General features: G+C 42.5%; 1 protein-coding gene across 1 annotated transcript; it reads left to right on the forward strand.

Moving 5' to 3' along the window:
• Positions 1 to 3080: 3080 nt before the first annotated feature.
• On the forward strand, positions 3081 to 58170 carry trpc7b (transient receptor potential cation channel, subfamily C, member 7b). The gene is made up of 13 exons (XM_077005811.1): positions 3081 to 3628; positions 9061 to 9823; positions 20808 to 20990; positions 22983 to 23147; positions 25506 to 25722; positions 30304 to 30537; positions 35981 to 36245; positions 50234 to 50429; positions 51577 to 51798; positions 52728 to 52808; positions 53560 to 53635; positions 54352 to 54490; positions 56738 to 58170. The coding sequence occupies exons 1-13, from the start codon at positions 3147 to 3149 to the stop codon at positions 56757 to 56759; spliced, it is 3045 nt and encodes a 1014-aa protein (XP_076861926.1). The 5' UTR covers positions 3081 to 3146; the 3' UTR covers positions 56760 to 58170.
• Positions 58171 to 72089: the final 13919 nt, after the last annotated feature.

The raw sequence follows: 72089 nt of genomic DNA on the forward strand, positions 1-72089 counted from the left end.
GAATTCCGAATATGCAAACGTGAAACCAACTTTACCGCAGTCAAACGAAGACCACGAAGAACAACTTCCGGGGCACACAAATGGGTCGAGTTAAAAAATCAAAATCAAGTTCGGCTCCGAATCCGATTTTTAATTTAGCTAGTTTTGTTTGGATCATCAAATAAAAAACTGAAAAATACAAGCCTGATTTGTTTTTTTGTTTTTATATTCAAAACGAAAAACAAAATAATGAACTGTTTTTTTGATTTTCCGATTTTGATTTTCAGTTGAATATCAAATGAACGAATGATACACGGATTAGTCCTGAATTTTGAATGGTAAAATTTGATTTGAGAAAAAAAATTGCAAATAGTCTTTTTTTTACCGTCTTACATTTACATTTAGAGCATTTAGCAGATGCTCTGATCCAGAACGACTTACAAAGTGCTTTGCATCTGTTTACAGATGCATCCTAGATAGTAGCATAGATAGGTCAGAATTCAAGACACTATTGAACCAGACTACTAATTAACTACAGGAATCAATGCCATTACCTAGAATTCCTAATAAGCATAGACTCAAACTAAACAACAGCAATCAAAACTACATAGAAGCATAAATTACCATAGACAAACATACAATTTAAAGAACAAAAACAACAAGAGCTATCTGTGGTGTTAGTGGTCATTTAAGTACTCAACAAACAGATGAGTCTTCAGTCTACATTTGAAGACAATGAGACTTTGCAGTCCAAGCAGATTGTGGAAGATCATTCCACCATCTGGGAGCCAGGACAGATGTTAAGTTTTGTCTTCCGTGAGACTTTAAGCATGGTGTTTTGAATCAGCCATGCTTGAGATTCGGAGTGCTCATGGTACGGATTGAGCTTTGACCATGGACCTCGTGTAGGGAGGGGCTCATTTGTGGCTTTGTAGGCAAACATCAAGGTTTTAAATCTGATGTGTGAAGCTACTGGAAGCCAGTGAAGAGAGTGCAGCAGTGAAGTCACATGTGAGAACTTGGGGATATTGAAGACCAGTCGTGCTGCAGCATTCTGAATCAGTTGTAGAGTTATAATGACCCACAAGTCTGACATGACAAGATACTGCAAATGCACCTTCGTAGCTTCCTGTGAAAAAAAGGGTCGTATTCTCCATATGTTGCAGGGGAGAAATCTGCAAGATCTGGTCAAGTTCTTGAAAGACACTGTCAGATTGTTGTGTGGATTTGGGATTCCTGGAATGGACAGACACTCTAGGGTTTTGCTAGGGTTGAGTGTCAAATGGGGAGTGGTCATCCGTGATGCAATATCCACCAAGCATGCTGAAATACACCCAGAATCTGGGTGCCAGAATGTGGGCAGGAAAGAATTAGCTGACAGTACTTGTACAAAACAATGATATAAGTTGGACACGTAGAGATCTCAGTATCAAAAAGATGGATCTGATGTCTTTCACACAAAAGCCATCATTCACCTTTTCTTGGGGTTTAAAATACTTTCTGTGGTTTCTTTCCATCGTCCTGCTGGTAAATGTCCTGCCATACTCATACAATGAAGTGGCTAATGCAGCCCTGGTGAAATGGTCATGGCGGATCCTGAGAGTATAGTGTCCCAGTCGCAGCCATGATGATGGAACGCTTAATCACAGGAACGTTGTACTAACGGCCTTCATGAAACACGCTCCAGGTCAAACCTGGCGGGAAGATGAATCCTGCATCAGCTAAAGCTGCCTATACGCTACAATATGTGAGCCTAAAAATGGATATATAAAAAAACTAAAGTAGCATAATACCAGATGACCTACTTTCATAGGATCTGCTTAGTGGTATTCTGGGCAACGTACCCCAGCTAACCACGTCATCATCATCATCATCATCATCATCATCATCATCGGAGTTCTCTCTGAGGTGAGAGGGGACCATTTAGTGACATCCAAAGGTTTCATGCTCATAAATAATAATAATATAGCAGCTCATGCATGTCCCTATGACGATGCCTGTCCCACTACAATCGAAAAGACATTGTTCTGAAAGTACGTGATTGAATATGGACACCATGATGCTTTGCTTGAATGGTTCCAATACTGCTGTTTTATTGAATTTTTGGGATAAGAAATAATATGAGTGTGAATTCATATCATATCATATATCATATCATAATTATCACTGCTTGTGGTCTGTGTGTGTGTTGACAATCACTGTAACAATTGATTTTTCTCTCTCTCCCTCTTTTGCCCTCTCTCCCTCTTTCTCCCTCTCTCTCCTTCTGTCTCACACAGGCATTTATTCTTCTTGTCAGATGATCCACTGTAATCCATCATAGCTGCCAATCAGTCAGACATGTCCTTCACTTTGGGAGAGATGTTATAATAATCTCTTATCACCCCATATTTGCCTTGATGCTCCACTGAGACTGAAAAGTCAGAAGAATGAATGAGAAAGAGATAGATGAGGGAGAGAGAGAGAGGGGGGAGAGAGATAGAGAGAGAGAGAGAGAGAGAGAGAGAGAGGTGTCATTAGTCCTGATCTCAGGTGTCATCTGTAACCATGACAAACAGCCCTCTGTAGTCAGACTACTCCTCATTCCTATTCATCTTGATTTTTAATTAAAAAATTTAAAAAACTCAAAACATGGATTTTATCATTATGAATGTTCATTTTAGAAATATTTTTTGCACAGACAATAAAGATCATTTTCTAACCTTTGTTCTAAGCCATTTTGCATATATTTATACAACCTATGTACAGACGATACACCACGTCATCCTTTATTGCTGTTACCTAATATTTGTGTTCTGAAAAAGAAGTCAGAACGTGAGCTCCGCGAGATTCTCCACTTTCCTTTGTGTTTTACGTCACTCTAATTGTGTAATTGTGTGTGTGTGTGTGTGTGTGCGTGTGCGTGTGTGCGTGTGTGTGTGTGTGTGTGTGAGAGAGAGAGAGAGAGCGAGCGCGTGTGTAGATAAGGGAAGGGTTAGAGGTGATAGAGATTACCAGTGTACAGATGTATGCGATTTGTAAAAGGTATTTTGTTGCGTGCTTCGGTTTTAACACAAAAGAAGAAACTTTCTTTACCGACTTGTTGCGCATTTGTTTTCTGTGTCGTGCACTTGTTCTTGCTGTTTCTTAATACCTTCAATATTTAATGCGAGTCACGATCTTTCCTTATGTCTGACGAACTACTGGAGGGGCACTTGGGAGAGCGAGAGCAAGAAAAGCTCTCTGCCGCCCCGTCCCCGCCTTTCTCTGCCGGTCCAACCGGAGAACCTTCGCCACACCGTCAGCTCCACCTCTGCCGGCTGCCCATCCCCTCGGCTTTGCGGCGAGCTTCGGCCCCGGTTTCCCCAATTTTTTATCAGGATTTCGCAGAGCAAAGGTTCAGGGACGCGTTGAGCTGCGATCCACAAAAGTTTACCAAGCGTTTCATCGAAGTGGGCTCTCTGTTCCGCCAGCGTCAGAATGCTCGACTAGCGGCGACAGACAGGAGTCGGTGTGCCCCTTCTCCAAAGCGCGATGGAGTAGATAGCTACAGAGGCGCACTTCAGGACCGCGGACAGCGCTATTCTCGTGGCCCGGACAAAGCGGACTATGAGAACCACCACACGGAATATCGCTTAGAGCCCGTGCACAACTGCGCGCCCCCTGAAACGTAAGTTCTTTCTGTAAAGTCTACTACGGTGTTCAAATGCTTCACACCGACTGGAATCGCGAAAACAGAATGACTACCGCCTTTGGGAAACTGACAGAGAAAAAGGTATTATTCACAGATGCCACCGTCAATAAAAGAGAACAAGTTTAGTATGTTTAACATGATCAACAGTAATAGTATAACCAGCACCTGCCAGATCCTTTCAGTAGTTGTCTTTCTTCCATTAACAGTTACGAGCTCTGAACTGTTAGTAAATAGTAAACGTCCGTATGGGCCTGTGCACAATAGATTGAAAATTGCAGTGAAGTACACAAGGTTCACACTTTAAGTGCTTTGCTCGCATAGATAAGAATGGACTTTTGTCCGAAACGTCCTGTCCCTGGAAACATTGTGTATTTCAGATAGGATAAATTAACAAAAAATAAATTATCACAATAAATTTTAACTCTATGCATCTTGTTAATTATTGTTTTAATATTATTTACTTTTTTACTTCACTCAAAAGTACTGCTCGGTTTAAAGGCCAGATTCCACCGGCAGGAAATAATTAGCCGCTCCGTTTCCGTTTAAGGTTCGCCGGCTTGTTGGAACATGTACGTGACCTTTAACCCGCGCAGAGGGAACTGGTAATAAATAGACTTCTGAATGTAGACCACGCGAAATATGCGAAATTCATTCGATTATACCCGTTTGTGAACTACAATAAAAAAAACTTGAGTTGAACACGCTGACTCGACGTCAAACTCAGGTTTTAATTTAAGGGAGTTTTAAGGGAGTGAATTAGTCGCCGTTGCTGGGGCATCACGGGGGTGGGTGTGTGGTAAACAGCCCATAAAATCTCCTTTAAAACTGTTTGGAGTGAGGTCCTCCACTGTGATCCGTCTACATTCCCGTTTTCATTCAGTTCAGGTTCTCAGTTTGCACATGTAACGCATCTGGATCGCTATTAACCGATAATAATCCAGCTGGCTTCGAGCTGAATGGCCTCTGATTAAGACCTGCAAGAGAAATTCCAGGAGCGAACCCCAGCCTAGTAAGGCAACGCTTCTATAAACTATTTGGACCGAGTCTGTGGGTTGAGTAAGTACATTCTATAAATAATGTGGACCTATCTGTGAGTCGAGTAAGTTCATTTCGGTGCGTGCACTACATTTTCTTATTAGCCTACATTAACAAATCCAGGACTTTTCACAGTGAAATTTTTGAGATAGTTTTAAACGAAAATTGAAATTTGGTCAGATAAGTACCAGCTCGTAACCATATTACCAGTAATGTTTAACAAACACTATTCACGTGCAAGCGGGGTTCGAACTGGTATAAATGCGTAGCTGAATACATCCACGTCCGATGCCGCTGAAATGCGATTTCTGTAACTGGTCAAAATATAATTTTCCAGTTCGGAACTTAAAATGAGATAACTGTTGCCAAAGTTTCCAGGCCTCATTATATCGGAAACAATGAGGTTTATATGAGAGAATCACGTGAGATAGAATCACATGAAAGTCCGTTTCATTAAGAATAGTTGACCACACCCTGAGAAGGAAAAAGTAGCTGGAGATCCTCTTCTTCCTGGAGCGCTCAGCTTGTCTTTGTGGTCCAACTGATGGACCAGAACAATTTCCTTGGCAGAATGTAACAAGTCACCAATGGCATATTTTACAGACAAATTTGATTGGATTGCTTTGGACACATCTTATGTTACTGACAGCTTAGGATTGGCTTCTTTGGGACATACAGTCTAATGTAGTAATTATGTAAATGAACCCTTCAGATATGGGACTGTTAATTGGATGAGGTGACCTGGAGTCACACCTGCTGCACCGGCAGGTGTTTAGGAACCAATGAGGGATGAGCTTCCCAGCAGCCCCACACACACATGGGCATATGCTGTCAGAGAGAGAGAGAGAAGAGCGTGGCCAGGACGCACGCCCAGGGGACATCACGCAGCCGAGACTGCATTACAACCCAAAGAAAGTGGTAATGGTAATAACACTGAATAACAGCAATCTGTGTTTACGTATGTGTGTGTGTGTTATGTCCCCCCTGCAATTGTGAGCATGTCAGAATTACCTGAACTACAGTACAAACCGCATGCCTTATGTATTTGTGAGGCATAGAGTAAGGTGTAATATGTGTCAGAATGACCTGAACTATAATATAAACCGCATGCATTATGTGTTTGAGAGGAGTAGAGTAATGTGTCAGAATGGCTGAAACTGCCACAGCCTTCGTTTATTCTTTGCCTGTGTGGCACAGAAATGTGTCTGTATTTATTGAACACTGTATTTGTTTGATCTTGGGTTTGTTGGTTTGATCCAGGGTCTGTTGGGTTGATCCTGGGTTTGTACCTGGTGCTGTGGGTCCAGCATTCAGTAAATGTGACTAAGACCTGTCTTAACAGTGCCTGAAGGTTCATGGAGTTTTAGTTATTTGATTACATGGATAAGTCAACTTGCATTACAAACCCTCTACATCCCTCATTCTTAATCCCCCTCTCTCTCTCCACCCTTCTCTCCATCCCTCTCTCTCCATCTCTCTTGCTAGATCTAACTGGCCATTTCCATAAGGACACTAGCTGACTGTACAAAAGTGGGGAGAGGAAGGGGAGACAGAAAGACAGAGAGAGAGAGAGAAAGAGAGAGAGAGAGAGAGAGAAAGAGAGAGAGAGAGAGAAAGAGAGAGAGAGAGAGAGAAAGAGAGAGAGAGAAAGAGAGAGAGAGAGAGAGAGAGAGAGAGAAAGGGACAGAAAAAATGGGAAACAGGTATAGAGAGACAGAAAAACAGAGAAAGAGAGAAAGACAGAGAGAGAGAGGACTTTGGTATGGGGAGAACATCAAGGACATAGTGCAGTATGGACAGTATGGTCATTACTCATGACATCATTTTTGTGCTTGTGTGTATAGACATGAGCATTCTGTCAGGTGACCAGTTCATCCCTCATTTCACTCCTTCAGTCCTGAAAAAAAATATGCCTCTCATTAATACTCTCATACATACACACAGCCGGTGAGTTCTAATCTAATATAAAATAATATATTATAAAAAGGACATAACATAAATAATGTAATATCTACTGTCTGGAAAGGGAGCATTAGGACATTAGTAGTATATGCATAACCTACACACACATTTGTGTGTGTTATGTTCCAGTCACATGCACATACATGCATGTGTACACACACACACACATACACACAGAGAGACACACACAGCTTTATCCTGCTGTTCACCTTCACTCAGCATGACACCCACTCAACGGTTCCGTGCTCTTTCATGTCCCCAAGGGAACACGCGTTGCCTGAATGGGTTCCATTTTCACCTGGTTCCCTGTCTGTTTGATCTCTCCGGGCTCAGAGTACTCATCTGGGTGCTTTTCTCTCCTCTCTCTTTTCATCACCCCTTATTTCCTTTCACTCTGCTGAGCAGAGCAATGGCGTGTGGGGCTGGCTGCTTCAGTACGGTGACCTCCGATAGTGCCTCACGCTCACCCGTACTGCTACCCCCCAGATGCTTGTTTAAGCTTCTCGTGGTCATTTAAAAGTGTTGATGTGTTGTGTATAGCACATTTCATCATAAATGCCAAAACACGGTATTACTTCAGTAAAACATCTCCCCAGCAGGAAGCGAGCCAGGCCTGGCCCCGGCTTGGCTTATGGTACAACCACAGATGAAACCTCTGTGATTAGCGCTGTTATGCTACAGCCAGCCTGGGAGATATGAAATAAGATTAGAAGATTAAAATTGAATAAGCCAGAATGTCCTGCAGCACAATGGACAGTAGTAAACAGACCTTTACACAAAGCCATGTGAAAGAAGAACAGACTCCTCCGAGTGTCGGCAGCTCACCACTCTGAATTCTGCTTCATTTCCTTCACCCAGTAGTTGTTTGCCTTCAAACGATTAAACCAGTTGACATTAATTAACACCCAAGTCTCCAGATTTAATTATCATCCATCAAACTGTGTAGCTGCTTGTTGTCATTTGGTTGGGAAAAGGACAAGTGACTCAAGGAGTTTACTCTGCTAACAAGACCAGATTGTCTATGTGAACAATATTTGTTGGACAGCCTTTTGTAAAGTTTCTTTGTCATTTTGTCGACTGCATGCTAGTTGTAGATGCCTACCACAGCGTGCAGGTGAAGGCACTCACCTGTCTCCCTTTAGACCCTGTCACAGTATGTGCAGCTGCAAATCTCACCTTCACCGGACCACGGGACGCACAGACTGAGGCCAGGAAACGATATGATTATGAATTGATGTTGCAGGGTTGGATAATCTGCTTATGTCTATCCCATCATGTTATTATGCGTTCCATTATTCCATAATGTAATATTATGTGCTTTAGACATCAGTACCCAAGTACCATAGTTCTCCTTCCTCAAGTCTTTGGTACTCTAAGATAAAATGTGCAATTCAGACATTTCATCCTTTGAATACAACAAAAAGCAAAAAGCCTTTTCGTCACAAGCACAGATTCTGTTGCTCTCTGTTTCTGTCTCTTGTTTTTCTTTCACCTCTTTTTCTCATGTGTTATGATTTGTCATGAAACGTTGTTTCTTTCCCCCATAGACGGAACACCTTGCTTGATTGAGGGATTGGGAAATAGATTACACTTTTTAGGCGTTTTTGAGTTTTTTGACGTAAAAACATCCTTGACAGTATGAGGTTTATTGACAGGCATGTTGTGCGTGTGTGTGAGTGTGTGTGTGTGTGTGTGTGTGTGCTTCTGAGGCTTGTATTGAGTGAATGGATTTTCCTGTGTTCTCGGTCACCCCCTGAGGATTCAAACAGAAGGCTGTGTGATCAGGGGCAGAGCTGAACTGGCCTCAGAAGGTCACATATGCCTCTATTAAAGTTCAGATACACAGGCACGTACAAAGATTCATGCACAGATATACACTCATATACCTGCAACCATATCTCTCCACCCTAAACTCCAATAAAATGTGGTATTTATGTTTGTTACACACTCTTTCTGCTGCATTTTCTATTTCTAGGAAAATTAGTTTCTTTGTGATGCGTACGCTTGTGTAGGCAAGTTCTAAAATCAATTTAATTGATTACCAATGGCAATGAAATAGGTGTGCTGTAGGACTGTAGGATGACCATCTGAATCCTCTAGAAGTCCTTCACTAGATCTGTTCTTCTAGTGCACGATCCCTGAGGCCAGGTCACCCCACAAGGGTCTTTTGGCACAGTGTCAACAGGATTTGCAATGAAATGCTGAAAAAGGTGTGTGTATGTGTGTGTAGTAGTTTGTAGTGGCTTTAGAGAAGTTTGAATGCGAGGTTCAGCCTTTAACCTGCTCGTGTGAGGTGAACTCTTCAGGCCCTGCAGTGCACATGATGTTTTATTATCACATAGTGACTGTATATGAAGGTTTTTTGTAGGTTGTTTCTGTTGCAGTCTGACTCCTATCCAACCTCTTTTTAGGTCTGAGATGATGCATCGTAGACATACCACACTGCGGGAGAAGGGGCGTCGGCAGGCCATCCGAGGCCCCGCCTACATGTTTAACGAGAGAGGAACCAGTCTCACATCTGAGGAGGAGCGTTTCCTCGATGCTGCAGAGTATGGAAACATCCCTGTTGTCCGCAAGATGCTTGAGGAGTCTAAAACACTCAACTTCAACAGTGTGGACTACATGGGCCAGAATGCACTGCAGCTAGCGGTCGGGAACGAGCACCTGGAAGTGACGGAGCTGCTCCTGAAGAAGGAGGGGCTGGCAAGAGTGGGCGACGCCCTCCTGTTGGCCATTAGTAAAGGGTACGTGCGGATCGTGGAGGCCATCTTGGCCCACCCAGCGTTCGCAGGAGGCCTGAGGCTAACACTAAGCCCCCTGGAGCAGGAGCTTCGTGACGACGACTTTTACGCCTACGACGAGGACGGAACGCGCTTCTCGCAGGACATAACGCCCGTGATCCTGGCGGCGCACTGCCAGGAGTACGAGATCGTGCACATCCTCCTGATGAAGGGCGCACGGATCGAGCGGCCGCACGACTACTTCTGCAAGTGCGCAGAGTGCACGGAGAAGCAGCGGCGCGACTCCTTCAGCCACTCGCGCTCACGCATGAACGCCTACAAAGGGCTCGCTAGCGCCGCCTACCTGTCGCTCTCCAGTGAAGACCCCGTGCTCACTGCTTTGGAGCTCAGCAACGAACTGGCAAGGCTCGCTAACATAGAGACGGAGTTCAAGGTAATCTATCCAGATTATTTTTAATATACTCATGTGGGTTTAAGGTATGAGCTCACCTATCTAGATTCTTTATTACTCCTATGAGTGTAAGGTATGAGCTCAATCTTTCTAGAGTCTTTATTACTCCTATGAGTGTAAGGTATCAGCTCAATCCTTCTAGATTCTTTATTACTCCTATGATTGTAAGATATGAGCTCATCTATCTTGAATCTTTATAACTTATATGAGTGTAAGGTAAGGGCTTATATATCTAGAATCTTTATAATTTATATGAGTGTAACGTATGGGCTCATCTATTTTATTACTTATATGAGTGGTAAGAAGCTCATCTATTAAGATGAAGAGCCTCGTGTACGTGCTCATCTAGATTAGATATTAGTCATACAAGTGTAAGATAGGAGCTCATCTATGTAGAATCTAGAGGTTTTCTATCTAGTATGGTAAGATTATGAGTTTAAGGTAAGAGTTTATATTCCTTATTGCTTACTTATATGAATTTAAGGTAAGATACATTCCGTCTTGATTATATCTAGATGCTTGAATATAGACCAAGAAAATCAGCCACTTCAGAAGGTTACACAAACCAGTATGATCTTTAGTGTAGAAGTTCCACTTAGAATCAGTTCTTCAGCTCATATCCAACAATCTGAGCTGGATCGAGTGTCAAGTTTATGGGTTGTTGGTTTGACTTGCTAAGCAAATAAAGCATTAAAACCTCCCAGAGGAGATGAGGTGTATCATCATGCATGCAGGCTACACACTTAAGGAATCATATTAAATGAAAGGTTTGCGTTTATTACAGAATGTTTCATGTATTAATAACTAAGCCAAATCTCTTATTTACCTTCCTTAGAAAACTTATATTAACATTTAGTTTAGCATTTAAAGTGGAGAGGACAATAATTGCTTGCTGTGGGTGTACGGAGGAGAGGAGGGGGGAGCAGACATTGGGGGTTAATACAAAGGAAGACTTTATATAGACTAAGGCTCAGATGGCACTGGAGTTTGTGTAATTAGCTCTAGCTACAGTGGAGACCTGGGTATAAATGACAGCACAGGGTCCGAATGTGGCTCACTGTAATAATCTATAGACATCTTCATACAGCAATACAGCTAAATTCACTTTTGCAGAGTTGTATAGTAACAAAGTAGAACTACTTCACTACTGTACTTAAGTACTAAAATGCTGTATCTGTACTTTACTGGAGTATTATTTTTTTCTCCTACTTCCACTTTTACTTCACTACATATTTTCCATCAGTTTAATACTTTTACTCCGATACATTTTTTACGTGCTGTTTAATTACTCGTTACAATTATAAACGTGTTAGCTGGCGCTGTCACCGGGTCAATTGGTCAGGCTGTCTTATGAGAAAACTGCGCATGCTCTGGTCTCGTCTCGTTTACTCTGCTGCTGCCTTCACTGAACACTTGAGCTTCGTAATCTAGGTTCACTTGACACGTTGTGACTTCAAAAATCTCGGTGGCTCCGCCCATGCGCGTTGGCCATGCGCGCGGTCGTGTCAAGGTCGTGCGCCTCTCGATTTTTGTGTGTGCGAAGTTACAAGGTGGAATTCATGCACTTGTACGGCACTTTGAAGCTCCATTTTCAGTATTTTCCAGCACCTTCAGCTTAATTTACATATTTATACAAATACACATATACTCAAAATGATTCCAAATAATTAACTTTTTATCTCATTAAAATAGATGATACCGTGTTTGGTAACAGCAGAAGAGCATAATAGTGCTGCATAATAAGCTTGTTGGCATTTTAATGTACATATATTGGCACCTTCCACACCTTCAACATGGAGTGATCGTGGCAGTGAGGGTGAGGAAGGAGACCACCCTGGCCCTACCTAGAGACAGTGTTTGAGGAAGGAGACCACCCTGGCCCTACCTAGAGATAGTGTTCGCGTTTGCTGTAGTGAAAGTAAATTCCTATAGGATGAAGTGCCATCTCTGCCTCCCTAAAGAGGGTGAAATATTGGCCTTCAAAAATTCACCTTCGAACTTGAAGAAACACATCAATGTAAGTTATAAATATAACGCACAGAAGACACACCAGCTTTAGCTGTCAGTAAGCGCTAGTTAGGTTAGATATCTTAGCTAACTAACCTAATTATGTTCATGGTGTGCTGCAGTATTCACCTAACATTAGCTGGCAATCATAAAGCCAATGTCACGCTGAGTTGTGTTTTTAGCAACAGTAAGCCGTATCTGTTTTCGTGCTGACTAAGCATGTGCCCATTTTTATAGTGTAGTGTTTTTATAGGGTAAGGGCATTTATTGAGGGTAAACGCAGGGCAGTAGGCTCACTCTTAGAATCCGATGGACGGATTTTACGTCCAAAATACACCTCGTTTTCTCAGCTAAATTAAGGCGAACTTGAACTTCTGCGTCAAACCTATGACATAGCGGGACATACAGTTGTGATCAAATTTATTCAACCCCCACTGAAATAAAGTGTTTTGGCCAGTTTGACATTGATTTTGATCATTTCAGTCATCTTATTTACAATTATATCAAAGAGGCACTTATAAATTAGACAAACATAACATAATATTTATGATGGAATAACCACAAATGTCTTTACTGTGCTCACATCATTATCAGTTTTATTCAACCCCCTAGTGACATTATTTTTTAGTACTTAGTACAACATCCTTTTCCAGTTATGACAGCTTTCAAGCGTGAAGCATAGCTTGACACAAGTGTCTTGCAGCGACCTATGGGTATCTTAGCCCATTCTTCATGGGCAAAAGCCTCCAGTTCAGTCACATTCTTAGGCTTGCGCACTGCAACTGCCTTCTTTAGGTCCCACCAGAGGTTCTCAATTGGATTTAAGTCTGGTGATTGCGATGGCCACTCTAGAATGTTCCAGCCTTTCATGTTCAACCATGCTCTAGTGGACTTGGATGTGTGCTTCGGATCATTGTCCTGTTGGAAGGTCCAACGTCTCCCAAGCCGCAGGTTTGTGACTGACTCCATCACATTTTCCTCCAAGATCTCCTGGTACTGAAGGAAATTCATGGTACCCTGCACACGTTGAAGCTTTCCTGTACCATTAGAAGCAAAACAGCCCCAAAGCATAATTGACCCCCCGCCATGCTTCACAGTAGGCAAGGTGTTCTTTTGTTCATAAGCCTGGTTCTTCCTTCTCCAAACATAGCGCTGGTCCATTGTCCCAAACAGTTCTAATTTAGTTTCATCTGACCACAGTACACTGTTCCAAAACCTTTGTGGCTTGTCCACATGACTTTTGGCATACTGCAGTCGACTTTTCTTGTTCTTTGGAGTCAGCAAGGGGATGCGTCTGGGCGTTCTGGCATGGAGGTCTTCGTTATGCAGTGCGCGCCTTATTGTCTGAGCTGAAACTTCAGTGCCCACATCTGACAGGTCTTTTTTCAGTTCCTTAGCAGTCACGCGGGGATTTTTCTCCACATTACGCTTCAGGTAGCGCACAGCAGTCGCGGTCAGGATCTTCTTTCTGCCACGACCAGGTAACGTTTCCACTGTGCCCTTTAACTTGAACTTGCGAATGATACTTCCGATAGTGTCTCTTGGAATATTTAACAACTTCGCAATCTTTTTATATCCATTGCCATTCTTGTGAAGAGCAATAACCTCTTCTCTTGTCTTCTGGGACCATTCTCTTGCCTTCACCATGCTTGGAAACACACCAGTAGATGTCTAGAAGGAGCTGAGTATCACAGTCCTTTTAAATCTGCCTAATTGGTGCTTATCATGCTTGATTGCTACTCGTTGACATCCACAGATGTTTTCAATACCTGATGGAAAACACTGGAATGAACCTCTGTTCTTAGGAGTGGTAGTCGTAAAGGGGTTGAATAATTGTGTCAATGAAGAAATCACAAAAAGGCCATTTAATACTTTATGACAAAAAAAATTGATGCTATCTTAGTTGCATTTAGTTCTTTAACAAGTCCTTGTAAGATTTCATTATGAACACAATTACAAATGTGCACTGAATTCCATAAAACCCTTCGCAGCATTGGGGGTTGAATAAATTTGATCACAACTGTAGGTTATCTGTTTTTTGTGTACAAAGTGTAAAAGGCCAGTTTTTAAAGTTGTTAATTGTTTGTACAGAACACTTGTATTTGTGGTCTTTGATTTGTAAGTGATATATAAAAACAATTGATAATCAAACTTTGACGGCTTTCTTTAATTAATTCAAAACACAATACTTTTTACTTTCAGTACTTGAGTAATACATTTTAGAATAAACTACTTGCAATACTTAACTACAAAAAATGCTGAATACTTCTACTCAAGTCAATTTTTTGATAGAGTACTTGTACTTTTAAGTATGGGTCTCTAATACTTTATACGACACTGCACTTTTGTCATTCTTGCTAGGTAGTACAGGTGATGTAAGCTCGCTGGAGGGATGTTAAGTTTATACACAGCTTGCTAAAAGTGTCAGGCTCACCTTTCAAATGTGTCTGCGTGTCTGCTCAGTGGGAACTGGTGCTGACACCCGTAGCTGATGGAAATAAGAGGAACTAGCTCTACTAGCTCTAGACTAGGTGGAGTCTCAGGCCACACCCCCATGTTGAGCACTAGTCTGGTGGTGATGGAGACAGTCACCTATTACTCTGTTCAGGAATAATTAATGACTCTCAAGTTGTCTGTCATTCAAGAAAGAGTTGTGTTGCTCTAAAAATTATCATCAGAATACTTTCTTTGTCAGTGATCTTTGGCTTGTTCGAGTAATAAGTATAGGTATTGTTTATTGTTTCTTCTCTAGTTTTATTCTTTTTGCTGCAATTTGCTTACTGTGTTGTGCTAATGTTAAAAAAAAAACATTTAAATGTACAGGTAACCAGGTAGCAGTTCTTTCTTCCTGTTCTTAAACTGTCCGTATACTGTCATTCCTGTCATTCACACAACTGATGTAACCGGCTGCAGCAGAAACACTGGGCAGGTCATCATGGCGGTAAGATCATGTAGGCTTGATTACGGTGTGATTGGGTAACACCTCTTTAGACCAAAACCGTTTCTTTAGTTTTTAGCCTTGAAAGAGTAACCCATCATTTTTTAATAAAAACCACCATAATTCTGACTGCAGGGGGCAATATTTGTAAGCAGACTCATTATTATCTGACTATTTTATGAACAGTGATACTCTCTCATGAGGCATATGAACAATCTTTTTTTTATAAATGTCTTAATTTCAAACAATCTTCCCTGAGACTCCTATGTGACAATAATAATACTAATACTTGCCTGGACAAGCACAGATACACTCAGAATCAGCCCCATGATGCTGCTTCAAATACATGAGTGCTGAGGTGGGGAGAGACGTCAGACACCTGCAAGGCCTCCAGGGCTGTAATGAGTCGTGGTGGTGTGAAGGATGACCGGGGGGTCAGGAGCCAGCGCTCTGGGCTCACCATGCTTGCGCTTGTGAGACAGAAGTCGTAGGGAAGTGAGTGTCTACACGCGATTCATTAGAGTAGCACCGTGGCGAGCGGTTTTAAGAGCTGTAGCAGCCTAGCAACTGCAGTGTGGCGGATTAACGAAGTAACAAGTCTGTCATGGCTAAAGAAGTAGCGACTATGTGAAGTGCTTTTGTACAATCTGGCTAAGAGAGAAGTTAAGAGGGAGCAAAGAGGCAATCAAGGCAAAGGTGTGCTTTGAGTCTAAGATCTAAGAATAATTTCTCATATTAATAAACAATATAAGTGTATCCAAACATCGTAAAGATATACTGAATAAACCCACTGTGTGCACGTTTGTCATTATGTGTTATAATGGATGTTGTGGTAGTGGCAAGGATTCTAGATTAGCATGTTAGCCCCCATCAGTTCAGTGGGGTGGGGGGGGGGGGGGGGGGGGGGGTGGAGTGGAGAATGAAGCATTCACATGCACCTCCTCCCTGATGCCTCTCACAGCCCCATGTGATGGCAGTGTCACACAAGGGCCTGACATTTTCAGGGCCCGTCATCCATCACAGTGTCGTCAGCATCAGAGCGGGGGGGGGGGGGGGGGGGGGGGGTCGTTGGAGGGGCAGATCGAGGGTTTATCTTACATCTCTTGGTTTTATGTTGTGCACCCAGTTTGACTGCCATATGATAGAATCAGCCAATCAGTAGTTGTTGGTTAATGGCTCACACTTTGTTGTGGTTAGAATGACACCAGCTTTGACGGGAATTGTATCGATGAATTAGGAATTATGAATTAACATGAATTAGCATGTCAGCTCTTGCATTTCAGATGAATGGCTACTGTGGCGATATAGAGTACCACTGGGAGAATGATGGAGTTCACACTCAAATACTGCTATCCAGCAGAACAGCTTCGACATCATTCTACTGCAAGATTACAATATTTACTTGAAAAATTATACAGAATTATGCAGAAAATTAAACTGAAAATTCTAAGCACAAGAACATTAATGAAAGCTGAAAGGTTTCTTGAATTATTCCTACAATCATCTCGTAATGAGTCTGTTCATGAGACAGTGAAAACATAGTGTGGTTGTTATTGTCACACAGATCTCTTCCATTACATGTAAAGCAGGGATCTCCAACCCTCCCCCTGATTCAGCTGATTAAGGTAATTAGGGCCCTCATGGGTCTTTAATTATCTGAAATCAGGAGAGTTAATTTAGGCTGGCACTAAACTCTACAGGAAGGAAGCTCTCCAGGAAGAGGTCTGGAGATCCCTGGTGTAAAGGGTCATCTAAGGTGTACCGTTTCTTTGTGTAATGTGTCATAGTGACCTGCACCAAGGGGCTCTGACACCTCACTGGCTGTAGTGCAGGCCCTGGTGAGTGTGAGACCCAATTCCTTTGGTACTTATCCACCCTGTTAATTGGGTGTGTTGGGCTAGGCATCTGTATATATGAAATTACTTGTTAGGTTCCCCAAGGATTCATTTTGGGGCTTTTTAACAAACATTTGCTACCACTTCCTTAAGTAACAAAATATTAGCTATCAGCTGATGATGAGCAGTTTTTTATCACTAAATATTTTTGTTTCTATTAGTTTACTGCTCAAATGCATTAGTGATATAAACACTTATATACAGTATCTAACAGTTTTTACAATTAAATACCCAGAAGACAGGTTCTTATTACTGCAGGTGAATCACAATGGGAAGATGTACACGCTTATTTAAAACTCATGTGACAGTAGCAGGGGGTGAGATGTGAGGGAGAATCAGAGTGGCTTTTATCTCCATAATATATAAAGACAATGAAGGGGCACTGCAGTGAGCTGACTACAAGTTAAGAAGAACAAACACACTGGCAGTACAGTGTGTGTGTGTGTGTGTGTGTGTGTGTGTGTGTGTGTGTGTGTGTGTGTGTGTGTGTGTGTGTGTGTGTGGGCATGTCTGCTGCCCCATGACATCCATGAATTTGGAAGTCAAACTGTGTTAAGAATCTAGTAATTTTTGAGATTGAACTCAATTTTAGAAATCAAATTAGTAATGTTTGTTGACCTACTTCTGTCTGCTTAATAGTTCAGGACATTCATTCCCTTTGTTAATATCCAAACTTGGTTATTGTGACACCCTTTATTTAGTCTCATTATACAGTTGCAGTTGGTTTAGTCTCATTATACAGTTGCTGTGGGTTTAGGTTCATCATACAGGTGCAGAGGGTTTAATCTCATTATACAGGTGCAGAGGGTTTAATCTCATTATACAGGTGCAGTGGGTTTAGTCTCATTATACAGGTGCAGTGGGTTTAGTCTCATTATACAGGTGCAGTGGGTTTAGTCTCATTATACAGTTGCAGTGGGTTTAGTCTCATTATACAGGTGCAGTGGGTTTAGTCTCATTATACAGGTGCAGTGGGTTTAGTCTCATTATACAGGTGCAGTGGGTTTTGTCTCATTATACAGTTGCAGTGGGTTTAGTCTCATTATACAGTTGCAGTGGGTTTAGTCTCATTATACAGTTGCAGTGGGTTTAGGTTCATCATACAGGTGCAGAGGGTTTAATCTCATTATACAGGTGCAGTGGGTTTAGTCTCATTATACAGGTGTAGTGGGTTTAGTCTCATCATACAGGTGCAGTGGGTTTAGTCTCATTATACAGGTGCAGTGGGTTTAGTCTCATTATACAGGTGCAGTGGGTTTAGTCTCATTATACAGCTCATTATGCATGTTCTCTTCAGTTAGTACACTGGTTACCTGTATCTAATGGATCTGAGGTTAAGATCCTGCTACTCTTTGATCATGTTCACATGATCTACTTCAGGGAAGGTGAACTCCACCGAGGGCACATAGGTTATCAGATAGTAAACTATTAGTCATCACCAAAACATGATTCAAGAGTGGGGAGTTTACTTCTAGTTACTATGGCTGAAAGCTCTGAAACTCTCTCCCTGAGGACTAGAGAGTTGTTCAATTCAAACACATGCTTAAGAAAAAGTTTAAGATCAGCATTAATTTGAAATGTTTTTTGCTCTATTGCGTTTTTCTATTTCCTGTCCATTGTTGTGCTTTGGCCAGCCCCTAGCCAGGAGAACACCAATCACGTATCCCAATCACTTCATTACTCCCAGTCTCAAGCTTATTGATTTGTTGCACACACATGTCTCTGACTGCCTTCAGCCCTGTTTAACCCTTAGGTTAAGCTTTGCATAATCCTCTGAGGAGGACTAACGTCAGGCCCCTCCACATCTACATCCCTTTATCTTTATTATTTTGTAGTTCATTTTCTGAAGCACCATGAAGCACTGTGAATCATGAAAGGTACTACAAGAATAAAATGATTATTATAATTATCAGACTGGAGATTACTGTACTGTACTGGGGGGGGGGGGGGGGGGTGGCGAGCGTAGATTGTTGACGGGGGTGGGGGGGGGGTGTATTGGACAAAAAAATAAGTATCTTTTTTTTTTTATATAGTTGGCGAATTAGTAACTTGTGTGAGCGTGTGAAGACACGCACCACGAAGATGTAGCAGTGTGTCACCCTAAGAGCTGATGAGGTAACCGGGCCACGACACAGACCGTTAGTGCAGGTGAGCGCGCGGACTGGTTGGGGAGCCGCATGAAACCAGGCAACGAGCCTCAGGTTGGCCACTCCTGCTGTAAGACATCCTACATTATGCACGTATAGAAGGGTAGGCAGGAGTTTTCAGAATTCATTGTGTATTTCATGGTTACAATCCATTATTGTACATTTGTAGCCTTGTACTGTACACTTTTATATTTACACCATACATTGTGTGGTGGTTTGATTTGAGAGGAGGGTTTGTGTAGTTTGTGGGAGTTTGTTTTGAGAGGAGGGGTTGTGTAGTTTGTGGGAGTTTGTTTTGAGAGGAGGGGTTGTGTAGTTTGTGAAGATTTGATTTGAGAAGAGGGGTTGTGTAGTTTGTGGGGGTTTGATTTAAGAGGAGGGGTTGTGTAGTTTGTGGGGGTTTGATTTAAGAGGAGGGGTTGTGTAGTTTGTTTGGGTTTGAATTGAGGGGAGGGGTTGTGTAGTTTGTGAAGATTTGGTTTGAGAAGAGGGGTTGTGTAGTTTGTGAAGATTTGATTTGAGAAGAGGGGTTGTGTAGTTTGTGGGGGTTTGAGGGAGAATAAAAACAGGATCTGTGGAGAGACATGTACATGCAGCAGACTTCATCCTCTCTAGTGGGCAGAGCCTGGTGAGTTTGACACAGTGTGGCCTGACACACATTGTCCTGATGGCTTGTGGGATAAAGTGTGTGTGGAGTGTTGCCGTCCTACACCTCACACGGCGGTAGTGTTGGCTACACATATCATGAGCAGGATGTGTCTGTCTTTGTGGCTCTGCTGTGGCAGCATTGTAGTACAGCTCTAGAAGTGGTGTGAGTGTGGTTTTGATGAACCGGTGTGAGTGTGGTTTTGATGAACCGGTGTGAGTGTGGTTTTGATGATCTGGTGAGTGTGGGGTCAATGAATGCGCAGCTGCAGTATCAGACAGGACTTTTGCTGGTCAGGGTGTTCTCTACGTACGGTGAGGAACTCTGAGCTGCTCACCAGCTCCACTCGGCTGCCTGGTGCGGTGAGTGGGAGGAGCTCTGTGCATGTCTTCCTGAAATCAAGTAAGTACATGAGTGTAGAATCACTCTACTTTAAATTTGAGAGATCAATACTTTCTTTTCATTGTGTGTGTGAGTACGTATATCAGTTTTACTTTTAGCTCTTGTCAATAGGTAATTCAACTGAAATGTTCAAATATTCAAATATCTCCTGTGGATAAGAATCACAAGGTGCCTCCATTAATTTGAGCACAACCATTTCCATTACTTGAGTAATAATAAGTATTTTTTCACCCTATTACATATGAATAATTCATACAAACCGAGCTCACTGTATCGCTGTAGGGTACATGCGCATGTTTGCCAGCGAGTGTGCTTGTCTGTCAGCTGCTGTGACCGGGCCTGGCGTCCTCCGCCTGGACCCTGTGGATGGCTCTTCGCCACTGGACAGCTGTCAGTGTTGTGTTTGGCTAATGGGTGAGACTGCAGAGGGGTCCCCTAGAATTTGTGCTATTCTTTCTTTGTCATTCTTTATAAACTCTTAATATTCCACAATCATGTTATGACATTTTTTATGAACTCTAAGGGCTCCAGAATAGTGTTATCATTTTTTATAAATGTGCACAGCAAATTAGAAAGAAGACATAAGGAAGCACCTGGGGAATTCTCTAGTAATTTCTACAAATTGCTCCTGTTACCGAAACCATTAGCACAGCTAAAGTATGACAGGGTTACTCTATTTAAACATTGGGAAACACGGTTGACTTTATATCTCTAGAATCTTAATTTCTGTTTGAACCAGTGATGAGATTAGTGTGTGTGTATGTGTGTGTGATGAATAGTCAATTTAATGTAATATATACCTCTTTTTGCCCCTCCTTCACATCTCTGTCCCTCTCCACATCTATCTATCTATCTATCTATCTATCTATCTATCTATCTATCTATCTATCTCTCTCTATCTATCTATCTCTCTCTCTCTCTCTCTCTCTAGAATGAATATCGTAAGTTGTCCATGCAGTGTAAAGATTTTGTGGTGGGGATTCTGGACCTGTGCCGAGACACCGAGGAGGTGGAAGCCATCCTGAACGGCGACGTGGACCAGAACCCACCGGCGGAGCAGCAACGGCCCTGCCTCAGCCGGGTCAAACTTGCCATCAAATACGAGGTTAAGAAGGTCAGCTGGCAGTGCCTCCTTTAAGCCAGCCAAAGCATAGACCTGTTCTTCCAGGAGAGGGGAGGTTGAAGTCTGGTCAAGCAGGGCTTTACATCACTGCTGTCAAACCCTCAGGCACATTCTCACTCCTCCACCATGTTCCTCTGGTCTCCAGTGCACTGCTCTGATCACAAACTCTGTCTTGATACTCTTCTTGATTTGGGACTCAGAGCCTGATTCTGATTCTAGAACAAAAAGAATGACATCTGATTCTAGAACAAAGAGAATAACATCTGATTCAAAAGCAAAGAGAATAACATCTGATTCTAAAACAAAGAGAATGCATTCAGTAACACTGACCAATCACGTACATTTTAGGGATATATAACTACATAGCACAGATTAGACAATGAAAAATCTCTTCACAGTCCTAAAATGATTAATTAGACAGCAAACTATATTTGCATCTTACAAGGCACCTTTCACTGTAGAGCGCTGTCTATGGTGCTGAACCTCAAATGAGGTACAGCTTTGTTTTTGCTGGTTTTTAATGTGTGCACCTCTTCTGGAATTTGATTATCTTAATTCTCTGGTCCTTAGTTATCTCTTTCACTTATACTAAATGTCAGACTAACTCACATAGTGTGTGCTTGCTTAGTGTGAGTGTGTGTGTGTGTGTGTGTTTGTGCGTGCGCGCATGCGTGCATGTGTATTTGTTTATGTGCACACAGGAGAGAGAGAAAGAAAGAGATAGAGAGAGAGGGAAGATGCGATGTGAATGCTAAGTGCTGTACTATTCTGGAGGAGGGTGGCAAGATGGCCAGCAACATTGTCATTATCATCAGCACCCAATCAGAGCTCTTAGATTAGGGGGCTGTTACTGTGGCAACCAGGTGCAGGGTTAGGGTGACCTTAGGGTTATGCATCCATTTTGACATCAGCATTACATGGAGCATGTCCAAACAGGGCAGACTCAGCTTGAAGTATGCAGGGCAGTAGCTCAGTTCTTCCAACGTTCAAAGGATCATGAGTCACTAGGCGCAGGCATGAGAAGATGCCCATATGTCCATTAGTGAGTGTATGTGTGTCGGGAGGGGTCTGTCTGCCTGTCTTTATCGTCCCATTGTGTGGTGATGGATGGATGGATGGATGGATGGATGGATGGATGGATAGATGCTACTGCAAGTATACAGCAACAGGTCTTAATTTCTCCCTTTTCAGCTTGTGGATTATGAGACTATAGACTGAGCACTAATGTACCGATCTCTCACACGCACACACATAGTGCCTGGTGTACTGTATATAAATGACAAAATGCCTCTATATATTTTTTCACATACATGCTTCAGGCACTGTGTGTGCATGAGTGGGCAGAAAGAACACTCCTTCATAGAATTACAAGGGAACTTTATATGCAGTGAAATAACTGGCATAGAAGACACTCATGAGTTCAGGATGGAGGTCCTAATTAGTAAGTCTTCTACCCAAAATGCTTTGCGTAAACTGATTAGAGTTAGGCGTAGTGTTAGTGTTGGAAGACCTGTTATCAAGTGTGTGATTTAAAAGAGTGCAATTACATCTGAACTCAGTTCAGTTCGTCTCTGATCTGAGTGTTATTAAGATTCCTTTGTGCTCACTCTTTCCAATAGCAGGAACCTGCACCAAGATCTAAAGAGATCTTTCCATGCCATTGTGTCTGCATGTGGTTAAATGTGTCCTGCTTCTGATTTCTATTTAAATGTGCATAAAGTGAGAGATTAGGTTCATATGCCAGTTAGAAACATTACAGTTTGTTAAGAGGGTTTTGGACTGGAAACATAGTGCTAAAGGTTTAATACATTAGACCATAGTATGTCACATTATTCTTTGTGTGTGTATGTATGTGTTTGTGCATGCCCACACACTCTAAAATAACTTTAAATGTCTCTCTGCCCCCCCTCTCTCTCTCTCTCTCTCTCTCTCTCTCTCTCACTCTCTCTCTCTCTCTCTCTCTCTCTCTCTCTCTCTCTCTAGTTTGTAGCACACCCTAACTGCCAGCAGCAGTTGTTAACACTGTGGTATGAGAATTTGTCTGGTCTGAGGCAGCAGTCTGTAGGGGTGAAGTGCCTGACTGTGCTGGGTGTGACTGTAGGACTCCCCTTCCTGGCCATAGCATACTGGATTGTGCCCTGCAGCAAGGTACCAAACACACACACACACACACACACACACACACACACACACACACACACACACACACACACACACACACACACACACACACACACACTAATATCAGATTAATTGTGTTATTCCCTAAAAGCCCAATCATTTGGAGTGCTGTCTACAAGTGTGTGTGTGTGTGTGTGTGTGTGTGTGTGTGTGTGTGTGTGTGTGTGTGTGCATTCGCCGAGAGAAACATTTTCCACAATTACATTTCATTATGGCATATTCCTTGTCTCTGTCTCAATTGTGAGAGAGATTTAAAGATGCAAAGAGAGAGAGAAATATAGGGGGTTATAGAGAGAGAGAGAGAGAGAGAGAGAGAGAGAGATGACAAGGTTTCAGAGCAGGCCTGAACACCACCAGAGAACACCACCAGACAAGAACAGAGCAGACACAACACCACCAGAGAACACCACCAGACAAGAACAGAGCAGACACGGCACAGACGAGAACACCACCAGACAAGGACAGAGCAGACACAGGACAGACGAGAACACCACCAGACAAGAACAGAGCAGACACAACACCACCAGAGAACACCACCAGAAAAGAACAGAGCAGACACAACACAGACAAGAACACCACCAGACAAGAACAGAGCAGACACAGCACAGACGAGAACACCACCAGACAAGAACAGAGCAGACACAACACAGACGAGAACACCACCAGACAAGAACAGAGCAGACACAGCACAGACGAGAACACCACCAGACAAGAACAGAGCAGACACAACACAGACAAGAACACCACCAGACAAGAACAGAGCAGACACAGCACAGACAAGAACACCACCAGACAAGAACAGAGCAGACACAGCACAGACGAGAACACCACCAGACAAGAACAGAGCAGACACAGCACAGACGAGAACACCACCAGACAAGAACAGAGCAGACACAGCACAGACGAGAACACCACCAGACAAGAACAGAGCAGACACAGCACAGACGAGAACACCACCAGACAAGAACAGAGCAGACACAACACAGACGAGAACACCACCAGACAGGATCATGCAACAGCCCAAGTGCTACATGAGGAACGAAATCCCTGAAGACACTGGGAGTGATGGCATGATGCCATCTCAGCTTTCTGTAATCCCAGAGCCAGTAATCAGTCACTGAGCCAAATCAAACCAGCCTACTGTAGGAACAGGACCAGTTACGCTTTGTGCTGGAGAGAGAAACGACACTGATTCTACTGGCTGCTGTGCTGCCAGGTGTGATGACCCAGTCGAGATGTTCCAAATGCCTGCTGATTGCACAAACCTCTGGTATCTGCAGCAAAGTAGAGCAGGCATACATAGATCAACACATACACAGACCTTGCTGGCTTTATTGATAGGCTTGTTTACGTGGCAATGAAAAATAAATGGTTGACTACATGCCAGAAGCAATCAACAGTGCGAGATCATAGATTGTTTGTGTTTGTGTGTGTGTCTCAGTGGCATTTCCAGTTCAATTTAATTGAAATCGCTTCAAGGAGGGTTTTGTATATGTGTTGGTTTGTGCATGTATGTGTGAGGCCATTTGTCATCTTTTTCAGAATAATAGAACAAGTAACTTACACTTTGCCATACACAAACACACTTCTGTACACAGATTTCTAAATTGCACTTTACACCATACTGTTCATTCAGTTTTCTAAACACATTTTGTCCAGTTGCTGTAAAAATGATGTTCTAGATAAATGCAATATATGCTGCTTTTCTTCCTTTATCATATATAAGGAAACATATATCATATAATCATTTATATCATGTAATCATTCATATCATATATATTCCATTTTTATATTTCTTCTTCCATTCATTCTGTCACTCATCCTGTGTGCCACCCTAATTCCGCCTGTCCCATTAAACCACTCCCCCTCTGAGTCTGTCCCATTAAACACCTCCCCTTATGTTCCCACCCCATTATACTACTCCCCTTCTGTGCCCACCCCATTAAACCACTCCTCCTCTGTGCCCGCCCCATTAAACCACTCCTCTGTGCCCGCCCCATTAAACCACTCCTCTGTGCCCACCCCATTAAACCACTCCTCCTCTGTGCCTGCCCCATTAAACCACTCCTCCTCTGTGCCCGCCCCATTAAACCACTCCTCCTCTGTGCCCGCCCCATTAAACCACTCCTCTGTGCCCGCCCCATTAAACCACTCCTCTGTGCCCGCCCCATTAAACCACTCCTCCTTTGTGCCCGCCCCATTAAACCACTCCTCCTCTGTGCCCGCCCCATTAAACCACTTCCCTTCTGTGCCCACCCCATTAAACTACTCCCCCTGTGTGCCCGCCCCTATTCCCCTACTCCTCCTCTGGGTACCTGCCCCTAGCTGGGCCAGATTCTGAGGAGCCCCTTCATGAAGTTTGTGGCCCATGCTGTCTCCTTCACCATTTTCCTGGGGCTGCTGGTTCTGAACGCATCTGACCGCTTCGAAGGGGTGAAGAATCTTCCCAATGAGACCATCACAGACCACCCTCGCCAAGTCTTCAGGGTCAAGACTACGCAGTTCTCTTGGACAGAGCTCCTCATCATGAAATGGGTGCTGGGTAAGCACTGATGCATGCTGGGAGATGGCAAGGATGTGGTGTGTTCTCCAGAGTCGTTTTGAACTTACTTTGTATTGTAACAAAGGCATTGATTACTAATATTCTCAAATATGATGTCAAAAAGGTCTTGCAATCAACAGTTTCAAGCTAGTACATGCATATTAACGTTTCTCCCTAATATAGAGAAGCTTATGGGATATAGGCACACATGAGGATGGTATAGTTCTCATCAGCTGTGTTGACTGTATGTTGTTACAGAGGTTAAAGCAGAGGCTGCAAAAGAGTGATTTTTATAAATAATTTTAAAACATTAATCTAACAGACTGATCTAGACACTAAGACTGATCTCCAGTGCTTCCCAGAAGAAGTTGCAGCTGGGACATTCCAGGTTCAGTAGATAAGGGTTCAAGGATCATTCCAGTCCATCACCTTTCTTGCTCATGGCAAGGACAGGCAGCCCCACACCTGTCTACACCAACCTGCACCGCATTAATCCAGCTACTGGGAGGACAAATGAATGAGTGAGGACACTCACACTTGTACAGAGTAATAACAACAACCCAACTGTAGTTAGGGTACATGTAGAACGAGATTAGGGTACATGTAGAACGAGATTAGGGTACATGTAGGAAGAGGTTAGGGTTATATGTAGGAAGAGGTTAGGGTTATATGTAGGAAGAGGTTAGGGTTATATGTAGGAAGAGGTTAGGGTTATACGTAGGAAGAGGTTAGGGTTATATGTAGAAAGAGGTTAGGGTTATATGTAGGAAGAGATTAGGGTTATATGTAGGAATAGATTAGGGTACATGTAGGAAGAAGTTATGACTTCTATATATTTCTATAAGGTATATAGAGTAGATTTAACTCTGAATAATTGACACTCGGAGCAGAGTTGAATTTACTCTGTGTGGGGCGGGACCAATACATATCTATGAGAAGTCAAAAACGACTCTGTCAATTTTACTGTGTAGGGTTATATGTAGGAAGAGATTAGGGTACATGTAGGAAGAAGTTAGGGTTATATGTAGGAAGAGATTAGGGTTATATGTAGGAAGAGGCTTTAGGAATTGTGCAATGACGGTCCTGCTTATATGTGATCCTGAGATTTTGGAACTTCTGCTGAAGAATCTGGGTGAATTCAGACAGTGTTGAGTGGAAGAATAAAGGACTAAAAGCAATAGATGGAGGGCTGGTAGGAGTGGGTCAGGGGCGTTAATACCTCACCACTAGTTTTCCTTTTGCTCTTCTCTCTCTCTCTTCCCCTCTTTCATTCCCTCTCCCTCTGTCTCTTTCTTACTGTCTCTGTCTATCTCTTTCTCTCATCTAATCACCTTTCTACCTGTGACTTTTTTCATTCCTCACTTTTATCCTGGTATTATATGTTTGTGTGTGTCTGTCTGTAATGACACAGTTCCACCCTTATTCCATCTTTGGTGCTATTACCAACAGACACTGAGGTGTGTGTGTGTGTGTGTGTGTGTGTGTGTGTGTGTGTGTGTGTGTGTGTGTGTGTGTGTGTGTGTGTGTGTGTGTGTGTGTGTGTGTGTGTGTGTGTGTGTGTGTGTGTGTGTGTGTGAGACTCTCATACCAGCACACAAATTGTTGCAGGAGATGTGATTCAGATTGCACACTATATGCTCAAAAGAATGTGGACACCCTTTCAGTCTATTGAGGTCAGGTGTGTTTTAGCCACAGCCACTGCTATTAGGTTGTAAAGATTTCCAACATAACATGATGCACATGTGCATGGACATGGGTAGCTAGAGAGAGAGAGAGAGAGAGGGGGGGGGAGACAGAGAGACAGCCAGAGAGTTAGAGATACAGTGGGAATTAGAGGGACAGAGAGAGAGAGGAGTACTTTGGTGAAGAGCTGGTACGTGAATGGTTGTAGCCTGTGTGCTAATCTGAGCTGATGAAGGGAAAGGTGCATGGTGTTAAAATACATGAAACACTATCCCTCATGTTTTGACTGGGAAACCATGTAGATAAATTTCATATTCGCAAACCATCTTTTCTTTTCTCTACTTTCGTCACAAGGTGTATGAAATCAAGCACACAGCCATGCACTCTCTGTAGTCAAACATTGGCAGTAGAATGGGGCATTTGGATCAACACTGGGACTCAGGAACTATCATAGAATAAAGTCTGTCACCTTTTCCACATGTCACTTCATGAACGTTCTGCTCTGCTGCTCTATCTAAGATCACCGACAGCTCGGCCATGATGTGTCAGACCATACCAACACATTCTCACACTTCAGCAGCCAATCACTGAAAGGAGCACATAACTCCTCTGTTACATCCCACACTGTGAAGCTCCAGAACCTTCTGGAAGCTACACCATCAGAAGGACGCACAGCCCTCAGCTGGAGAGGTGTAAAGCACACTACCACTGGACTCTGGAGCAATGGGAACTTGTTCTTTGGAGTGATGAATCATTCTGCTAGCCCATAATTCAGCTAGTACAAATCTGGGTGTAGAGGACGGGAGGAGAAAGCAACCCACTGGAATACATAACACCAACAGCCCAGTTCATAACAGTACATAACACCAACAGCCCAGTTCATAACAGTACATAACACCAACAGCCCAGTTCATAACAGTACATAACACCAACAGCCCAGTTCATAACAGTACATAACACCAACAGCCCAGTTCATAACAGTACATAACACCAACAGCCCAGTTCATAACAGTACATAACACCAACAGCCCAGTTCATAACAGTACATAACACCAACAGCCCAGTTAAGTGGAGGAGGGATAATGTTTTGGAGCTGGTCGTCAGGGTTGGCGATAAGGCCCTCAGTTCCAGTGAGGGTTAATGTACATATTACCGTACACAAGATATTCATCATGGTCTCCCCCCTCCGGCACTGCAGTTCCCATGGCCCCAGCACTGCATGCTTTTGTTTCTGATTCGTCTGTGTGGCTTTTGTTTTTGTTTCTGATTCGTCTGTGTGGCTTTTGTTTTTGTTTCTGTTTTTGTTTCTGATTCGTCTGTGTGGCTTTTGTTTTTGTTTCTGATTCGTCTGTGTGGCTATTGTTTTTGTTTCTGATTCGTCTGTGTGGCTTTTGTTTTTGTTTCTGATTCACAAATTGTACACAAAGTTTCCAGAGAAACAGGACGTTTAGGACAGAGGTCCTTCATCAGCTGTGCAAGCAAGGTGCTTCTGATTTAATAGGAGGAGGAACCAGTATATACATGAAAAAGTGGATGTAAATCATCACATTCATTCCATGAGGTTCTAAAGTTCCAAGAATGTAGATCAGTTCTTTTTCTTTGAATTCCCTAATTTCATTGCTGCTATAGCAACAAATGCTTTTGCAAACAGATATGTCATTAATACAATATCCATTAGTCTTAAAATGCCTTGACACTGGAAATGACACCCCCTTAATCCTGATGGTCCAAGTCTTCTCTTGGTTTCTCCATGTAATGCTGATTACGCCTCTTGCAAGTAATGCAATAGGCAACTCCTGCTGTGGTGCATGAGGATGAATGAGTGAGAATGTTGAGTTATATATATATATATATATATATATATATATATATATATATATATATACTGTGTGTGTGTGTATATATATATATATATATATATATATATATATATATATATATATATATATATATATATATATATAGGCATATATATATATATATATATATATAGGCATATATATATATATATATATATATATATAGGCATATAGACTTCCTGTCATTGTGTTGTAATTTTCTACTTACCCCTTTATTGTTACAGCCATCCTTGCATCTGTATTCATGGCGTCTCTTTGATTTAATTATGTTGTTGCTACCTGTGTTAAGTGTGTTTTTTTAGTTTTGTCTCCTTGTCTTCCAGCCAGGAATTGTCCTAAATAAAAGCTTTTTACACAGTGACATGCTTGCAGTGTAGGGGCTGCAGGGAAAGTCCTTTCCTGTTCCAACATGTCTGCTGTGCTTTGATGAGTTTGATGAGGGGTCTGCACACAGTGGCCTTCTCACCCATCATCATTTCCACAGCAACACTCCACAATCCTGCAGAAATCCTCCCCCAGAACGTGTGAAGGCTCATGGGGATGGGGGTTTGGGTTGGGGGTTTGGGTTGGGGGTTTGGGTTGGGGTTTAGGATGGGGGTTTGGGTTGGGGGTTTGGAATGGGGCGTCCAGCAAGCTCATGATGGCGTAATGCTCAGATGTCCACATGGTTTTGCGTAGGATAGATCCTGTGCAATATGTCACTGACATAATTTACACCCTTCCGTAAGTGTGAATGTGTTTCCATGTGTTTTTTACACACTGTGGTTGCAGGTTGTTCCTTTTATACCACTTGGAGGTCTAGTAAATTCCACAATTACAGTAATTTACTGGTATGTATGTTTAAGCACAGTTTATATCTCTGTGTTTTGAGGCAACGTGTGTGTGTAAAATTACCTTTGAAGCACAGTAGTATTTAGTATATGTGTGCATTTATTGGAATTGGTTTAACTGCTTTAATTGGTATGATTAGTGTAATTTGGTGTGTGTGTGTATGTGTGTGTGCGTTTTGTGATGTATCTTTTTCTGATCTCTTTTTCAGGTATGATATGGTCTGAGTGTAAGGAGATTTGGTCTGATGGTCCACGGGAGTACGTCCTGCACCTATGGAATGTTCTAGACTTTGGCATGCTGTCCATCTTTGTGGCGTCCTTCACAGCTCGTCTCATGGCCTTCCTGAAAGCTTCAAAGGCACAACTATATGTCGACCTCCATGTGCCCAACCACGACCTCAGCAATGCCTCCCTGCCCGCCGATGTTGCCTACTTCACGTATGGTGAGTGATCCACCAGCTTGTTCCTGTAGCGGCACTTGGAAGCCTAGTATAGTTCACTATAACCATTTCCAGTGATATACTGTGTATTTACCTCACTTTAATGTATTCTCACATCACTGTAATCTACCACAGATTTATGAAGAAGCTGCAATTTGTTTATATTATTTTGATCTCCTCAGACTGTAAATTGTGTCTATGCCTGTCTGTGTCTATGCCTGTCTGTGTCTACGCCTGTCCGTCTCTACGCCTGTCCGTCTCTACGCCTGTTTGTCTCTATGCCTGTCTGTCTCTATGCCTTGCTGACAACTCTGTATAAGCAGAAATAACAAGTATGCACCCCCTTCTCGAGGTTCCACTTCGGTCCCTGGGGGTAGTTAGCATGCAGGATATGTATTATGGGATGGATCGCTGTATTTCTTACTTAACATCTTAGTTTAGCCTTGACAATAGAGCAGCACGCTTGCAATCAGTCAAGTTATATTGCTGTGTTTAAGCATGAGACTCTTGCGCTTCAAAGCAATAACAAAGACTCAGTTAGAGCTCCAGGTACATTCACTGATGACTCATCCGTTTATTCAAAAGCAAGATATCCTCAAGACTTAATGAACAGCAATAACATGGCACTCACAGCTACGACTGAAAGTAATCTTTCACGGACTCATTATCTAGCTCTCTGCTAACTCATTGGTACAAAGCTTCAAACCGCAGGTTCAGCCTAACATGCTGGTATACGTAGATTAACTTTGAATTTGTAAGAATTGCAGTCTGAATTCTCCCTGTTCATCTTGCCTGTGAGATAAGAATGACTTTACCTAAGCATGAATTATAGCTCACTTAATTTCAGATACAGATTCTGCAGTACTAGTATAGAACAGATGTCCTACACCATCCAGTGATAAGGAAATGAATACAAAATCCAGATCTCACTATAGTTTGTTATAAGCATATATAATCATACTATAGTATGCTTGACTGTCTCCCTGTACAAGTTATCAATGCTGCTATCTACTGGTGCAAACTGGTAATGACATGCATCACTGCACAACTCGAAAACCAGCAGAGAGGCCACTATAAGGGACAGAGAGACTGAAAGACTGAAATGTTTTATATATATATATATATATATATGTATATACTATATTGTCAAAAGGATTCACTCACCCATCCAAATGATTGGAATCAGGTGTATAAACTTAAGCACCTAGGCATGCAGACTGTTTTTACAAACATTTGTGAAAGAATGGGTCAAACTATCAGCTGTAGTAGTCAGCTGTGGAAGACAACAACTCAGCCACGATGTGGTAGACCACGTAAACTGACGGAGTTGGATAAGCTCAAGAACAGTGTGCAGAGAGTTTCATGGAATGGGTTTCCATGGTCAAGCAGCTGCATCCAAGCCATACACACCAAGTGCAATGCAAAGTGGCGGATGCAGTGGTGTAAAGCACGCCGTCACTGGACTCTAGAGCAGTGGATATGTGTTCTCTGGAGTGATGAATCATGCTTCTCCGTCTGGCAATCTGATGGACGAGTCTGGGTCTGGTGGTTGCCAGGAAAACGGTACTTGTCTGACTGCATTGTGCCAAGTGTAAAGTTTGGTGGAGGGGGGATTATGGTGTGGGGTTGTTTTTCAGGTTGTTTTTCAGGGGCTTGGCCCCTTAGTTCCAGTGAAAGCAAGTCTGAATGCTTCAGCATGCCAAGACATTTTGGACAATTTCATGCTTTCAACTTTGTAGGAACAGTTTGAAGCTGGCCCCTTCCTCTTCCAACATGACTATGCACCAGTGCACAAAGCAAGGTCCATAAAGACATGGATGACAGAGTCTGATGTGAATGAACTTGACTGGCCTACACAGAGGTCTGACCTCAGCCCAACAGAACACCTTTGGGATGAATTAGAGTGGAGACTGAGAGCCAGGCCTTCTCATCCAACATCAGTATGTGATCTCACAAATGCGCTTCTAGAAGAATGGTCAAAAACCCCATAAACACACTCCTAAACCTTGTGGACAGCCTTCCCCAAAGAGTTGAAGCTGTTCTAGCTGCAAAAAGTGGACCAACGTCATATTGAACCCTATGGATTAGGAATGGAATGCCACTAATATGTGAGTCAAGGAAGGTGAATGAATACTTTTGGGAATATAGTGTATATATTTATTGGGGTGGAACTCCATTAAAAAATTAATCTAATTAATTAATCGAAATTAATTGCATTTCAATATTTAACATGAGAATTATTAATTTAAATTTGAATGATGAATCAATGAACATAAGCATAAACTTCAACATCTTGTTTATTTTTCCACCAGTCTACTACACAGACCAATAGATGAGTGCAGAAAACAGCAAACAGTTTTCAGAATGCTGGAAATTCTGACCAAAAATGTTGTTTAATTTTGAGAGTTTTGCTCAGGATATTGGAACAATAAGAATGGTAGATGGTAGACTTTTTCTTTAATTTCCCAGGCCTCTGCCACAGCTATAAAGTCCTCTGCACAGGCATCTCCATAGTGCCTAGAAGTGGTCTTCTGCATGCTCAAAGCAAATGACTGGATCTTCCATTCATCATCTATAATATGAGCTGTCACACCAAGATAATTCTTATTGCTAACAACAAAGTCACAGGAGCACTTCCACCCAAAAGGGAAGTAAAACAGGTTATTGTGAAAAGTGCCACAAATGTGGCTCTGACTGGGGATCACTGGACCTCTGTTTGCTAACAATAACCTGTTTTACTTCTGTTTTCTCATCATACAGCTGCCGGATTTTCTTCGACATTGTCTTCCTGGACGGCAGTTCGTAACTTGCATCAGCTGACGCAATTTGCAGCGCTTCTTGTAAGCCTTTATCTTCGAGCACAGAGAGCGGTCTACAGTCCACATCAATCCATGTCGCCAGTGAATTGGTCAATTTGTCTGACGTGGACTTTGACATTTTGTTTCTTAATTTGAACCCCAACATGTGGTCGAGTGTTGACTGGCAACACTGTTTGCTCTTACTAGGAATACATTTATTATTTTGTATTTATTTACAAAACATGTTTTGCGTTGAGGTGGTAACAAAGGGTGGAAGTGCTCCTGTGATAAGCGAACTCCTTCCTGCATAAAGTGCACACTTGTCTCTTCTTTCCTGAGCTCAGAGCTCAGGTTTTCTACTTGAGGGTCCCGTATCTTGGCTGTTCCCAGGACTGTCCTCTTCTGGACAGAGATGCTGCCAGATGTTAGATGTTGTTCCGGAGATCTGATGTCACTGATGTTTGTCCACTGCAGCCCTCTTCTGATGTTTGTCTATCAGTGCTGTGTCCCATTGGTTATCCATTACCAATTGCTCAGTTTGCATCTAGACGTCCCACAGGTTCTTAGTTCTGTGATTCTCTTCCACCTTGTGGGAGTCTGTCCCACTTTGACCTCAGAACATCCAGCCTATACCTAGCACAGATGTTTCGGTATACTCTGTATATCCTGCTCGTATGTACTGGATCTCAGGGGCATCTATGCACAGCTAATATCTTATATTCCACCTGGTATTGTAGATCCCAACCTCTATTGATTTTGTTTCGAGAGCTTGTTCCTGTGCTGCCATGATTAGTGTCTCCGTGCTGTCTTTCAATCCAGCCTTTTCCAGCCACAGGTAGGACTTCTTCATATCAGCCACTATTTGCCAGTGGTACATACTGTGCAGGCATTTATCTTCCCACGTTGGAACCTTCCTCCTCTTTCCCATCCACCCTGGGTTTCTGATGTCTGAGCTACTCACTAACCACCTCACCACTTGGGACCATTTTCCTGGCTTACTCCTAGATCTTGGATATTTCATCCTGGGTAGTGGCCCTAATGCTCAATAATCCTGCCCTCCCCCCATCCCCCCATCCCCCCATCTCCCTATCCCCTTTTGGATGGAACTCCCTGTGTATTACGAGCAGTTTCCTTGTTTTGATGTCAGTGATTTATATCTCATTCTTTGGTAATCTTATTATACCAGAGGGGTATTTGATGACTGGTAGAGTGTAGGTGTTCTTCCCATTCAGCTGAATTCTCAGCCCTCACTCTGTGTAGATATTTGGCCTTGTGACCTCTTCATGATTCATATTTGCCCGTGGGATTCCAAGAAACTTGTAGCAGCCCTCAATGTCTGCCCCTCATGTTACATTCTGGTAGTAACCATCCAAAGTGCTCTATACATATATTTTCTTATATATATAATGACATATGAATTTTAGAACCCCATACACACACACACACACACTGGTCACTATGTTACATACCCCTTGCCCTCTTTTTCCTTAAGACCTGCCTTAATTCTTCATGGCATAGATGATATCGGTTCAACGAGGTGCTGGAAACACTCCTCAAGACAAATTTTAGTCCATACTGACATGACAGCATCACTTAGATACTCCAGATCTGTCAGCTACACATCCATAATGCAAATCTTCCATTGCTCCGTATCCCAAAGTTGGATCTACTGGATTGAGATCTGGTGACCATGGAGGCCATTTGAAATAAGTGAACTCATTGTCATGTTCAAGAAACTAGTCTGAGATGATTTGAGCTTTGAGACATGGCATGTTATCCTCCTGGATTAGCTATCAGAAGATTGGTATGCCATAGTCATGAATGCGTAAGCATAGTCAGCAACAATTCTCAGGGAGGCTGTGGGGTTTAAATGATCCTCAGACCATATTAAGGGGCCCAAAGTTGGGAATAAATATCCCCCACACCAGTACACCACAACCAGTAGCCTGAACCCTTGATCCCAATCAGGATGGATCCATGCTATGTTGTTTATTCCAAATTCTGACCCTACCATCTGAATGTTGCAGCAGAAATCCAGACTCATCACACCAGGAAATGCTTTTCCAATCTTCTGTTGTCTATATTTGATCAGCCCATGTGAACTGTAGCCTCAGTAACCTATACTAGGCTAACAGAAGTGCCAACTTGAAATTTAAAGTTAAATCTTCCCAATCTCAGAATGCTAATCATCGAATATAATCCAATCACATAAGTGGAAAAATAATTAACTATACTGATAGGCTACGAATAAAAGTAGGTGTGTCCCTGCCAAAAGTTTAAGGACCTACATAGACACCCATTATTCCTGCGCCCCACACACAGGATGTATACGGTACACGTAATGTCACAGAAATTCAGGAGATATAATTACTGATCTAAAAAAAAATAATAATGGCAAGTATTACTAGTTTCATAACTAGTTATATCATGCAATATATAATTTACATAAGTTTATATGTACAGTATAAGTAGCATTTGTTCTCTGGATAATTTGATGGGGGCGGCGCCCCAGCGCACCCTACTGACCAGCCGCCACTGGTATGGACATGTCTTTTCATTCTTCTGAACCATTTTCATTATTAAGTATTGATCCCTTTTTCTTTAACATGCTGTTGTCTGCCTGCTTCTCTCCTCCATGTCTCTCTCAGCCAGGAATAAGTGGAGGCCGTCTGATCCTCAGATTATTTCTGAAGGGCTGTACGCCATCGCCGTGGTGCTGAGCTTCTCCCGCATCGCCTACATCCTCCCAGCCAATGAGAGCTTCGGCCCGCTGCAGATCTCCCTGGGGCGCACTGTGAAGGACATTTTCAAGTTCATGGTGATCTTCATCATGGTCTTCGTTGCCTTCATGATTGGAATGTTCAACCTGTACTCTTACTACTTAGGAGCCAAGTACAACCCTGCCTTCACTACGTAAGAGGAATTTGTTGTTGCTGTTGTTGTTTTATGGGAGATGTGAGCAACACACACACACACACACACACACACACACTCACTCACACACACACACACATCAGGGTGGATCATGGAGATATAGGGTATCTATATTGGCTTTGGAGGGGTGATTTATCCACACCCCCATACACACACACACACACACACACTCACTCACACACACAATTTATTGTCACATACACCCATACAGTTTCTTTTCTCTTTACCTATCCACTGCTGAATGTCACCACTTCTCTACCACCACACACACAAATCACACGCACATACAAATATTAACATTCACTGACATTTCTGATTGCACTGTATGTATTCTGTCATTTTAAGGTTTTACTATCAGCAGCCCTGCTTTTAACATGCTGTTAGAAAGACCCTTCAGAGACTGCCAGTGACTTTCTATTACTTAAGTCCTTTCGTTCTGAGACTTTCACTGTCTACCTCCTTTCTTCTCTTCTTTCTTCTATCTACTCTCTCCTCTCATGGCTTTCTCTCTATTGGTCTCTGCTTCCCTCTCACTCTCTCCACCACTCTCTGTGCTTCTCTCTCTCTCTCCCTCTCACACTGCCTCTCTCTCTCTCTCTCTCTCTCTCTCCCTCTCACACTGCCTCTCTCTCTCTCTCTCTCTCTCTCTCTCTCTCTCTCTCCTCTCACACTGCCTCTCTCTCTCTCTCTCTCTCTCTCTCTCTCTCTCTCTCTCTCTCTCTCTCTCTCTCTCTCTCTCTCTCTCTCTCTCTCTCTCTCTCTCTCTCTCTCTCTCTCTCCCCCCTCCCTATCTCTCCTACAGCTGTCATGCCTTATCGTAGGACCGCTCTTGCCATCGCTGTAAGGCTCATTGATATTCACTCTGCAGATCTATGTGAGATAGGAGAGATTCGCTTAATTGCAATGTTTCCCAAATCACTCCGTGAATGGATTTGAGGCTGTTTGATGTGCACAGTGTCTGCTGTGCAACCTGCTCCAGTTCCCACTGCCTGAGCGGCTGCTTAGATAACCACACTTAATTGACGTGAAAGTGTCTTATCTCGAGTTCTCACAATGGTTTGGGTACATTTAGCCTTGTTCACTTCTTGTGACAACGAGGTCAAAATTTCCCAGGCCCTGACCAGGCATTGTAATCTATCTAAATATACCGAATCTAGTCAAAGGATATCCAAACAGGCCGCGTTGTTTTAAGCTCCTCTCCTCGTCCTGTTAAACTTTCCCTCTCTTAGTCCCTGTGGTACTTTGAGAGAATACATTTGGCGAGGTGTTTAATCCTAATTACACTTTTGTCTCGGCGGCTGCAGTCTTGCAAAATTAGCATGCTGATTAAAGTCTCGTTCCGCCAGCCACATCAACCCCTGCGATCAACCGACCGACAAGCGGCCCGGGAAATCCCGCTCCTGTCGCCATGGCTACGCTCCACTGCGTTTCGTTCACACTTCCTAATGTGGAGTTTTAGAGTGGGATGGGGGGAGGGGGGGGAGGGGGCGGACCCTCCCCCTCTGTGCTGGATCCATGTGTCTGCACCAGGCACGATTGATTTTGGCTGCTGTCTCGAGGTCTCTGGAAGCCTGTACCATGGCACTGACTTCTCTGGACATGGCCAGTCAGCGACCGCATTCGATCAGTCGACTGTATTCCCAGACTGCAGCCGCCAGTGTAATTCCATCTGAAATGCCCGGTGTGGTTGCCTGCCCTCCGAGCCTCACTGTGTCAGGGAAACGAGTGGGCCACGCATCTTTACACAGCTCAGGGAGCTGTGGGCTTCGTTATGCAGGAAGCTCGGAGCCTTTCTTCTGTCTCTGTCAGTGGAATAAGACGCCTGAGCCAGTGCAGGGAGGCTCTTCACAGAGAGGCAGCCTGCCTCTAATATTCCAGGCTTACACACACGTCTGGCAATCAGGTGTGAGTAGGTATTTGCAGTCAATCACAATCAGACAGACTGTAATGATGTCAGTTGGTTGAAGCTAATGATAAAATAGAGTAGTTGCACACAATTGAATGTGAATGCCCACAGAATGGATGGGGTCCTCGGTGCAGCTCCCTGGAGATGTGGAGGCGTGGCTCCATAAATGCTGCTCTCACACCAAAGAGCACACAGTATCATCAGTGTTAATGAGTGAAGCAGAAGTAATATCAATGTGAACAGTAGGGGGCAGCATGGTATTTATGTATTATAGAGTATGCCTGAGTCAGTAACACACACACACACACACACACACAAATGTGTACAAATATAAACATAAACATTATCAGAGTCATTCAAATATAGTTAATATATATTTTTGCATGCAATATGTTGTTCATGGATATGTGTTCACAGATTCAAAACCTAATAGGTTGTAATCATGTGACCTTAAACATATTTCTGTTGTTGTTACAAACCTCACATTTCTGAAATGATGTGTATGTCTATGTCTGTTTGTCCCCACTAGTGTGTATAGGTACTGTATGTGTGTGTGGATGTGCGGGTATCTTTGTATGTGAGAAATTAATACGTGAACTGGATTATAGAATGTCTGGAGGGACCAAACACACGAAGCAGAGCACCAAGAGTCCACAGATACACACACACACACACACACACACACACACACACACACACACACACACACACACACACACACAGACACACAGAGAGCAGTCCTCTCACTTGACACCTGTTGGGCAGGAGGTGACCCTGATGGGGACAGAAAGTGAAGATGGATAGAGGGTGAGTTAAGAGGACAGAGACGCCATGGCTAAATCACAACTAAGCATACCAGAGCAAAGAACGAGGGGACATGAATAGCAAGTCAGGTGCCCTAACGAGGGGCGGGACAGGTGCCCTAACGAGGGGCGGGACAGGTGCCCTAACGAGGGGCGGGACAGGTGCCCTAACGAGGGGCGGGACAGGTGCCCTAACGAGGGGCGGGACAGGTGCCCTACCGAGGGGCGGGACAGGTGCCCTAACGAGGGTGGGACAGGTGCCCTAACGAGGGGCGGGACAGGTGCCCTAACGAGGGCGGGACATGGGCTAAGAGGCAGAACGGTCAGAACGTGGACACGGCGAGAGGAGATTTGTCAAGGGAGCAATTGTGGCTGAGGGGAGCAGTGTGTGAAGAAAGAGTCAAGAGAGTGGATGATGAGGAGGAGGATGGAGGGGTGAGAGAGAAAAGAAAAGAGAGGTTATGAAAGGAAGGGACAGGGAGCCGGTGAGGGCAGGTGAGCAGCGGAAGTGGGGAAGAGTTAGGAGAAGCAGGAGATACGAAGAGGCATCCGTAATATATACACAAAGAGCAAGAACCGAAAAAAGAGAAGGAATCAGGTGGAGGAGGGAGTAGGAGGAGGGTGGTGGTGCTGGAGATGATGGAGTGAATGTGAGAACAGTGGAATGAAAGGACAGAGTGGAGGAAGCAGCACTGCAGGCGATATATTTAGGAGTGAAAGAATAAAGGATGGATGGAGAGGAAAGGCAGGCTGGAGGAGAAGGAGAAAAAAATGACCCTAAACTGATTTGGAAAAAACTGGACGTCCACACACACACACACACACACACACACAGATGTACACACACATACACACACACACACAACATGAAGGCCTATGTATGCGGGAGGCTGAGTTATTTCTAGCATGAGACTGTTAGATTTTCTTTTTAAAGTAAATGTGTGTGTGTGTGTGTGTGTGTGTGTGTGTGTGTGTGTGTGTGTGTGTGTGTGTGTGTGTGTGTGTGTGTGTCTGTGTGTGCGTATGTGACTGTGTGTGAACTAAATGCTCAGCGTGAGGTGGTTTTACTGCAGAATAAAGAGTACTTAAAGAACACCTATAAACCCCCCACCACCACGACCAACCACCACCCACCATGAGTGTGCTGACAGTATTCTGCCTAGGCGCATGCATCAACACACACACACACACACACACACAGCTCACGTCATGATCATCCACAGCATTCACCCTACGCCTGAAATCCCTCTGGATCTCACTGACAATCAGCAACCATGAGAATATGATTCCCCCAGCTATGCAGACGGAGAGCGATAAAAAGAGAAGAAGGGAGAGAGGGAGGAAGGGAAGGAGAAAAGGAGAGATAACCGACACGGAACCTGACATCACTGACACTCATGGCAACAAACGTGTTTTGAACAGACACTGTCACTGTGCTCCCACCAGCAGAGAGGAGAGGCAACCCAGGCCATGTAGTGAGGAGGAGTGGTCAGGATGGGGGCGTGGCTTCAGCCTCACCTCTCTCATGGGGAGGCACGCCCACTGTGTTGTGCCTCTCGCATAGTTGATGATACAGTGACAGGTATGGGCACCAGTGAAAGCAGTGGATTTGCTTTCATGCCCCCCCACCCACTCCCACACACACACACACACACACACACACACACACACACACACACACACACACACACACACACACACACACACATCCTTTACGCCCAATTCAATTATTCTTCAAAGTCATCTCAAAAAATGACAATAGAACAGCCCTATGAAGCTTTCGAATTTCCATAGAGATGAGCTCCAAAAACCACCTAAATGTTCTTAGAAATGCTCTGTTGTGTTGAGTTAATGTACAGAATCATTACTCTGAAGAACAGACAAAGGACCTCAGACAAAGGAGGCATAAATGTGGCTGGCACAAGAGAGGCTGAAGCCTGCAAAAACATTCATCTTAAAAATTAAATATAGTAAAATTAAATAAATGGTCGTCTGGTAAATGTTTTTTATGAATGTGTAGAGTGATTTTAACTGCTTAAGATAATTATCAAGTTACAAACACAGCAGTCCAAATTGACTAAATTGTCATACTGAATTTTTTGGAATAATTACTAATAATGAATGACATCAAGAATTTGACCTCTGATTAACTTTCAGAGAGGCTCAGGACCACAGAGAGAGCAAACGTAACTTACCCTGACCCCCCAGAGGCACTGGGCTCACCCCCCCCCCCCCCCCCCCCCCCCCCCCCCACCAAACATCCAAGCTTATCCAAGGCCAATAATATGATATGATGAAAGGAAATACTCCAGCATTTATGCACAACCTGAAACCAAGAGCAAATGATTAAGATGGCAGTGCTTTAACTGTGAGCCACTAGAACCACTCTTATTGCTATTTGCTGTTGTTTTATTTTCATACTCTTTTCATTTTTGACCATTTTCCATGTGTACCAGTTTGATGATGATAAAGAGAGCACGACAGTAGAAATTCACCATTGGTGAAGTTCTACAGGGCTGCAGCTAACTCCACAATATACCACAATGCAGACCACTAGGGGCTCAGTTTAGCTTCATTAAGAAGGACCAGGGGGAAAATGGCTTTTTGCGAAACAGGGTAAGACTGAACTGGTACTTTGCACAATAACATCTCATACTTTGTTTAAGGTATTAACAAAATCATCTTTGCTGATAATCATCAAATTATTGCATGACTGATACATGATCTAGACTTGGATAATAGTGTTAATGTGGTCATGTGACCTTTGATTGAATGGGGCGGCTTGAATAAGAAGGGAATTGGAGGGAGAGAGAGCAGGAGGGCAGACGGCAGTAGAGGCGGAGCCTGAGAGCGCAGGAGGGCAGACGGCAGTGGAGGCGGAGCCTGAGAGAGCTGGAAATGTAAGTGTATGAGTAAGAGGCTTAGCACTGGAGGGGGAGGGAGAACAAAGACCTCCAGGATGAAAGGCAATAACAACAACAACAAACAAAGAAAACCACATACACAACGTGTACTAAATATTTGTAATGTGGTTGTTTGATTGCGAAGGGAGATCAACGGCTGTTAAGTAACACAATAATGATGAGGCACTTTAGACAGAACAGAAAGGGGCATGTGTTATTTCAGATGTGATGTGAGATGCAGTGAGTGCTGTCGTCCGTGGTCTGTGTGGGCGAAGTTAGGTAGTGATGCCAGTTCTCCGCCTCGAACCTGTGCGTGACTAAAAAAAGCCTGTGTGTGTGTGTGTGTGTGTATGTGTGTGTGTGTGTGTGTGTGTGTGTGTGTGTGTGTGTGTGTGTGTGTGTGTGTGTGTGTGTGAGAGAGAGAGAGAGAGAGAATTGGTCTGTGTCTTGTATGTTTTCCAGAGGACGTATAGGAAGCGTAAGTAGAAAGAGTAAGAATGTAAGGGAAAGGAGTGGAGAGGTGTAGAAAACACAGCGGCGGGAGGGAGGCAGTCTCCCGCGTGAGATACGGCACCACGCGGGAAAACCACAGCCAGACAATGAGGCTGGAGGGAGGGATGGAGAGACACTAATGTGCCTGAAGAGAATGATATGGAGGAAGGAGAGGAGAATAGGGCTAGAGAGCGAGACAGCGAGGTAGTTAGGAGGAAGAGTCCAGAGGGAGGTGTGGAGACAGTAGCCAGGGAGGAGACTACAGCAGGGAGAGGCTGATTGGCTGAGGTGTTGTTGGATCCAGTGGCTTCACTGGCAGGATCTTCATAGCTATTAAATGGCATCTGTTCTTCCTGTCTGAGTAAGTGCTTCACACTAATTAGCAAATGAACAAGTATAAGAATGCTGAGAAAAGAATTAGAAATGAGATTATAGAAATAATAGGTAACTAAGATAAACAGATGTTTAAAGTGGAGTCCAGGAATGTAGCCTCTTAGAGGGCAACAGCAGTGCACTGATCAGTGCTTTTACTGATTCCACCCACCTGACTTACCTTGCAAAGGGCTTGATGATTAAATCAATAAGTGAAATCAGGTGTATTACAGGCAGTTATATGTGATGGAGAGGAGAGTGAACTGTAAGAAATCCATAATCAGCATCACTGCCATAGCAGGGTGGACTCAAGCAGGCAAAGGCACAATAGACAAATCCACTGCAGAAAACAACATACTAGAACCAGAGGAATGAAGGACACCTGGATGTTGGAGCTGAGAAAACATGACCAACAAAGTCAGTTGCATTAGTTGCATTCCAAAAACCAGCAAGATTTCCAGAGCAGTGAGTGAAAGTGTATAAAACCGTCGCCGTGGAGATGCAGGAACGCCAGCCGGATGGTTCGGAGCGGATGCTTCCAGTGTGTTCATTAGGGACATGATGATATGTACTTGCATGAAGCTAATGGATATGCAGGATTAGTGGATTGTATGTAATTGGAATGAAATGAGTGATCTCTTGGGTTTTAATCAGAGGCTTGCAACATATTAGTAGACACAGTGTTCAAAATAGCCACCAATCCTAGAGGCCGACCACAAGCCAATAAACGAGTTACCATGGAGTGCAGGATTTACCAAGGTGGTGCCATGTCCTCGCTGCTGGCCCTGAACCCCCTTAATGAAATCATCACCATCCTCTCCAAAAGTGGGCACAGATACAGGCTACAGAATGGATTGAACATCAGACACCTCCTCTACACAGATGACATAAAGCTGTATGCCAGAAATAAATAAGACAGCGATGGCTGGTTACACACCCAGTAATGAATATAGATCAATGGCAGTGGAATGTCATTCGGACTGGTTAAGTGTGGTCTGATGATATTGGATGTTACAAGAAGAGGGAAGGTAGTTAGAAATGAGGGGACTGTACTTCCAGAATGTATAACATAACAGATGTTGAGAGCACCTACAAGTACCTTCGAATCCCACAGGCAAATGGGAATCATGAAACATCCAAGATCCAGGAGTATGCCAGGAAGATGGCCCCAGGTGATGAAGTTCTTAGTACCTCAGACAGCAGAAATGCAAGGTGAATGGGAGGAGCAACAGGTTCCATCATGGGGAGATAAATGTCTGCACAGAATGTACCAGTGGCAAATAGAGGAAGTGGCTGATAGAGAGAAATCCTACCAATCGTTGGAAAAGGCTTGAAAGACATGAAGGAATTGAAAGACAGCAAGGAGGCACTAATGATGGCAGCACAGGAACAAGCACTGAATACAAGATCAACTTGAGGCTACCACTCCAGGCAGGACCCCATATGCAGGCAGTGCAAAGGTGCCTGAGACAGTCCAGCACATAACAGAGCTATGCAAGATGCTAGCAGACAGAGCATACATGGAACACTGTAACCATGCGGCTGACGTAATATACAGAAACATATATGGTGTGTGTGGTCTGGATGTCCCATGGTCAAAGTGGGCCACACCTCCATAAGATGGTCGACAAAGACCAAGCTAAGATCCTGTGGGACATCCACATACAGACTGACAGAACAGTAATGGCTAATCGGACATAGTAGTGATGGACAAACAGTAGAAGAGGACTGTAGTGATGGATGTAATGTCATGGTACAGCCCCTGACTCCTCCCTCGGGCATGTCTGGGTGTCCACATGTGACTATGTTTATATGTGCATGCATCGGCATGTGTGTGTTTATCTCCGTCATTTGTATCACATGTTCCTTGCATCATTAATGTGATGTGCTGCCCTTGTGTCTGGTTTGTGTTTAGGTGTGTGTCTTGTCTAGCGTCCTTGTCGGTTGTTGTCTGCCTTTCGTCCCATGTGAGTTCAGTGTAATTATATGTCTACCGTAGTGTCTGAAAGAAAAGAGCCTAATAATGTGCTTTCATCTTGCCGTCCTGACTTCGCCTCACAACGTTACATGTAGCAAATCCCATCATCAATATCAAATAATACAAAAAACTTGAGAAATACCAAAGGCTGAGAGATGAGCTGGAAAAGATGTGGAAGGTGAAGGCAACAGTGGTCCCCATAGTAACTGGAGCACTAGGGTCCCCCAAAGTGGAAGGCTGGCTCCAGCAGTCCCCAAGAAGACCCCAGGAAGAACGGTTAACATCTCCATGCAGAATAGTTTAGTTCTGAAAACAGCTGCAAGATACAACACAGGACCCAGGCCTTTGGTAGAGGATTGAGGATAATGGAGAAAGAGACAGGAGGAATGTGAGTGGACAATGTTTTTATACCATTGTCTAGATTGGCATGGTTCTGTTTTGGGTTTTTTGTTTTTTTTGTTTTTTTATTCATTTGTTTGATTTTTTAAATGTATTTTTTTCTTGAAGATAATACCCTGTTTGAGATTAACTTTTTTGTACAATCCTTAAATCTACCAAAGAGAGCAAAACAGGCAAACAAATACATAAATAATAAGAGGGCTGATGTAGCTGTCTCTGCATAAACCCCACATCCATTTTGGAAATGAGATCTAACAGCAGGGAAAAGGCAATGTGGCTCAGGGTGAGTGTGGCTCAGGGCAAATGTGCCTCTGGGCAAGTCTGGCTTGGGGCAAATGTGCCTCGGGCCGAGTCTGGCTTGGCCGCTTTGGTGTACTGACTACATGAATTCAGGGCTGGCTAGACGTTATTGCTTTATATTGAACGTTATCTGCTAGTAGGAGCCAAAAGTCGGCTGCTGCATTTTGCCAATGGAGAGATGGGCTATGATGTGAGTCAGACTCTAGACCTGGCTTGGAACACTCACAGCTCTCTGGCATGGCCAGTCACTCCCGGCTCGGGCCGTTATTTTGGGTCATGGCCATTGGGCTCATTTCCAATAATTTCTTGCAACAAAAATCACTATAGATGGGAGAAGAATCTGCTTCTCGTAGATGTGTGCGCTCAGAGCCGCCCAGAGCACTAATGCAGCACCCTCAAAGCTTCGGCTTTGCTTCAGTTTAGGGATTTCTCCTGCACAGAGGGCACATGGGGAACAATGTGAAGGCCACAGCAGTAACTCAAGACAATGCTACTTTAGTTGAACATTTTTTTCCTTTGTAGTATTGTGTTCTTTTATAAATCCACCACCATCAATAACTTTTAATGTTCAATCCACCTTATGAAATTCACTTTGATATGTTGGAAAAAAATGTTCCAAAGAGTACGTTTTATTATCGGCCCAAAACAAGTTATGAGAGCCATTAAGGCTGGTTGATGACTTTTTAAAGGATGTCTCTGTGCACTTTTCTTCATTGTGATTGACCACCTCATAATTCTCAACTATGAGCACAATTTTTAGAAGATAGACATTAGATATTTGAAAAGAAATTTGTGCTGCTTGAGGATGAAAAAGCGAGCAGCTTCTGAGAAAAGGACACAAAGGACACCTGCAAAAGAAGATGTTTTGTCATTTCTATTTTTCTGATGGATAAAAAACATTGCTTTTCCCAAATTGCAGTGATATAGTTGAAGAAAGAATAGAGTAGCTCAGTGTGGCTAAAATGCTGGGAGTTAAGAATCTTAGCTTCAGGTCATTCTTGTTTAGTCTGGTTCATCTGATTTTGTAGGGTACTAGTAACACCAGTGCCATGGGTTTAACTTCTACTGTGCACACATATTGTTTTAAAAGACTTAACATTCAGTGATTAAAAGGCTCTTAACTAGCTTTTTAAATATGAAATGTAGAGTAATGTGTTTTAATAGACTGGCAGAATTACTTTTTCAATCAATATGAAGAGTTTGGGTTCCAAACACCTGGATTAATATTTTGTTTTAAATTAGTATCAGATGGTGTAGTGTCAATAATATAAATGGTCTGTTATTGGGCAAAAACTATCCAAGCTGTACTGTGTTCTGTGACCAACCGCGGGTCTATTTGAGATTTTAGTGAAAGGTCAGATTTAAGCCATGTGTACATTTAAATATGTACATGCACCAATTAAAGATAAGGAAAAGCAAAGTTGACCCTGACTGTATTACCAGTGTATGTGCTTTGTATGTCAGGGATCCAACACACCTCCAGCTATCATTTTAATTCTGAGTTAGTTTTGATCTACAGATCACTCAGTGCAATAAATGCTCCCCTAATTTCAACTAGCCATCTGCCCACTGATTGATGGTAAAATTTCAGTTACACTTCTACTGAAGGAAAAGTTTATTTTAATGCCCAGTGTTCAACAGTTCATTTAGTAATCAAAGAATTTCTACCCCACAGATTTTACTAAAATTTACTCATAAAGAATTTTCTTTGTCATTAAGAAGTATTTGTCATTAAGAATACAGACCACTCTTATGTAAACAAAGAACTACAAACATACAAAGTGGAAAAAGATTGTTCCCAAAAATATTTCTGATGTCTAAAATCAAATATACACACACAAACACTTTTTGCTGTCTCTTAGAAGTGGGTTGTTTTGTGAACATCTGCAGAAATACAGATTTGTCTTTGTAAGAAATAAGAAGAGGTAATTCCAGGCCCAAACCCAGATGGCATTCTACCACTGGTAGTTGTTTGGCTGGCTACCTGAGCAGTGTCAGGCTAAAATAACCGTGTACATGGAGTGTGTGCTTTCCGCTGAACAGGCTGGTCAGCAGTGCAGCTCTGCCATATTTAAGCATCAGTGCAAAAATGAGACATATTTCACAAAACCAAGAAAAACTGAAAAGATTGAAAAAAATGCAGGATGATGCAAGTGTACAAGTGTGTGTGTGTGTGTGTTAGTTACTAGGTAAGGAAGCTATGAGAAATAAATCTTGTGTTCCACATTGAGCTGAAACCAGGCAGTAGTCACTAATCCATTTTAAAGGCAAGTGTGCACACTCACAAACTGCACGTGTATGATCAGTCAGATTGCATTAGAGTTTCTAATATTAAACTGCCATTAAAAGGAAAAGGCCTATCCTCAAGAGAGATGAGATCATCCCATCGCCATGGATACTGCCCTGACAGACAGATAATCTTTTAATATTTATGCACGCCTCGGCATGCCTGAGAGAGCGAGTGAGAAAGAAGATGAGAAAGAGAGGCAAAGAGTCGGACGAGTGACCAAAGTGTGAGTGAGTTTGAGTCATAGCCAGGCGCTTTGAAAGCCATCTTTGTTTACATGATGTGTGTGGAACTGTGGGTACTCGAAGCAGGCTGGCACATTCAATGGGTCGGCTGCTCTATGCCATCCTAGAGTGTTTAATGATCACCGTGTTTGTAACGCAGAAAAGATCACATCTGTTAATCCTTAAAATGTGACTGTTCCTGTAATCTGACATCGGCCTGGAAAAAAACTTCTGAAAACGTTCAAATAAAAATCTGAAGATGTTATTTTGGAATCCCTGGTTGTGTCTCAATAAGGGGAATTTAGAGAGAGCTGGAGAGAGAGAGATAATATTTATTAGAAGGAAAGTGAGGAGAGGTGTGGAGAGCTGTGGAGGACGTTAGGAAGAGCTATTTTGCTCACCAAGTGCTTATTAATTAATCTCTCCCTGATGTACTTTGCCTGTTTAATAATGTATTAGCTATGGCAATTTAACACGTGCTAATCATACAATAAAATGCAAGATTCACAGAAAAAACAACAGCCTCTAATCAAGTGACAAGAATACCTGCTGCAGGACTATACTCTCAAAAGTCCTGCACAGTGAGTATACCTTTAATTCTATATAATAGTTTTAATCACAGTGCAGAAAATTTCTGAAGAGAACTTCTATATTACTCCTTAGCTAAATTTAGAGACATCTGATGAGTCATGTGTAAGTTCTGAAACTGGCTATCGCTCATGTGACTTAATATCTACCTGCAAATTTATCATCATGGAGTAAACTGTGTGAGGCAATGTATGTGCTTGTGTGTGTGTGTGTGTATCACACTCCTGTCCTTGACTCCCTCTCCCATGTGATGGGACTTTCCACATGCTGTTGTTTGTTTCCCTCGTTAAGCTTGTCTCCATGTGATCCTTGTCTACCTCTGTTTCCACGTTGGCCACACCCCCCTTGTTAGCGACCGACCTGACTTCACCTGTGTCTTCTTCCTTTTCTAATCAGAGTGTGTATAAATCCCCTGTTGTTATGCTTTGCCCTCGTCCGGTATTGTGAGTACATTGGTGGCCATGTTGTGTAATTAATGTGACCTCGTTTGTAACCCTTGTGACTATGCCGATGTTGTGTTTGTGTGTTTGTATCATTGTGTATTGTTGTTACTCTGATACACTGCACAACTACCACATGCATTTGCGCACATTACCAGCAGTGTCCACACACAAAGCCCTTCTGTTTTTAGCATTTATCTATGAGTCAATGCAATCTTAATAATCTTAATAATCTTAATCTTACCGACTCCTGAGCTCACTGTCCCTCTTCTCTGTTAGTGTAACTGACTTCACACCTCTACACACTCCAGAGGTCACAGAGAGAGAGGGAGAGAGAGAGATGGAGGGAGAGGGAGAGAGAGAGATGGATGTAGAGGGAGAGAGAGATAGGGAGAGGGAGAGCTCTTTCCTTCCCAGACTGATCGGCACTCCATCCATGATGGCTTTTTGGCTGTGCTGTAAGGGCACAGTGATGGGTTATGAATGGCCATCATAAAATCATTCAGCAAACTGTGCAGTCTCTCTCTCACACACACACATACACACACACACACACACACACACACACGCTTTCAGTTACGCAAATCAGACTCCGTCACTCTGCAGCATGCAGACTGCCCAACCAGTGATGATTAATCCGAACACGCATTGGATACTGTAATCCATGGCCTACATACCTCAGAATGGCCATATCGGACAATTTGTAAAATGTCAGCACGTGGGTTCAGAAGGATGGAGGCCCACAGGAGGTGTTTGTGATTCAGAGGACATGTTCACACTGTCAGGCCACTACCCTCCAATCAGGGAAGGAAAGTGGAATATATAAAGAAGGTGCCAATTAAAGCCATTGCATCATGGCCTCACGTGTCTGTTTGTGTGAGTGTGTCCATGTGGGTGCATTTCAGTGTGGAGGAGAGCTTTAAGACACTGTTCTGTGTGTGGTGTATTTCAGTGTGGAGGAGAGCTTTAAGACACTGTTCTGTGTGTGGTGTATTTCAGTGTGGAGGAGAGCTTTAAGACACTGTTCTGTGTGTGGTGTGTGTGTGTGTGTGTGGTTTATTTCCGTGTGGGGGAGAGCTTTAAGACACTGTTCGGTGTGGTGTGTGTGCGTGTTTGGGGGGGGGGGGGGGGGGGGGGTTTATTTCAGTGTGGAGGAGAGCTTTAAGACACTGTTCTGTGTGTTGTGTGGTGTGTGTGTGTGGTGCATTTCAGTGTGGAAGAGAGCTTTAAGACATTGTTCTGTGTGTGGTGTGTGTGTGTGTGGTTTTTTTTCAGTGTGGAGGAGAGCTTTAAGACTCTGTTCTGGTCCATTTTCGGCCTATCGGAGGTGATTTCGGTGGTTCTGAAGTACGATCATAAGTTCATCGAGAACATCGGCTATGTTCTGTATGGTGTCTATAATGTCACCATGGTGGTGGTTCTGCTGAACATGCTCATAGCCATGATAAACAGCTCCTACCAAGAAATTGAGGTGAGTGCAAGCCCATGAAGAGCTAATCAATCATTATGCTGTCTGATCACATTCATGATTACCAAATCAGACACTCCTCAGCCACTTAGCAGGTACTTAATAAATTACAGGTCAAGATTAAACAGACTCTAGACTTGTGATTAGTTCATAATCATTTTTGTCAATTAGCTTTTGCTGACAGTGATTTCACTCAGGCTTTTCACATATTTCTTCCTCTTCCATCATCTTTCTTTCTTTCTTTCTTTCTTTGATATTTAGCAAGCAGTAACATATTAAAAAGCACATCTTGAATCTAGGGAGCTAAAACTAAAGATCTAATCTGAAAGCTTGGTGTTGTAATAGTCTCAGCCCTCATCTTTATCTGAGCCATATCAAATCAATCACCAAAACAGCTACCTATTTAAGAATATAGCCAGAACCAAAGGATCATGTGTGCTTTTATCTCCAGCAGGGTTGACCACAATAATGGTCTCCTAACAAGACTCCCTATAAAAATCATTTAAAAGTTATGGCTTCTTCAGACTGGTGCTGTGAGTTTTTACAGGACAGAAAGTCCTACACAGGCTTTCAGTTAGCTAGAGAATTGACTTGAAGGATTACTGCTGGTCTGTAAAACACTGAATGGAATAGACAGATAATGCTTTTCAGATATTCTCAAAGAGTAGAGCCTAGAAGTCAAACCAATCACATTGAAGCAGCGATTAGCTCATAACTAGAACCAACTCCCAGATTAACTAAGTTGTGTTCCAAAGGCATTTCCAGGTTAAAATGCAGGTTAAAAACATTATAGTGTGAACCTTATTCTGATGCTTTATTTAATTATTGCATGTTTTAGTGCATTTCATCAACTGTATTTTTCCTTTTTATTCATTTTACTAGTCTGTTATTTTTCTTTTGTATTTAAGTGATTGTACTACAATTGTATAATTACATTTTCTATTTCAAAAGTTTAATTTGACCTTTTCTTTAATGTTGTAACAACCGTCCTGAGGTGTTGGAGCTCAGGAAGCAATCAACTTTACAATTTTATTCTGTCTGTGTAAAGCCCTTTGAACAACCATTTTATAAAGAACATGCTATACAAATAAAACTAAATGTCCTTTCTCTCTCTCTCTCTCTCTCTCACCATCTTTATCTCTGTCTCTAGGAGGATGCTGATGTTGAGTGGAAGTTTGCTCGTGCTAAGTTGTGGCTCTCGTATTTTGATGAGGGTCGTACCTTGCCCGCCCCGTTCAATCTGGTGCCCAGTCCAAAGTCATTCTACTATCTGGTCCTACGCACTAAAGCCTGCCTCGTGCACCTCTGCAAGGCCAAGGGTCATCACCATGACCACGAGCTGGAAATGGGAATGCTCAACTCAAGACTAAAGGTCTGAAAAAAGAAAATTAATGGTTTCTTCTGCCTCCAGTGAAAAGATTAAACTTTGATAGTTAAAATATCAGATAGTGTGTGTGTGTGTGTGTGTGTGTGTGTGTGTGTGTGTGTGTGTGTGTGTGTGTGTGTGTGTGTGTGTGTGTGTGTGTGTGTGTGTGTGTGTGTGTGTGTGTGTGTGTGTACCCTGCCCCTAAGTAGGACTTGAAAAACTGAAAGACACTAAGCAGGTCAGGCCTTACATCATTGCAATCCATTGGCGTTTGACAACAAGAGAGAAAGGTGTGAAAGCACCCTGTAGTGCATGTGCATGCACACATACACACCTTTTACTAACACAGCCCCAGAAACATACACACCTGTGTAGCCGTAGTTGGCAGTATGAATGCAGGCTACATGCCATATGTGTGTTTGCTGATTGCATTGGCTGCTTTCTGCATGTCCCCTCATCACAGCGCAGATGTGAAAGTCTCCTGATTGCGAGAGGAGGTTTTTTGTTTCTCTCTTTTCTTTTTTTTCTGTATTTTTCCGCTGTCATTCTCATCACATTCAGCTCGAGGCTCATCATGCATTCTTCAGACAGAGCTCTTCAGTCAATCAGACCGCCTCTCCAAAAGTACCCAAGACGCTGCAACGGAACTGCAGAAATTCTTCGATAAATACTTTATCGCTCTGTTTTGTTCTGAAACGTTTAGAGATGCTATTTCCCCCACTCCAAGTCACTTGTTTCTGGTAGTGAAAGTTCTAACTGTGCAGCTTGTGGGAGAAGAGAATGTAGCCTGCACAACGTAAGCAGAAGAATGCTTTGTAGATTGTCTTAAAAAAAAAAAACTGCTCTGATGGGTTTAGCAGGGATGACGGAGCACAGATGTCATTTTAAATGCTCATCTCACTTGTTACGTTTTGATTCTCATTTCATCTTTGCAGGTGGATCGATATCGAGCTCACCTGAGAACAAGGGAGGACTATACGGTGAAAAAGCCGATCAAAAACCCCACCCGCTACCAGGTATGGGGAAGAAAAATAGAGAGAGATGCGAGGGGGAAGGGATACAGATAGAGAACCAAGTTCAACTCGGTTTTAGAACATACACTCCAAACCCATTGGCTCAGAGCCACAGAACCATCTGGTAAACAAAACTCAGCTCTGCTGGGCTGCTTTGCAAATGAGGGAGCCTGTAGGGCCCTTACTGAGCCTGTGGGGCTGTGAATATAATAAAACAAATATTTTTACCTGCTAAATGTTATCCGTGGTTCAAGCACTCCAACACCAGTACTGGATCACTGGTGGAAGGTGAACTGGGAGGACAGAAGGGAATGTGGTCGCTTCACATCCGCAGTGCCAGGATGTAAATACTGTCATGGTACTGCAAGGAAACAAGATGCAGTGTCAGCTACCTGCAGGCACTTATCTGCTGTGATGTCTCATTGAGCCAGTAAAGCCGTGGAAACATCCGTCAGAAGTCCTGAAAATGTCAGGAGCTGGAAAAGTGTCCTTGTTTAGATTTTGCCAGTTTAACAGGAACGGCAGCTCCAGGGTGGATTCGTGTCCCTCTATGAACATCAAAAGCACTAAAATGAAGTGTGTCTGTGTTTTTATTGGGATCTCATACCCAGTAAAGTCTCCGTTTAGCTTTTATGTCATATGGTGTCGTACTGTATCAAGATAGCTGACAATAAAACAGCACTAGAGTAGGAAACACACCATAAGCCAGTGTGTTTCCCACACACCTCCCCTTCTCTCCCTCCCTCTCCAACAGAAGATTATGAAGCGTCTCATAAAGAGGTATGTTCTGAAGGCCCAGGTCGACAGGGAGAACGATGAAGTCAATGAAGGTAAAAATCTCATCTGCCTATGTGTGTGTGTGTGTGTGTGTGTGTGTGTACAAGGGCACACCAGTATATTTTAACATACAGATGGTGTAAACCTAGTAGGACATCTTGCTGAGTGCATATGCAAACACACATGCAAAATATTTAGTGTTGACAAATGCACATGATGAAGGTGAAGTACCCCCAGCTGTGTGTGTGTGTGTGTGTGTGTGTGTGTGTGTGTGTGTGTGTGTGTGTGTGTGTGTGTGTGTGTGTGTGTGTGAAAGAGTGAGGGAGGATGAATGAGAGAGAGACAGAGTGACACAGTTAGAGAACGTAAGAGAGACAGAGAGAGAGACAGTTTGAGAGACAGAGTTAGAGAATGAGGATTTTGTGTGCTTGTGTGAATTTGCATGCATGCTCGCATTGCTTCTACAATATACTGGCATTATACTTGCGAGGAATCTGGCATTTTGGCCAGTTTTAGAGTTCCTGTTATCCTCTGTTTATTGTAAGGTTATCCTCTAATGGACATGTGTGATGAGAACCCCATGTGCTGAATAAATGTTTGTACTAGCTTTTGCTAAATGTAAAAAAAAAAGAAAACAAAATAAATAAGTTCTTGATCCTAGTTCAGGATTTTGGACCCTGAATGTGTGCATACTTTGTGTGTGTGTGTGTGTGTGTGTGTGTGTGTGTGTGTGTGTGTGTGTGTGTGTGTGCGTGCGTGTGTGCTGTAGGTGAGCTGAAGGAGATAAAGCAGGATATTTCCAGTCTGCGGTATGAGCTACTGGAGGACAAATCTCAGGCCACGGAAGAACTGGCCAACCTCATTCAACAACTCAGCGACAAGCTTGGCAGGAACGCCAAAAAACAGCCGTGAGCAGCAGCACTGGTGGGGGAGGGGCATGGGCGGGGCGGGGGCGGAGCAGGAGAGTGGGTGAGAGAGCAGCCAGGATAGGAGAGAGAGGAAGTGAGAGGCAGATGGAGCAAAAATGGAGCCTTTCTCAGTTGCTTTGACTCCAACTCTGAAATGGTGTCTAATTTTATAAAACTTGCTCTTGATCTTGACACATGAAATTCGTCTGTGAAGTGCAAGGCATTTACAAGCCACTGACAACTATACCAGAGAAAACTTGGAAAAAATAAATTGCGTCCTCAATGTTTTGGCATTTCCCTCTGCTTTGCACTGCTGTGTCTCATGAGGACATTAAGAGTTTACAAATTGCTGACATTCGCATTGAACATTTAACAAATATAACTTATGTGCGTAATGACACTAAAATCTGATTTTGTCAGCAATCCAGTCAATGTTTACATGCACTTGGCTATTCAAATAATGAAAAACCCCAAGTTTACATGAACACAGTGGTAATCGGATTCCTAATTTGCATCTAGCCAATAATAATAATAATGAGAACTTCAGACCTCTTGCTGTGGGTTTTTAAAAACATGGACCTTAACTGGTAAATAAGGATATGTTCTTGTTTTTTGTGGTTACTAACAGTGTGCAATGCTGGCCTTCGTATGGCTGGTCTTTATGCGTCTTTGGTAGCCATTTCATGGGTGCTGAATTAAATTTTGCTAGCTGCTTCTGGAAGAGCACTCCACTCTATCCAGTTATGTTTGTGTGCATACACAGTCTGAGAAAACCGAAGGAGATCAGCGTTAGGGTATACATGCGCTGAGAAATCCCATCAATGAGCTAAAATCCAGCTCTCTTTATTGGATTCCTTAATCGGATTTCTAGGCCTTAATCTGATCTAAAGACTCTGAATATGCTGTTTACATGACCACTTGAATAATCAGACAACCGCAGAACTCAGATTATAATCAGATTACTAAATGCATGTAAACACACTCGGTGCTTTCTCCTGATTCATATGCATTTAATTCCTAGCAGTTTGCAGTAAAATGTATTGGTTTCATTGAAAGACATTAAGGTTCATTTTGGAAAACATTTCATTGTAAACACAATCTCACAATTTCAAATTAGAATTTGTATGTATCGACTCATGAAGTTATTAAGATTAGGGTTGTTTTTTATGATGTAAACCCATGTGAATGTAATGATGTCGCACTCTCTATGTATATGTATTGGAGTTGCACTAAAGCTGAAGGAGAAAGCTCGTCTGCAATAGGGCAAGCCACTACCTCCTCTCCCCTGCTACCACTTCCTGCGTCTCATTCCCCACTTCCTGTAGAAAGGGAGGGTCTTACTATCTGACCCTCAGCTATAGGGTCTTCCTATCTGGCCCTCAGCACCAGCTGTATTCAGAGAGCGTCCGCCTTTGTAGTTCAGTGTCATTTCTTTAACCTGTAAGCGTTTTATTACAGATGTTGTCTGCACATGAAAACAATGCATTTTACATCTGAGCATTCATTAAATTAATTTTTTTAGAGAGCCTACTGTGCACTTAGGTGCAGGTCTGGTAGCATTTTACCTGTTTGGTGTTTAGGTACTTTTTGTGAAAGACATTTGTGTGTTTCTGTAGTAAGATGCAGTGAAAAGAGATAGTGGAAGCAAGATTATAAGCTCTAATAGATAGCAGTATATTGTCTAAGAGTTGTGCTGTTATGTAGATGTTACGGTAAGAAATTTGAGAAATATCCTTGAAAATTCCTTTGACAATAGTGATTAAGATGTAAGCTGTTTCTAGATCTTGTTAAAGCAACTGAGAAAGCCTCTTTATAGGGAATAGAGGTATGATCACTGAAAAGGTTATTTTGGGCAAATTAGAATTACTTTCTACATATCAAGAACAGGTGCTCCTCTCCTCTCTTCACAAATCTGGATTTCTGGATATAGATCAATTCTAGTAATCAATTTTTCAGTTTATAAACATCTTTACCACATATGTGATCCACATCTAAATTAAAGAAACCGGCCCTGACTCCATATTCTAAAAACTGAAACACTCTCCCCCTACAAGATACCATTTGAAGATCCTACCAAATCTTTAAAAACATTCCATATTAATGAAATGAATTAGAATTTCCGTGCTCTTCTATGAGCCTAAAAAGCACCTGCCCCTCCTCTACAGAACTTGCTCCGTGTCAGAGTGGGGATTCTGGATTCAGCTAGTGACCTTGGCCCCTACACCCTCCCCGTGTCATTTCCTGTAGGGAACATGCGAGCAGCCACTAGCCCAGCCATGAGAAGGGGAGGCGGAGTCACAGTGGAGGGTTAGGGTTGGCGCCCTACACCAGCAGCATACACACAGACCCCCGTACATGGAGCAGAGGGAAAGAGGCTGGCAGGCATCCTGTCATGGGGGGAAAAAGAGGTGTTCTGTTCTACAGTAATCCCTGTATACTCCACTCTCTAGTAATCCTGGTACATCTGTATGCGGTAAAATTGGCACAGAACATTATTTTTAGATGTTTCAGGTAATATTTCATTTCAGTGTGCTACTTGCACATGCAATATGGTATAACCACCAAAACAAAAAGAAACTTAAAAAAGCTTTTAAGTGAAGATTCCAAACGGCTCTAACTTACATTTAAAGTGTCTATATACTATATCATTTAGTGCCAACAGCTATCCAGCTCTTAAATGTGAATGCCTTTAATGAAAGGAAATTATGACAAAATTGGACAAAGTGCAGGATGGTTAAAAGTTTAAAAAGTTCATACTGTTTACAATAATTAGAAAAGCAGGTAACTTTTACTATAATGTACAATTTTGTAGGCTTGTTTTCTCAGTCCCACTAAGGCTTTGTGGAAACATCACGACATCACTTGAGCCATTTGTGAATTGAATCCAAACATGAAGAGGGTGGCAAGGATTATTGAGAGTTAGCTGCTTGAAGGAGGTGGGAGTGTCTCATATCAGAGGATTCCTGCACTAGCGTTAAAAGGTTAAAGGATGAGGTTAAAAGGTCAGCGGTCATGTTTGTGTGGACCATTGGAAAGGCCTGTGCCTTTGTGCAAAATCACACTTAGATAGCACAAGATGCACCTCCAGAGAGGAGCAGGGGAAGAAAGGAGACAGGCAAAGAGCAGTCGAAAGGGTGCATGGGGCGCGGGGGGAGGCGTTGCTGGTTTGCATTGCATTCTGGGATTTTCCAGGGGCACACAAAAAGAAAAGCACTGTGACATTGCTAGGGATGTGTATATTCTAGCTGAGAAATGTTTTAGTTAAACCTGAATTAAACAAAAAGCCAATAATTGTGACTCTCTACTCTTTAACAGGCTATCTAATTAGCACAGTTCATACACTTTTTATTGCATACTATACTCATATAATACTCTTATAGGTCTTTTAAGACAAATCATTTCAGCAATGAACGTTTCTATATGCACAAGAGTGTGTGGGGGGTGTGTGCATACACTAACACATTAACTTCTGTTTCTATTTCCAGACGGTGTAATTAGATTTTATTGAATTTAAAAGATGTTTCGCCTAACGATAATGTGTTGATGTTCAGAAAGTTTATTTTTCACCTGAATGGAAAGAAATATTGATTGAGAATCATATTATAATATTTTCAGTCCTAAATTAAATAGAATAAAAAAATTATCAGGTTGATATTTTTAGATAGCAGACCTAAATAAAGTCTCAGAACTGTGGATGATTTTCTTATTTTAAACAGCACTTTTTTGTTTGCCTCTTTTGTGTGTGTGTGTGTGTGTGTGCGTGCGTGCGTGCGTGCGTGCGTGTGTGTGCGCATGTAAGTGTTTTGCTATGTAATTTGCCAACTGGAACAAGAGCAAAGTCCAGAACCAAAGTGTGTATCTGGACTGGGTTTCCTGTGTTTTCCCTGTGATCGAGCAGAACACATGGTGTTTCAGGGGGAATGCAGGAATGGCACCAAGACTGTTATTCCCTGCTGACAATCCTGGGGGTTTCTGTTCAAGCCGAGCAGCAGGCAGTGTCACTTTACAGGACATGGCTATTATGACCACTCAAGTCATGTGTCACTTCTTTTTTTTTTGTTTGTTTGTGTGTGTGTGTGTGTGTGTGTGTGTGTGTGTGTGTGTGAGAGAGAGAGAGAGTGATTTTTAAACTGACAGTGTAGCCACCCCATGACAGCCTCACAGTTCTATTAGGCTTACACTGGAGCATATTCTGAGTTATCAGAAAACACTTGTCACTTAGCCAGAGAATTCATTGAGAAGAGGTCCCCAGAAACCTCTGGAATTCTTTAAGGAGATGTCGCCTGACACCTCAGACAGGTTACTTTGCCCTCTTGATGGTGCTGTCATTGGCCTGGCATTAGGTACGTCTGATGATATAGAAAGGAAAGCCAGCAGGACTGTGAGTGAGGGAATTACAGGCCACTGTTCTCCCGTGACCTCTCCCCCATCTGTGCTATGCTGTGGAGGCTGATTTCCCTGATGGTGCCAGACAGCATGGGGAAATCAAGCAGGGATTATTTTATTTATCCAATATGATGTAGCTTTTCAATAAAGGATACAATCAATGTCCAACTATCACCATGGTGCCAATGTAATACAGCATATTGGACATCTGTGCTATGGTGTGTTGCTATAACTTTAATTAAAAATAACTTTTTGAGTGATGCTCTGCTGGCAACACTGTAGTGATATTTCATTAATTCTGAAAAAACATCAAAGAAGAAAAAGATGGCATGACATCCAAACTGAGTCCTGTCAAATGTAAACAAGCCTCAAACTTCCAAAAGACACAGGCCCTCTCATCAGCGTTCCTGTCGTCCTGTGCCGTCCTGCGTGGCACCTTCATCCTCCACAGGACACTGCTCCCTTGAGTGTAACTTCTTATGACAAAAAGTGTCCTCTTCTGCAATGACACACACTCAAGCAAGACCAAACATCTGGTCGTGACTCTCTTAACCACACACAACCACACGCACCCTGAACACACAAGGACAATTACACATGTACACCTTTATAAAATGTATGTTCATGGTGCACTTATACATTTGGAATATAGATGTGCACATGTAGTCACTCCACTGCACCACATGCATAAACAGGTGACCACTGTGTGTGCAATTACATTGATACAGAGCATGATCTCATGATCACAGATGCAGATTCAATGACTACAACATTGCACTGAGCAATAATTCACACATGCATGCCTAAATACAGTATAGAACATACAAGGCACTGTGGGCTAAAATTGCACTTGGGCAAACATCTCTCATTTTGGAATCTCTAGGTTTCTAATTGATTAAACAATGGTTCTTTTCACTCAATTAAACAATGGGATATTGCTTGGCAACCATCCATTAACTGCAAGAGACTGGACAATAAAAATAGAATACACATCAAATACTCATTCTGTTTCTAATAAATGCTCATTCTATTTCTGCCCTGGGCTAAAAAAAGACCTCAATGTCTAGGTCCCTTGTTCTGCCTGCATTCTGCCAGCCCTATTTCTGGTTTACAGTCTGAATCTTAATTTTTTCCCACAATTCCACGGAAGAGTTTCTGTTCCTTTTCAGGCTTTGTAGTCTCATTGCAGCTAAGACTATTATACTACACTAGGGGTTTTGCTCTTCCTTCCTGGGTGCTCACAGTTCTTCCCAACTTGATGGGATTCATTTCACTAGCTCAATCAAGCTCTTGAATGGAATCAGCTGCAGTGGAGCAGGGTGGGAGATTAGCTGAGCCGGCTGGGCGAAAGGTGTCCCGGCCTGCGTGGAAGCACCCTGTGATGCCACACCTCTCCTAATTGCATGCCCACAAGTGCCCTACTTTCTTTGCCTTCACTTTCCAAGCAAGTCTACACTGATGCAATATGTGAAAATAGTTACTAATAAATCCTGCATTTCAATACAGTGGCCACACAAGCCCTATTCTATTTATTTCTTATTAAAATATGCTACTATTTCTATTACTGTTCATTATGATGGTGACCTTCTGAAGACCTTACACCAGTTGAAATTCACTTGTACAGTGTAATGCACATCTAGGCAACAGGAGAACGGTGCAGAGAATAAGCACACCTAAACATTGCAATAATGTTTGCACATGGAGAACACAAAGGTCTCGATCTGGTCTATAAAAAATGTGGTAAGGACACAGAAGCAATGGGGTCAAATGTCAAATAAAAGTTTATCTCAGATTGAACAGAATTCTTATGTGAAGTGGATGCCTTCAGAATTTACTGTGTGCAGTACTTTGCTCTGATAAACAGGCGACAGAACCTGCATGTCTGCTGCAATAAACTGTCTCTACATCCCACCCCCACTCTTTCCCTCTCTCTCTCTGTCCTTGTCTGTCCTCCTTTCTATGCCCCTCCCATTTCTTTACTCATCTCCATCCTTTGTCTCTCTGTCTCTCTCTCTCTCTCTGTTCTCTGTCTTTGTTACAACGGTAAGGAACACACATATTAAGTAAGGTCAGAAGTCTTTAAACTCTTTGGCGAGCACAATGCATCCCAGAGAGCAACACTTCAAATGCATTCAGAAGTGTCTTTACAATTTTTTCTCGATTACTATAAGCCCTTTTTGTTTCGTCATTGATGACACAAACACACGCATGTATGACAGCGAGTGACAGGTTCAGAGCGAGCACCAGATTTATTAGCTGGGGGACTTAAAACAGCAGGTCATGCTCAGCTTGGTCGATTAATGGCTCTACCCATACTTGCCAAAAAAGAAATAACAGTATCCAGCTAGCAACACATGGTGTGAGCATACAGGTTTTATATAATTTAGTAAAAATATATAGTAAATATGCTGCAGCATCTTAAGAACTAACCTTCTTAATGGTTCACTATTGATGGGGAACTGTGACCTAAAGGTTAGTGACATGGGTCTTGGCCCATAAGGTCAGCAGTCCAAACCCATGGACTATGGCTGAAGACCCCTTGAGCAAGGCACCCAACTCCCTAACTGCTCCCCAGGTGTCGCTGCAGGTGACTGCCCACTGGGTGTGTGCGCACTCTGGATGGGTTAAATGAACAGAGGAATTTAAAGAGATTAATACAGATACTTCTTCTTCTAATGCTAGTGAACAATAAAAAAAACATTTATTTCATAATAAACACAAACTAAACTTCTCTGGTAAGATAAAAATAGTGAGTAATGCTCAGCTAGATATATTAAAAACCATAGCTAGCCAACAGCTCTCCTGCGCTCAAATAATTAATGATAGCTAGTTGTGGTTGTTGATGCAACAATAAACTACATAGTGAAAAATTATCCCACCAGAATAAGCTGATATGTGATATTGGTATGTCCAATACCTATATTGTTTGTTAAAGCTGCATAATGTACGTTTTGGGAAATTCTGACCTCTGTGAAGAAAAAATGTACTTGCATGAAATGTGTGGAAGAACATTTTGTAATTTGGGTCCTGCTACCTTCCATTTTCCATTGAGAGTGTGTTCACTTTGAAGGAGAACGAGAACTAGGTGATCTGAGGATGTATGAGTTATCTACTATTGTAATCATCCTTATTAGCATAATGTTGAATTTGCATTTGAGGCCCTTCAAATACATATGAAAATAAAAACTGAGGCAAATGTCTTCGGTGACCATAATTTAAATTGTACCTATGTAGCAACACTGTAATCAATACTAACAACTAAGCTAACTACCAAATCAGGTTGAGAGCTTGTCCTAGCTTAGTTAGCGTAGAATGTATTTCGGACAGAGAAAGACAAGATAAGATTAATAATGTTTAAATGTTAAACATGTTTAAATGCTAAATTTACTGATCCCCTGATTGGCCTTCAAATGTACTGAAGTACTGAAAGTAAAAGTAAAGCCTCCATTATTTAGCATCATGCTCTGCATGTAAAACATCAAATAGAATTTGTTTGAATGTTTATTTTTCACAATATCAAAGAATTTAGCTAGCTGGAAGCTCCTAAGTCTATGAACTATGGCAAAACAAATAACTAGCTAGCTATTATAATTTAATATTAGTATTATTTTTGTATTTAATTATTTTATTATTATTTCAACATACACAAAGAAACAGTTTGCTGCAACATAGTTAGATTTCTCATCTAACTATGAACAAATATGGGACTGAAGCAGGCAGAGAAGGCAACTGAAAATAAAGCATTCATTTTTGACTACTTCAAATATTTCACTCAGATAAGGTCATGGGTTTTGTGGTAAGTTACAGTTTCTTCCATTTTTATGAACGAATTTGTTCTCCCTGAGTTTTGCGCTGCTACAGTCACTTTGAACAAAGCGCTGATTGGTGCGCGTGCTTCTTTTGTTTTTTTTGTTTTTTTCTTCTTTTTTTTTTGTTTTGTTGTATTTCTACTGAACACATTAAGCCTGGAACGACAGATTTCACATAATGTAGTGGGATAAAAAATAAAATATTTGACATTGAATTGTAGTGGAGTTAAAGTAAAAAGTTACAAAAATGGAAGAATTATATTTACTTTGTTACTGTCCACCACTGGAATAATGGCAATTGCTTATGTTACATTAGCTAAGATAAAAGTTGGCTAAACACACTGGGCAACTTAAATTAAAATTAAGTTTATATTATGCATAATAAAGACAATTATATACAATTAATCACAAATGCCCTGCAATTCCAGTTAGCTTTTTTTCTTGTACTACAACCAGCTGCAGAAAAACTAGTCAGCTAACGGTAATTTCCTCAGTGGAAGAAAACCACCTTTTGTCCACTGTCAAAGTCATTACACCATGATTGCAGTTCTATTTTTTGGGCTGTTTCTTTGATGTCCCCTGACATTGATACGGTTTAGGAGGCTTTGAGGGCATGTGAAGTTAAAAACGTCACCAGTATTCCTTTCTTTGGTATTTCACAATGGCACTGTGATTGGATAGTTGGTTGACAGTCACCTGCCAATTGGTGTTTAGTATAAAAATCTATTTATTTTTTATTTATTATTTTATTGCTCCACATAAAGTATCCATAAAGTGGGATTCAGCTGTTAGGGGAGAGGTCCTTCGTCCCCTTTCTTGGACTTGGACAAAAATCACAACTATAATAGAATGGTTCAGCGAGTAAACAAAGCTTTAACACTGACATACTGAACATCCTAGAGACTTCAACATCATGACGTTAAGAGTGCAGTCTGGTAACATTTGCGATGTTAAGGCTTCAGGCTAAACAAATGACAGTACTTGTTTCTCAAAGAATTTGTTCTGCACCAAATGATGCGGGAATGGCACTAATCTTCCATATGCCTGCAACCTGCATCTAAATCGCATCCAACTCAAATACCTCTGCAATTATATATTTTTTCTCATGACCCCCACCCCCACCACCATTGCCATGGAGACAAGACTGTTCCTTCAAGGGAATTTGGTATGAAATATGCCTTTAATTTCCATTCAACTGTTCTGTTTGAGCAGCAGTGTGATTCATGGCCTCATGTTCCAGAATCTATTACAGCCTGTGTAAGAACACCTCTAGGGAGATACGTACCTACTACGGTCACTTTCTGGAGGGGCATAATGACATAAAATAGAATAAAATTAGGATATACATAGTGATATTCCCTCTGCCCTCTCCATGTGAAAGCCTCCGAATCAAGAGTCTCATTTTTTATCACTTATCACTAATATCTCATCGTATTGTAGCTGTGCATATTAAAATGGACAAATGTGTGCAGAACACATGCTGTCATATCAGAATACCATAAGACGTCTGTGGTAGGACTTGAATGCCTTATCTGTTAGCAGTGAGTAAGTGTATTGCAATTGCCAGTGCTTTCACAGGGGTAATACCCCATCAGCTTTGGGTTCATTGATCTGACAGACAGGTAAGAGTAATGGGGGATTGAAAGAGGTTCAAAGTGGGCATCCTCCTGAATCCTAAATAGGGCAGTGACAGGGAGCGGGTGAGCTTTTTAAAATCTTGCTTCTCAGATCAATAGATGTCTTTAATGATGTATTACACACAGGGATAGTAAGCAGGTTAACATTTTAATGCTGGATTTAAAATTTTTTATTGCATTTACAGCCAATACATTTAGCTCTAGTTTCCATAATAATAAGAGCAGGTTAATTGGTAACACTTTACATTATTGTTTACTTACTAACGTGACATAATGCATTAGTTAACATGAACAACACATGAAGTAACACATTAACAATAATTAACTAATGTTAAGTAAACATGTAACAGTTGCGGCTCCTGTTTTGGCTCTTTGTTGCTTGCACCTTTTTTGGTGTGACCTTAAAAATATTATATATTTTTTATTACATTGTACTGATTTACATACATAAGTAATGGGTAACTTGGAAATATACTGTATTTTGTATCATAAATATTAATATGCAAATTGTATAATTAATGCATTTTAATATTGTTTTTTTTAAAAGATAAACAGATAAGCTGGGCCTGAGTGCTGAGAGGGAGGTTCTCTCTTTTGGCATGAAGCCCGCCTCCTGTGAGGAAGACAAGTGCCAGGGTGAGGAAGGGCAGTGATAGTGAGGAAGGAGGTGTGTGCCAGCGTGCCAGGCCCTTGGCTGCCATTGCACCGTGGGTAAGCAGTGCTAGCGTGCATGGCAGAGTGAGCCACCATCCTCAGGGGCAGACACGCATGGGTATGGAGCATGACTGACACTGGCATGGGCTTAGGGACACTTCTGTGTGTATGTGTGTGTGAGAGAGAAGGGAGGTAAGCTTGGCTCAGTGGCTCTGCAGAAGTAAGGCTGTGTCTGTGTGTGTGTGTGTGTGTGTGTGTGTGTGTGTGTGTGTGTGTGTGTGTGTGAGCGTGTGTGCGTGTGTTTCTTTATCTCCTCTTTCAAGATGGCAGCACAATGAGAGGAGGGTACAATACTGGTGGCTGTTCCTCCCCATCCCCACGCAGAGCACAGAGCTGAGTAAAGCCCCTCAGTATTAACTCCTCTCCTCACACAGTTCACAGTTCACCTAATAGAACCTAATAACTACACTTTCCCAGTGGAAACTAATAAAGGGACATGTAAAGAGGAAAATTCATTGGTCAAACATTTTTATTAGTTTATTTCTGTGTCCAATAAAGTATAGACATTTACAAGTGTGAATGTACAGCAGATAAAACATTTCCCACTGCAGTTTTGGAAAGAGTGAGTGGAGAGAGAGAGGATGCAGGCTGTGCTGGTAATGTTCCAGGCCTTCAGGGGATAAACCCATTGGTGGATGAAGAGAGAGGAATGACACTTATTCCCTTTCTATGTTGTCCCTGCACACACACACGCACACACACCCACCCACTAAGATTCTCTCTATCTCTTCTTCTCCTTCAAACCCTTGAGAGCAGCTTCAGTTATTGCTGTTATCAGCTACATTACCTTCATCAACACGGCTATCATCATCACCTGCTTCTTCTATAATGTTCTCCTGCAAGAAGACTTTGAACACCTTTGGCTAGATGGAGAATCTTCTGCACATATATCTAACAGAGATGTAAGCATTCATTAATTATTAATTCATTCATTCATCTTCTAAACCATTCAATTAATCTCACGAACAACCCTGATCAGGACATGAGTCCTAAAGCACTTTGAATGTACAGTGTACAACAGGTACCATATAAATAATCTGGCCTTGCCTGTCCATCACAGAGAACACACTCCAGTGCAGTCACTCACACCAAGCCCGCTTAGAGACACCAGTCACTGGAACGTGGGAGGAAACCAGAATACCCAGAGGAAACCCACGAACACACACAGAACATGCAAACTCTGGGAATTTAACTCAGGTTACTGTAGCTGTAAAGCCACCCAGATTTCCAAGCACTTGGCATAAGAAACACCAAGGATGTGTCTTTTAAATGACCGTGTTTCCATGTTATTCATGGTATGAGTTGAGGTTATGAAGTATCACAACAACTGCACCTGAACACCCTACTGTGTACAGTGAAATGGATATACCTGAAAGGTCTTCAGTGTACAGTGAAGAGCTATACTTTAACAGTCTTCTGTGTGCCGCGAATAGCTACATCCTGAACAGTCTGCAGTACACTGTAAACAGCTATATCTGAACAGTCTGCAGTATACAGTAAACAGCTATATCTGAACAGTCTGCAGTATACAGTAAACAGCTATATCTGAACAGTCTGTAGTATACAGTAAACAGCTATATCTGAACAGTCTGTAGTATACAGTAAACAGCTATACCTGAACAGTCTGTAGTGCATAGTGAACAGCTATACCTGAATAGTCTGCAGAATTAGGGACAAATAAACATAAGGACAAAGAAAGTTTTGATAAAAGTATTTCAGCTTGCTATTTGTAAAGAGTGAACGTGTTTCTTACGGAGCATCTTAAAATGAAAAAGAGCATGAATTTATGAGGGATTTCATAATCTTATAGCTACAATGTTTTGCTTTGCCATATAGACATCTAACCTGACTGTAAAATCAATAATGCAATAACACTCAATAACCTTAGCTTTAAAATTCATTGGTCTTTATAATGCATGGTCTTTGTCCAGCCTCAAATACACTACAAAGCAATAACACACTCTCACAAAGGAATACGAAACTGTAACTGCACTCACAACAAATAGCACATAAAACACTGGCTACATGTGTCTTCTACTCATGTTAACATATAAATGATGGTCAGCACCATCTTATGATGAGATGCTCCTGCAATATTATCACCCAGGATCCATAAAGAAAAATGTTAACTGGCCTTGAGTAGTGATGTAGATAATTTAGCTTTGTAAGCACAAGGTTAAAGAAGCCACTTGTCATGATTATCCAGGACAGTCAACCTCAATCCGCACCCGTAAATGCCAGAGTCAGTATTTTATCTGGACAGTTATTTAAACAAAGGCTCCGTTACTGCTGTGTCATGCACAGCAGAAATAAAATCCCACAGGGACCATTTAAGAAAAATAAATTTCTTAATTTTAGTACATGCTCCTGAATAACTATTGATCACACTGTGTAGCACTGCACTATGTGTGAATGTGAGAGTGTTCTCTATTCTGAAGTAACAATCAATGGGATATAATTAGTCATGTGTTAAAGGTTTTATTTCATTTCCTGGGAAGGACAAACAACCAGCTCTCATCCACATAAAACTGAAAAAAGTGCAAGGCAGACTTAAAGAGAAAAAAGGAACCAAAGACCAAAAGATGGACCTGAATGTTAGGGTGTAGTCTCCAAAAAAGGAACTCAGACAGAACTCTGTTGAAAGGATGGATGGATGGATGGATGGACGGACAGATAGACAGACAGACGGGGTATTACTCATTATAGTCCTCTCTGGTGTGTGTCTTTGGCCCGTGAGAGGGCAGGTAGCTTTAGATCCTTCTCTACGCTCAGGCGTCACTCTGTCAAAGCAGATGAGCACACAAACATTCAGCAACAAACAGCCATTAAAATTCACCCGAGTCTCCTCCGTGCTGTTCACACTCTCTCTCTCCCTCAGTCTCTCTCTCTTTTACACAGACATACATGCTCAGACAGACACACGCCCTTTGAATTGTTCCTTCTTGCTCAGTTTATATGAATGCAGCAGTGGAAGAAGAGACTGAGACAAGCATTAGGTCAAAGTTACATTGCCTTTTTCACACAGAGCCTAAGTTAAAGTTATGTTCAGTAGTCCTATTAGATCCAAAGCACCTCATAGACCTAGACGCAGACGTAGACCTACACGTAGTCTTGTAACTCAGTCACACACGTTTTGTGAAATAGTGAATCTCCAACAAGAGATGTTATTAGAATTCAAGAAGCAGCAGCATTTAACAGCTTTGCATCAATGACACTGTGTCCTTGTTAGCATAACTTTTCATTACAAAAATGTAACATAATACTGTAGAATAATGTAAAAATCAGGCTAAGTTGTAAAACTATATTTCACAACTTAACCAGTGTCCTCATGCAAGATACCTCGCTGGCTACAATAATAAAAAAATAAGTCAAGATAAAATGTCCCAAGACAGGTTATCAAATTTAATTACAATATATATGTATCCCTAGGAAACAGAATGTATGTATCAATACCCCCCACCCCACCCCCCAAACAAAAATGAATCAATAAAACAAAAACAAACATAGCTTTAAAATCACACCAGGAATCACACCCAGTTTGATTTCTTATCTCTAGACATAAATGAACAGCAGGGGAACACTGGGCTAATACCAGAGTCTGGAGCCCGGGCCTCACACTGCAGTCTCATACTGACGGAACGTCCCTCTGCTCTTCATGCCTTGAAACACATCTGACTGGTTACACTAGCTTTAATATGAGAAGAGGCCAGTGGAGAACTCATAGTTCCTCTGTATACTGCTTTGTTGTGTGTGTGTGTGTGTGTGTGTGTGTGTGTGTGTGTGTGTGTGTGTGTGTGTGTGTGTGTGTGTGTGTGTGTGTGTGTGTGTGTGTGTGTGTGTGTGTGTGTGTGTGGTGTGCGTGTGCGTGTGTGTGTACATGAGTTCCACTTGATGCCTTTTGGATATGAAAGTTCAGGAAGTGTTTATGAAACAGCATTACAGACCAATTTCTGGCTATGTGTGTTCTTAAGAGGAATTGAAGTTCAAATAAAGGCTATAATCTTCCTCTCACTGTGTTTCTGGCCACTGGAGGCACTTTTAAATCTTCTGCACTCTGTATCTCTCCCTCATTTCTCAAGGTTCAGGTCACTCCTTTTCTCTCCATAGTCCATAGCACACAAACACAAAACACTCACTTTCCTTTTTTATCTTCAGTTTAATACAGTTGAGTAAAAACAAATATGTACATATTTCATTCCTGTTCATTTAATGGAGAGCACAGAGTGAGCAAAACCACAGCTGCCATATCGTTCTTATCAAAACAACAGTGGTGAGGTATGACCAGATCCCCACTGAGAGAGAGGGGAGATGTTCTCTGGTGCCAGGAGGCAGAACTGATGGTTTTACAGGCAGGAGGGAAGGTCAGCTTCTCACGCTTGGTTGAGGGAAAGAGGGAGAGAGGGAGGGAGGGAGAGAGAGAGAGAGAGAGAGAGAGAGAGAGAGAGAGAGAGATTGTTTTATTGATGGTGCAGAAGTCAACTTCACACAGCAGGCACATTTATCTGTGGGAAGTGCGTGACTTTTATAGCAGCAGGATAAATAGCCTTTCCTCCCTCATTAGAAGCCAGATTTGCACTTCCAGTGTCAGGCTTAGGAATAACACAAGGGCCTGTATTTAATAAATGTTATAGAGGAATGCAGATCTGAGACCATGTGCTCGGCTCTCTGCACTGTTCTGTCCTTAACAGCATCGGAACCACACCGATCCAGAAACACGTTTGTGACGTTGGTGCTCCAAGAAGCTCTGAGGTCAGGGTGAGACGACAAGATTTTCTCTTCACAGTCACTTCTATGAGGTGCATTGTCTCTCTGTGGAGCGGTCTCTGTCGTGACACACCTCATCTTGTGTGTGTGTGTGTGTGAGTGTGTGGGGGCGTGTGTGCGTTTGTGTGCATTTGTGTGTGTTTGTGTGTCCTAACGCCTACAAGCCAGTCTGGATCCTGTCTGTTTATTTTGCCGTGTGGTTTGCATCGCTGTATAAAATGAACAGGGGAAGCCTGGCAGAGCTGCTACATACTGATCATGTTTGAGGATTCAGAAATATACAGAGCGAGATCTGTGTGCTGTTCTCCTCCGCGGGAGGCACATGACTCTGGTTCCTGCCTTAGTTCAGGATTAGAAGAGAAACTTCTAAAGCCTGCCATGGTCAAGCTGCGATGCAGCGAGGAACGCTAACACATAGGGGTAATGACTGTTTTCCTACTGAAATGTTTTTTGTGTTCTTTTAAATTGTTTCTGTTTCAAAGCTCTAAAATATTTTTGTTGCTGCATAAAATTGTGTTTCTTAGAATATATTATGAATAAACGTCTTAGGGTTGACGCTGAATATCCTTTGGTAAAGTCACTTGAATGGCGAATGTGCACTGGCTTGTGTGACTACCCAGTACCCACAGTGCCCAAAGTCCACCCAGCACCCACAATGTCCTTACTGTGCCCACAGTACCCTCAGTGTCATTTATGTGCCCACAGTACCCTTACTGTGCCCACAGTGCCCTAACTGTGCCCATGGCACTCGAACTACCACCAATCCTCTAGTACCTCTGATCTCTGGATCTCTGTTTGCTACAGCGTGAAGCAAATCTGACTGGCAGTACAAATGTGTGAGTGACAGTATGGTCCAACAGCTGATGGTGCTTCATGACTGCACTTTCCAATGGCACCACCCACAAAGGGAAGGCCTCCACCACAGTGGACAATGTGGCAAACGGAGGCTCGAGGCTTCGATTCACACACCAGTTCACAGGCCTGGAGTGTGAAGCGAAGTGTTAACATAGCCTATTCCAAACTTGTGAAACATTTAAAAAGAAAGACAGTTTGCACTGCACACCATGGACAAAACATTATAACTGTGATTATATTGTGCTATATCATGCAATATTAACACACACACACACACACACACGCACACGCACACGCACACACACACACACACACACACACACACACACACACGCACACACACAAAAGCCTTTTTGTGAAATTTGAAAACTGGTCTGCATTCTGGTGACTAAGATTTGCAGTTCTTGGAGCATTTAAATTGTCAGTAGGCACATACAAATGTGGCCGGCTGTGATGCTACTTTGCATATTATAGCCTTCTGCAGCAATATTAGTACTGCAAAAGCCTATATTGTAATAACTAACATATAACAACAAGCAATACATTGGGCAACCTACTTGGGATTATGAGATTTTTCTATCGAGAAGAACCCAGGCCTCCGCCACTCACCCCCAGGGCAACCCGCAGGGCAGCGCCGACAGAGGCTTTTCTCTGGAGGTTGAGACGGCCCCCGCTGGGGCCCGTCTATGGTCATCAGACAAGCTACAGCCAGGCTGATATCTGCCCTCCTCTCCCTTACCCGTCACAGCAGGAGCTTTTAGCGAGGTAGTGTGTGTTTATTACGGCTTTCAGCTTGCCTGCCTTATTATAGGCACTGCTGTCAAGGCACATCGGAAACAAGGAAGCAAACGTAGTGCTCGCGTGTCTTTACAGTGCGTTTAATTGGACTGCCGACTGATAGACCAGTCTCTGAGGACTGAGCTAACAGACTGTAGGTGATCCCTAATGATCACCATTATTAATGTTTTGAAGAGAAAGATCTAAAAAATATTACTGCAGGTTCGCTCTTTCTCTGTCCGGCCCATGTATTGTTTCCATGACAAGCCTCCAGGTGGAATGCAAGGAAATGGAGGGAGTTTGATTGTCACAGAGTGAAGTGTTAGGAGATTGACTTGGACAGTGAGAGGAGAGAGTGAGTCAGAGATGTAGCGTGGGGGTGGGAGAGTGGAGCATGCCCGTGGCCAACTTTACCCAGGGAAGGGAAAGTGTCGACGGCAAAGGCAAATTGGAATCACCTGATCCTTTCATTAAAAAACACCAACAACGTTTGATTTTCGCTTCACTGCACATATGATTGTAGGATGTCTGTGAGAAAATGTGACCAAGAGATTTTGGATTGCTTCTGTGGTGCTTTGCTGTTGGGTTTTGTAGACACACCTTGACAAGGTGTTCACACAAGTAGAACTCCACTACTGCTCATCCAGCACTGCATGG

Source organism: Brachyhypopomus gauderio, chromosome 5, assembly GCF_052324685.1.
Source record: "Brachyhypopomus gauderio isolate BG-103 chromosome 5, BGAUD_0.2, whole genome shotgun sequence".
Classification (NCBI taxonomy): Eukaryota; Metazoa; Chordata; class Actinopteri; order Gymnotiformes; family Hypopomidae; genus Brachyhypopomus; species Brachyhypopomus gauderio.

Bases quoted from the DNA above. Each gene is read 5' to 3' on its own strand.
- trpc7b (XM_077005811.1), top strand. From the start codon at position 3,147: ATGTCTGACGAACTACTGGAGGGGCACTTGGGAGAGCGAGAGCAAGAA. The intron at 20,991-22,982 runs GTCAGCTGGCAG...CTCTCTCTCTAG, and splicing joins TCAAATACGAGGTTAAGAAG to TTTGTAGCACACCCTAACTG. The intron at 53,636-54,351 runs GTAAAAATCTCA...TGTGTGCTGTAG, and splicing joins GAACGATGAAGTCAATGAAG to GTGAGCTGAAGGAGATAAAG.